We start from the raw sequence: 72,089 nt of genomic DNA, 5'->3' as shown, positions 1-72,089 counted from the left end.
GGAAGATGTGATCGGTGAGGTCTGTGGCACTGGGCTGTGGACACAGACAAGAACTAGTGTCACCAGTTCTTTCTGGCTCTGTGCATCCTTCAAAGACAACATGCGACACGGCTTTGGCAATTAACCAGTCTTCAGCCTGCACTGAGCAAGCAGGAATCGCTAATGTTACGAAGGAAGCAAAAACATCAAATACCTTTTACTTCTCCCTTGTAATTCAATGGTCTCTTGGCAACATTCATTTCTCCACTGTTTATTCAGAAGGTGAGACTCTTGGGATCCAATTTAACATTGGTATTGGCAGGTGAGAAGTATTCAAAGTTGCGTTTTGGGTTGAAAAGGTCTCAGAAAAATCCTTCACCTTCAAGCCAACTTTTCCCTCTCTCCTACTGACGTAGGAACCTCCCTCCTCAGGCAAAGCCTGTAGCCTTGCACTCTGCTGCACCTGAGAGGTGTGGGTCCATCCTGTGCTACCTAGGGCAAGGAGGTCATTGCTTCATATGTGTCACTGGATGCTTTAACCAAATTATATTATTATGCTTTGTCCTCTGTCTCCATGATCTCTGTCTGAGATTCACTTTGAAGGAGATTCTTTCATATTGATTTAGCTCAGAGTAATAACAAAGTTAATTCTGTAAATACATCAGTCGGGCAGCTGTTGGTGTTAGCTACATTGCTAATTTAGCGTAAATCTGTCAAGATCAATGATATTCTGATCACTGAGAAACGAACTGAAAGCAGAATTTGGAATACTGAACCCTATGCTGGTCAAATAATTTCCAACTATATGAAGAGCAACATTTTGTAAGGCTCCCTAGTGCTGTCCTGTCATTTGGGTTTCACTCACCCACAGCTGTCAGTTTGGTTTGTTAGCATTCTGAGATTTTTTGTTGTTTGGGGTTTTGTTGTTGCTGTCTTTGGTGTTTGGGTTTTTGCTGCTTTTTTTTTTTTCCCCCTGCCATGAAATAAACCATAATTTATTTTGGATGCTGAGATTTAGCACAGAGCTAGCATTTGCTACTCATAACGCTTTGCTACTGGACACCCATGGTTTTCCAGGGTAGAACCATTTACTTACGTTGGACACTAAAACAACTTGATACAAGGAGTCTTTGGATTCATCTTTTTGGGGTGACTACAATGAGTTTGCACCACATCTGACTAAAGGAAGGTGAAATGCTGAATAAACTATGACCGGCACACCACAGGGGACTCTGAGCAGCACAGTCAGTTCATTTAATCATTCCCCAGTGTTCTCCCTGGACCGATCAGATAGGACCTCCACACACCAAGAACTATAATCCAGCCTTTAATGTTAATTAAGGTGTGACTGCTTAAACTTCTGTGGTTTTTTCTCTTCTCTTCCCTTGGCTGGCCACAACTGTTCAAGAGTTGCTGAAGGTTATTCTATTTAAGTATTAAAAAATGCTTAGCTAAATAGGTTAGCTTATTTGCTTTTGCTGATAGTAGCAGTCCACCCACAGAGCCCTTTCAAATCTCTTCAGTGTTTTAGAAAGTGGATAAGGGACTTATTCAGTGACGTGCAAGTTTTGCCTGAGCCAGGAATGAAGCGTGCATTTCATGAAATGAGAAATAACCTCAGACCACACACACAGTGCAATTTCTGAACTCCAGCTCACGCTCCCTTCCCCTCATCCCTGCGCACATACACACACTCCTGCTCAAAACCAAGATGATGACTGACATCCCTAAATCCTTTAAACATTCTTCTATGGCTAACAGCAGAGGGAGGTTTTCAGAGCTTAGGTGGCTCATTATTAGCAACAAGCGGATGAAAAAATGGATTACTCCAGTATGTGCATACCATGCCAAAAAGAAATATCAAAAAGCCTATGCCATCTAAACACAGCTTTCAGGAGCAGAAACTGCTGATGCAAACATATTAAAGCTATTTTTACTGCATCGAGAGATGAGGAAAAGCCCTCCCCACAATTTTCCTAAAGAATAATGTTGGTTCTGTCACTGCTTGTTTAGTTAAGCTAAAATCAGTGAGTGTTTCAAACATTATTTTCCATTATAATCCAGTGAACTAAACCAGACAGATAAGTTTATTGCATATAAAAAACTCACATCCTTTCCTTTCCCAAGCATAGGAACTACGTTGCATGGCTGGTGAGAACAAACTACACACAGAATAGGCAAAGGGCAAACTTTTCCACAGCTGCAACTCCATTGCTTTAATAGCATCTCCAGAGCTTAATTCTCAACAGCCTTACAGCAAGGGAGTACACTTAAACACTGAGACATTGGCCAAACCCCTGCTCAGCTCTCCTTAAATATCTCCTTTACGTTGGTCTAAAAGAAGTAGCTTCATTACTTTCAGCAGGTAAGGAGCTCTCCTGCATTGTAGCATGTCTGCTGAACTGCCCCTGCAGAGCTAAAAACAAACAAGCAAAGGTACCTATAGATTGATTTCTGTACCTCGTTTGTTGCTTTGTACCTGATTGGTAATCCAGCAGAGCCACTGATACCTACTCCATCATCCTGAATACTCTATATCTGCTTCTGCATACAAATGTCCATCCATACTTATAATACATGCTCTGCTTTTACTTCCACCAATAGTTAAGCTTGCTTAACACTTTCCATTATAGGACCCTGCTTTCAGTTGTTTATAACTTTGCCAACCTCTAAGTGCTCAAGATGAAATTTTCCATGCTGAGTGTCTGTGTCAGGCTGAATTTTTCTGGTAAGTTTCAACTAAAATAGTACAGCTGTTCTAAAAATGGGGTTAAAGGGGAGCAATCTCCCTTTTCCCCATATTTTTCTTACAGCCATTTCACTGAAAATCTATGTTATCTGCATACTTTGGAAGAGATATTGAGGGATGGAAAAGAGGTTACCTTATCATGAGGAATCAGACTGTCAGGGTCATGCCTAGTACTAACCTTCCGAAAACATGTCAAATTTTGGCTACATTATAAAGTGCTAAAAACTGTGTTTTATCCATGCTCCATATAAGTCTCCTCGAGAGTAGCACCATTATTTTCTGAATTCTCCACTGAAACAGAAGATGACTTGACCTCACACACCTCCTCCACGTCCATCACTAGACTGCGTGTGCGTCCTTCCCACAGGTCAACTGAGCAGCCTCCCAGTTACAAAAGGATCTATAGGACAGTTTGGGGCTTTTCATGCAATTTCTAGTCCCGGCCCCGAGGAGCTGCTGTGGCACCAGAACTGAGAGCTGAGAAATTCTGCTTCTTGTATCATCAATATCCATTGATGGTGCCCATGCAGCTCACTTGAGGAAGCTTGTTAGCTTGGAAACAAGCCAAAGAGTTTGGGGTAACAAGAAAGAAATGGAAAAGCAGAGCAGACTCCAAGAGACAGATGGAATGGGAGAGCAAAAGAGCCAGGGCATAATGACCTATTGTGTTAAATACACTTTCCTCAGACTGTAGAATAGATTCAAGAATCACAAATGCCAGCACTGTCTTGTTTTGAACCATTTTCTGTGACATCTACTAGCAATTACATCCTTTCCCTTTCTTCCCCCAACTGGCTGGTTCACAGAAAAGACTGTAACCTACTACTTCCTGCTGTTGGCCACTCCGATTGGTCAAGTAACAGAAATTGTGATTCCAAACATTGATGATGATCCATATGCAAATCAATAACTTCTGAGTAACAGAATTTTCTTTCTGGTTTTATATGAAAGTTTTCCAAAAGCACATTGTCAAAACTGTGCTAGAAATATTAAAGTTATAAAAACACTTGAAAGTTAGAAAATGCCAGCATTATAAATGCTTGTGCAAACTGGTGTAAAGGCATTATGGTATAGTCTTTAACTGTATGATCACTGATACTACTAACTTTTCCTGAGGCTATCACTTCTCTTCTTTGCAGAGGACATCTCATTTCTGGAAAGATCCCTTTATTTCTTTCCCTTTCAAATTTGCAGTTTTTCCCTATGATTGTCCCAGCACAAAGCCAAGAATGAAGAAACTGGGTTGCACCTCCAGATCAGCTGCAGCCTCTGTGAGGAGGCCACAGCTGAAGAGCAGCTACCATCTCAACTCATCCAAACCAAACTACCAGGCAGCTACAATCTTTTCTAGTTAATTCCCAGTTCCCCGCCTGAACAAAAACAAAAGGTAAAGCCAGACACATATCACAGATTTCATGTCTGTTACCCTGTAATCCTGCAAGGCTAAAAATGGAAGTTTTCTGCCTCTGGGAGGAACAGACTCACTGCAGCTTCCCAGGGATTCTGAACACTCACTTCTCGCCTCTGAAGGAATGAAACAACAAAAGATAAACCAGTGACATGCTTAAACTATAGTAATGCAATTACAGAGGGTTTTATTGCTCACTCTGAGTCTTAAACACAAAGTCTTCTATTAAGATAACTCTCGGTATTTCCATGATGAGGAAAGTAAAATAAAAATGTCTCGTTCTATTTTTTTAAACTCCCTTAAACTTTCTAAAATTATTTTTTTTCAGACACATCATCCTCAAGACTACCAGGAGACATCCATCTTTTGTCATAGTAGAGGCTAAAACTTCATATATGAGATGAAAAACTGTAACCACACTGAACATACTACCATGGTCTAAACACCTAACTAAGCAGAGAAAACACTGCAGCATTGCAAAAAGGCCTAAATCTTCAAATCTTCACCTTTCTTGGGGTAAGGGTGCCAGAACAGTTTGACATTCTAGACAGATCTAGAATCTCCAGGTGCACCGAGGTTTCATGTCTGTGGCTTTTTCAGTCACTAGCGAGGATGTTCCTTCTTTTATTGGTATTCACAAATGTTAAAGCCTGAACCAAAGGGAAAAGGAAAAGATTAAAAAAACAGCTTTAAGTAGCTTTCCTCACTATTACTGAGGTTTTTAACCTTTCCATTATATAAGCAACAGCAAGTCCAACTTCTCCCTTTAAGTGCCTTCCAGCTGCTTCTGTCTCTTTCAATGAAATTGAATTTATGAAGAGAATCCCTTCATACATACCCAGAAATGTTTCAGGAGAAATACCACAGTTTAGGACAAATGCATTCTCCTATATTTTTTCTTCCGTGTTCATGTGTGCAGCTTACAAAGACTCAGAGAGATGAATGCCACTGAATTCAGTATTTGCTATGGATGCAAGTCATGATTTTGCAGTGTTTTCTTAGTAGCCTAAGGTTTCTGAGTTTGAAACAAGTGCCATCAGACGGTGAATCACTCAGTTACAAGTCTGATAGAACCACAAAATTATTCTACATTCCCAAGATTCAAACAACAGTATGTACGTGAAATACCTATTATTTATTTTGCCACAGGCCTAAAATACGCATTTCATACCATTGTAATTTCTCTCCAAGTATGTCAGAAGTAGATTGTACTGTACAGATAATCCACAATATAATTGCAATTTATACTACATGTATACACAAAATATAATTACAATTTATTTTATATATAGTATAATATATTATCTACTTCTAATGATTAGGGCATGTAGTATGGTAAAGTAATAATGTCCATTACAAGGTAACTTAGATTCTGATTTTATCAAATACTGCATGCAGTGACATGACAGAAGCAGAAGAGAACCTTACTACTTTATTAAAGAGAAGATATTTCTTGATATTTGCCTCCATGTATAGGACTTTTACATTGAAGCAGTGTATTGTAATCCAGCAATGTATATAACTGCAATTGCAAAACAGAGAGGGGCACAGAGAGAGGCAAGAGGAGCCTGAATTACTTTATCTGTGCTAGCATAATATCTGCACATAGAAGGACCAAGCCAAGTTCACATCTGAATCTGCTGCAGAGGTGATAAGACCAAAGCACAAAAGAGAAGTGTTAAGAAAACAGCTTTCTCAGTGGTACTTAAATTGTGTTTCCAATTAGACCACGGTATGAATTTGTTTTCTTTGCCATTGAATTATAAACCAGGACAACTAGAAACTGTGCTGGCACTTCCACTGCAGCCTGAATCATGGAGAGGCCAGCACTGCTGAGAGTTGTGAGCATTTACCTCAAACAATATAAACAGACATCTGGTATTTGTTTTTAAAGTAATTGGCATAGAATGATTTTCAGGGTGATATAGGAGATCATGTTTATATGAGCGTTCACTTGATGGAAACAACTTAATATCAAACCATAGGGGAAGAAAATCCCTTTAGTATAAACAGTTCTGTTGAAGTAAAACACAGATTCATTCTGAGTTGAGCTGGTATTCGTTTAGCATCTGAGCTATCCCCACTGCTTTGCCACTGTCTTTAATGGGTGCAGTGTTAGGGATTGCTAATGTTGATATCAAATATACTACCAATGTTCAGCTGTTGGAACTTGCTACAATAGACTGGTGCAAATTCTAATGTAATTATGCTGTGTTTGTGCATTCTCAGAAGACAGTGCTTTTAGTGCGGCAGGCCTGTTCATGCTCCAGTTTGTGTAAGTTATGTGTGCAATGTCAATTCAGTTGTACTGCGTTTAGATACACACATACAAGGTCAGGTTCTGTCTGCTCAATTCCATCCTCTCAGCTCATGCAAACTCAAAGAACAATTGAGATAACCTGTCCTCAAGTATCATGCATATGCAACATACCTACATTCAATTACTTATTTCATTTTAAAGCACAATCTTCCCTTGGTCTTTGAAAAGGGAAATCCAGGTTTTTGTATGCCAACCAAACAAAGGATAGGATGCCAAGCAAACAACTCTGAAGTCCTCCAATCATCTTGTTAAGATGTACTTTCCCTCTCTTTCAGAATTAGCTGGCAGAATCACACACGAGATACAGACTCATTTAGCATCATACAGATCCTCCTTTGACCCACATGTGATCTATAGGAAAAGAGGCATATGTCTTAACTGCTCTGAATCACTGCCTGCATCTCCCATCTGCACACACATTCAGTTTAGATCACAGAAGCTGAATCTCCTGAGTTACATATTTTTTTAGGTGCCTTAATCAGGAAGGCAGATTATGACACAAAGTCTACTTGGATGATTATTACTCTTCTTCTTCTATAGGACGAACCAGTCAAGATGTACTGCATTGTGGAATGTGCAAATGCAAGAGAGAGCTTTCATAAGAATATTACCTCATTTGTTGCATAAGCTGGAAGGTATGCAGTGAATAAAATACACAGGGCACTGCAGGAACAGAAAAATACCTAGCAGCAAAGGCAGTTAAATGCTTCCTTGGAAGAACAGAACCCTCTCATCCTTCTGCTGTCAAGATTCTTAAGCAAGTAACAAACCATCCATTTCATACCTAGGAACTGTAATCTAATCTTTGAATTATCTAGAGATGCTTTGACTATGCTGTTACCAATTTCCCTTCTCTTCTGTTAATGCTGCTTTTACTCACTGTGCTGAAGCCATGGCACTGGCGTCAGTCTGCCTTTCAGTCCTCAGAGTCATGACCTGCTAAAGCTGAGCAAATACATCCTTTCAAACTGCCTTATTGTGTTCATGAAATGTTTGTATGCACATCTTGACTTTTTCAAACATATTCATTATCTGAAATTACTCATTCTCTCTCTCCCAGACCAAATATGAAATCTGGGTACCACATGGCTACTCCCAAATCTAGTTATAAGCACAGCTTCAGTTTGCAAAACATGCTTAAGATCTGAACTATATGGCAAATCATACCCAGGACACACACAGTGTTTATAACTAGGTCTGGTGACAGTTTTGTAAACAGGTTGCTGACAGAGCTGCATTTGTTAGCATAGGCAGGGTCAGATTTCTTCCTATTTCGCTGGCAACCTGTTTTTTTTTTCCCGGTCAAAGAACTTCCATTGAAGGTAATGGGAACTACTAGTATTCCGTTAGGTCAGGGACCCAGAGCCAGACCCATAGGCACCTCACTGAGTACAAGAACAAGGAAGCAGCAATAACTAACAGTAAAAACCTAGTGCTGAAAGCAATGACAAAAAAGACATCTTTCTCCTCCTGGCTGATTTATATTGAGATCAGGTAGTAACTATCATGAACCATTTCCTTAGGCTAGGAGGCTGTTACAACTTCCTTCTAGCCTGTGCCTCCCTGCAGCCATGCAAGAACAAGCGTGCAGAAGCTGTATAAACTCCACTCTACCATAATCCCAAACACAGCATCCCCCAATGCCTCCTCTACTTTTAAAGCCATACAAAATTATAATCAAAGATTTCTAAGAAAATAAAAATTATCTGTTTGGTTTTAATATTTGAAGGATATGCTTTCAAACACAGGTCAAATCCTTCCCTTTTCAATTGGCTCAGATTTTTTTTTTAAATCATACATACATCTCATTCATGACAAAAATACCTTATACAGAGATCTCTAGGGCACAGAATTGCAGCATTTATGGCTTAGGTGATATTACCAAGTAAAATACGTTAAATTTGCAAAGGAAGCTAGAGAGTGACATAAATCTAACTTCAAAACATCCTCCTGCAGCTCAGTTTAACTGCAGATAACAAATGCATTTCCACAAATACATTGTCAGTACTTGGCATACATGTAAATAAAACATACACTTCTATACAGGTTTTGAATTATGTATATCATCATCTTATGGATGAGAAACATAATTTCCTGAGTATTTCAGGAAAATTATGATGGCTTCATACTTGGGAATTAGCCCTGGAGTTCTGCCTTGTACCTGTACAGTTCCAGTGTTCTGACTTTCTTCTAAAAAAAAAAGTAAAATGAGAAATCTTAGCTAACTCAACCAGATTTTGCCCTCCCCAGTATCTAGGGGATATTTAGATCATGACTGGAAAACTGGTGGTGCTCAGGTGAAACCTCTCTCTAGTGCCATGGTATCAACCGAAATTAACAAGGTTATTTAGTCCCTTCCAGACCTGAGATTGAGAAGCTACCAGTCCCTCTTTCTGGCCTAAAATAAGGTCAATTTTACCTATGCAACTTCTAACAGATATTTGTCTTTCTTGTTCTTGATGACCTCCAATATTGGCACTATGCAACCTACTATACAACATTTACCCTTACAGAGTACTATTATCTAAGTGCAATTACCTTTGGTGCAGTTTAAGCCACTTAATTCTTCTCTTTTTGCTGTGGACATGAAGGGACTGTTCTCCTTTTTGCAGCAGCCTGTTTATGTATTTGATGGCCATGTTCTTCATTCCACCAAATCTTCTCTTCTTTAGCTAAGCAGTAGTTTGCCCCTCTAAGAAGAATGCTGTAAAGAAAACAAATAGTGATGCCACCAGTAAAATGCCTTAGTTTATGCCCTAGTTTTTAACATTAACAAGAAGGGTCCACATACTCCCTTTCTTAAGTTGACTTCCTTCAGCTGTACGTAATTCAAATGCACCAATAACTAACAGTTTCATGGCTGTTTCTTTTAAATTCTTGGTCGAGATTTTTTTAAAATGCTGCTCCAACTGACTACCATAAATTTCAGTTTCTATATTAAATACCATTGAGTAGACAATATACAACAGTAACAGCATAGATGCAGGGTGAACAAAACAGTTATGGAATACATTTATCTTACTTACGCTAGTTGCCTGCAAAGACCAAGCCTCTTAGTGCTTTATCATGTATGTTAAACGCTGAACTCCTCGTTCCAGTTAAGTCAGATTTCCCAATTAAGTTTTTAAATGGCTTCCACTTACAATAAGCGCACAATGGTTAATACAGAGACAGAGCAAAGCCTGCTACAGCTTCCCATGACCTAAAGTAGAAGCTGCTTCAGATCAAATTTAAGCTTATTTTCCAATGGGCAGTCATCCAGACCACAAAAACCACCACCGTTCAGACTGCTGCTGTGCAGCTTCAGTGTCCAAGCTTTTAAAATTTCATAACATTTACCCTTCACATAAAAGAATTTATACAGTATACTCAATGTAAAACCCTATACTAATACAGCATTACATTTGAGATTTCAAAGCTTACAAAAATCAAAGATTAGGGTTAAGGTTTCCAGAGCAACATGAAGCCCTGGCCTCTTTTGGTTATGTGTTATGATAAGGCACCCCTTCACATGATCCCATAGCATTGAGAAATGTGACAGACTATTCAGCAAATAGCATATGACATTGCTTATCTTATAACCACTTCTCCAATCTGCAAAGAACAAATTTCATTCCAAAATTTTATTACAGACAGTATTTCAGGAGTAACATAACTTGTTAGAAATTCCTTACTCCATATATACTATACCACATATTCTCAACAACTGACAAGGTGAACCCTTCCTTTCTGAAATACCGGTAGTCTATCAAGTATTGGAATAAAAACGAGATGAAGCAGCTTCGCTTCTCCCCCTCACCAAGTACATCTTGGAAGTTCTCGGAGATATATAGATTTATCTATGTTTTGAATCCAAAATGCTAAATGGAACCCTGAGGTCACGTTTCTTGCCATGTTAAAGAGTAAGAATTAATGCATCTGTTACAGAAGTAATGGGGTGCAGCCTGTGTTTATTTAGGACTGGGTAAAAAAATCAATATTATTATCTAACATTCTATTTGATAACGCATGCATTTGAGACATGCATCAGAAGAAGGAGTTATGGTCTGATTTCAGTTTTACACATTCTTATTCTGAAAGATCAAGTCTACAACCCTACACAGCACTAGTGAACTGTTGGGCAAAACTAATGTTTAAAAAGCCCAACACAAAAATTATTTGCCCTGAAAGTTATAAGCATGAAGTAAGAGTATACAAATTTGATGTTGTGAGAAGTGCTATGATCATAACTAGGCTCACTGCATCTCCAGCGTTGAGGATGAAGTCAAATGCGGAAAAGACGTAAATACATTTACTTTGGCTGAAGCATGGCAGTCAAAACAGGCACCCAGCAGCTGCCACACCAAAGCCAGAGGAACACACAATACCCAGCACTACATACAGAAATCTGCCTAGGTAGCAGAGGTAGCATAAAGCACAGACTGACACCTGTCTATGCTTGAGTGCTTTCCTCAAGCATAGACTGCTGTGTAAACTGTGTCTTCAACAACCCTCGCAGTGGAAGCAACAGACATTCCTGTGTTCATACTTCCATTAGGGCCCATCACATGCCACAAGAGAATACCTGCTTACAAAAACAAAGTGCCATCAGAAATATGCCCACAACTGCCTCCTGCTGCCCACCTGAAAACAGGCTCAAAGGGTAACGGAGTTAAACAGTGGGATGTGATCAGGAACACAGATTCTCTACGCTTTCGATGGTGAAAAGGACTTGAAGTGTGCACATCCAGTGTACTTGGGGCATTTATTCCCTGAACTGCTGGTCATCTGCACAGATGAGACAATGGAGTGGCTCAAGAGAATGGTTTGACTTGAAACCGGGTCTACCTGAGTCTTCATAATTAACTGCGACTGACTGCTACAGGAGCCCTCCAGGTGGCAATTCTGCATAGCAATTCTCCCCCTCTACTCCACTCTCATTCCCCAGTATTCAGCAGACATGGATCTACTAGAGCAAACATTGCAAAATAAAAAATTAATTAAAAAAGGAAAGAAAACTTTGAAGCTTATGTACAGAGCAACGTCGGGGCTAGCAAAACAACTGCTAATCCTAGATTACTCATTTATTTAAAATTTAAAGAAAAATGTAAAATTCCTCTATATTTAAAAGAGGAAGGCCACAAAAATGCTCAGAGAGCTGGACTGAGAGAGTTGAGGTTGTTCAGTCTAAAGAACAGAAGGCTCCAAGGAGATCTTATTGTGGCCTTTCAATACTTAAAAGGAGCTTGTAAGAAAGACTGAGACAGACTTCTTACTAGGGCCTGTAGTGACAGAACAAGGTTGTAAACTGAAAGAAGGTACATTCAGAGTGGAAAAAAAGGAAGAAAATTTTTCTGTGGTAAGGGTCACTGGAACAGGTTTCCCAAGAGCTGTGTATGCCCCATTCTTGGAAGTGTTCAGGGTCATGTTGGATGGGACTTTGAGCAAACTGATCTAGTAAAAGATGTCCCTGCCCATGGCCTGGGAGTTGGACTAGAAGACAGTTGAAGGTCCTTTCCAGCCCAAATCATTCCATGATCCTGTGGTTCTTGAAATAGCTAACTGCTGTGCCTAGTCTAATTTGTGTAGTTTAAATGAGGTAAGCAACATCCTTGGTGAAGTGTCACTGAGACATACTCACAGGTTGTTCCTGCTGCGGAGATGATTCAAGTACCATATTGGAGCAAACTGAGATTAAAGTGTAATGAAAGATAAGATTTTACACCTAACATCATTTAATATGCTGACATCTTGCACCGAAAAGGGTGAGTAAACAAAAATTGGTGATCCTATAGCTGAGAAACCCACTGCTATAGGATACCGAAGACAATTAGAAGTTCCACAGCTTCAAAAAGAGACTGAGAAAAATCACAGAAGAAAAAAATTTTTAAGACTTGATCAAAGGTTATAACACAAAAACATCATCCCTGTCTCATGAAGTCCCTGATTCTCTAGTGGTTCAGAAAATACGTGGAGTATCATTGTCAAATCCTTTCAGTGTAATTTGATTCTGCTGAGATGACTGAGACTCTCCAAATGGAAGTAAAGGGGAAAACATACTCAGTACCGCTACTGAGTCTAGAAATAAAATAAAGATGCAAGAAAGCAAAGTGCACTCAGAACATTTCTAAATGTTTAATTTAAAATTAATACATCATAGTACATATGTAGCACATATATGTGATTATATTCACATCTGTAAAATCCAAATTCATATTATCATAAATACAAATTCATCACTTTGCTTTTAATTTCATGAAGGTATCACGTTTTGCTGCATACTGCTGAAGCTGGGCATATTTTAATGTTTAACTAAGATAATTATAGTTCAATTCAAGTAGAAAACTTTCAGTTTACTACATTACAAGATGTAGCAGTGGATGATTCATCTGAATCATCTGGACTGTATTTTTTCCATAGAAAATTTTCATTTTTTTTCCAAAGAGAACTTTCATACATTTCTCTCTCTTCTGTCACTGGGGGATGAGGTGCTCTTTCACATAGCTTCTCTATGACTGCTATGTTCGTGAGCTTTTTGAGGCTCTCCTCATTCTGCTCATTCAGCATGTCCCAGAAGTCTTTTGGTCTCTCCTTTGATTTTTCCATCTGCCCTAAAGGGAATCTCCTTGGTGATTCTGTAGGCCCATTTCCACCATTTCGGAAGAGGTCATTGAGAATAGAGGTATCTCCAAGTAAGTCCACAAAAGACTTTTTCTTACAAGTCTGAGCTTTTCTCTCCCCATTTTCTGACTGAGACAGGGATCTTTTTCTTGGCAGCTGTGTTCCTTCAGAGCACTGCTGTCCTTCACAACTTTTTACAGACAGCACCTCAATTATTTCTGATTTACTGCTTAATGAGCCAGATGCCAAAAAATCCTTGAACGCCTGACTGTTTCTCTTTTCGATATGTTGAGTAGTAACAGTGGGTGATCGTTTATATCTTGGATCCACACACGTATCTCGCACACAGGAGTCACTGTGAAGTTGCTCTGCTCCTTTACGGCTCTGCTGACTCTGTGTCTCCGCAGTTCCACTCAGAAGTATACCTCTAGCTGATGAAGACCTAGACTTAGACCTTCCAAAGCTAACAATGGATTTTCTTTTTCTGGAGCAGGTTGTACCCAATTCTCTTTCCTCATAGTCATGTAAAGCTTGTGCTGGTATTTCAACTGGGAAGACTGACTCCACCTCTGGATGCTTGGAAACATAAAATTCCTTCAACATCTTCTGCCTTGTTTCTGATGTAGCTTTTGCAATATGTTCTGCCAGTTCTTCCACTGATCTCATATTAAAGTGGGATACCATTTCTTCAAATTGTCTCCTGTAATTATCAAGAAGGAAAAATGCATTGACACCTTTAACTAGAAACAAAAGTAACTTTCAAGCAATTCATTCCATTCACATACTTCACATATCCCAGAAAGTAATCATTACTTCCCCTATTAGGACCTTTGTTTGTTCTTATCAGCAAAGAGAAAAAAGAACTTTAGAAGAACTGAAGTGACTTCTGAATCCCAAACTGCAGTGTGATTTCCTCAGCTTATTACCCAAAGATCTACTGACTTGCAATGTAGGTAAGATCTCACACCAAAGGACCAGATTTCTAAGAATGCAGATGGACAGATTGTAGAGTGCTTTTTGGGGAAAAAATCCTAAAAAACCAAAAACCAGAAAGTAGTTGCTCAAGCTTCCCTTAAAAGACTTGCTAAACAAGAGCTGGATAAACACATTCACAGGAGACAGGGACTGTCCCCTCCATCCTATCTAGTGAGCTATGGAATATTTCTTTCTGCTAAGAGGCCAAGTTCAAACTGAAGGAGATCATCCTATCAAGTTAGCCATAGTCTGGAGTCAGACAACCTACTTGGAAGGCTAGAGAGGTGGGTTTATGCTCCCTTGTTAGAGAATGGGTTTGAAACATGTTGCCTTTCCCATATAAGGGCTCCGGTAGGCAACTAGATTTAATCCCGTTTGGCCTCAAATACCACTGACTGGCTAGCGCCAGCTATACCCATTGTGTATGGTGACTGCAGACAGCTTCCCACTCAGCCTTACAACTACAACACACCAAACTGAGGTACCTAATCATCCTCACTCATTGCACAGCGGATCCAGATGTACTACAAAGTACAACTGTGAGTGAGGTGCTAACAGATGACCTGCTTAATGTTTAAGAGTGAATGTGCTTATGCCTTTTGCTAAATATGGCTTTAAGGACCTTGGAATAACATCCTTAATTACTTCATTGCCTTTGCAAATTTTTACCTCAGCAAATTACTGATAACTATTATTACAATTTGAGTATTTTTAGCATGAAGAGTTTTCCTCTACTTACCTCTTAAATATTTAGAATTTTCAGTATCTATAATAGTAAGTAGGGCGCTTCAGCAGTAACAGTTTGGATAGCTGAGGTCAGCTGGCTAATATGAAGATTCTGAATACTTAGAGATATTACCTAGATAGCAGTTCTCATATAGTGATTTATTTGTCTGAAGGCTAAATTAAGAATATATACCAAATCCCAGCTCTAACTGGGTTTGCCTAGTTAGCTACAGCTTTCCGCTTTCTATTTCCACAAATCATCTGGTTATTGCTATTGAATTTCTATCTATGCAACAATGAAACTTAAGTATTTATATTAATAATAACAATAGTTTTGGAAAAAAGGGAAAACAAGAAGATGTAAAAATTACTATCGTTCCAAACATAAAGGGAAAACAACATATTAAAAGAAGTATTAAAAACATTGAGCCTCATTTTAAAAAACAAATACAAAGTCCAATTTTCTTAAACAGTCTTCCAATGAAAATGATGAGAGCTGAGCAAGACCAGTAGGCAGTCAGAAGCTCACACTATACAATTTCTTGCTTCTATACAGTTTAAACATCGTTTTGCACATACCATGAATTCTGGTGGTGATGACATCTGGACAGCTGTGTAATACACGACACATTCAATCAACACATTAAAGTGATTTGTTGGTTCATTTCACTTTATTAATCAATTACGGTATTCTTAGTATAACGTGAGTGGAAGTTTCCCATTAGTTCCACCCTTGCCACAGAAAATAAATATTCCCTGAGTATGGCTGAAACAAAGGCAAAAGCAACTGCCCAGAAGTAAGTTCGTTTCAAGCTTAGAATTTTACTTCCATCTTACCAAAACAGTCTCACCTGCGTATTCCTTTGGGTGTCTTTCCAACCAAGAAGGTGGTTGAACCTACTCGGTGTACTTTTTTGTTTTTCTGGGTCACAGGATGAATAATATACGGGTGATGTTGCTTACTGTTCACCAACATTTCTTGCTCTCCCTTAACAACATTCTTCTCTGCAGTGCCTTCTTCTGAGTTTTCTTCATTTTTCTAGTAAAATGAGACATGGAAATTCTCAAACAGCTTTATCTGGAACATAGTGATGTGATTGATTATGCCAAATTATGTCACTCTTAGCTATCACTCAGTGCTTTGAGTGTTAAGAACGGGATTCAGAGCTGCAGTGCAAACTCCCTACTCAGTCACAAACTTCCAGGGACACTGAAGGAAAGTCCTGGTTCTCCAAGAATATGGTGGGATATTTTTTCCAAACGGGTTAATGATGTGGGTAAATTAAATATCTCTGTAAGTTATCTAATGCATAAAGAGGGGTTATATAAACACTTAATTCTGCACCACAAGACTCAAATCTCAGTTACAACCTCCAAATTTTACTATAAAATAGAAAATGCCTGTGTTAATAGCTTACAGTCTTAATAGATAAATTAATCCAGGAAGATATTATATATCAAGATTAATGGATTATTTTGGATTTACTGCTTCCTGCTTGTTAATGCACGTTACACAATTTTTGCACAGTACATACTAAGAACTTGTAGTTACTTTAGCAATTTAACACTCAAACTATAATGACAAAACCATTCAACAATACCAAAGTTAAGGTAAAATAATTGTTGTCAATATCACAATCTCTAATGCATACACACACAATTATTCAGAGCTGTAAAGATACTTTTGGAAGAGGTATCACTATACTTACCTGTAAATGAAAAGGAAAAATTACATATTACACTTTCATTTTAATACTCATGAGATTAAAACTGTAAATGTATAGGTCACAAAAAGCTCATGTTTTAATCAAATTCAAGAAAATAGTGTTACAGATCAACTCATCGTGCATTCAAAGTCAACATCTTGCACAAAAATATAATCCTATTTACACCTTACTTATTTTTCAAAAATTCTCACAAATTCTCAAAATTCCCCCTTTCCCAAAGGGCAAGCCAAGGGAAATATGAAAATTAAGGAATGTGTTTGAAGAGCGAGGAAAAACAGAGAAAAACAGGAACAGGAAAAGCAACATTACATCTTTTTTTTTTTTTCTTTTTAAATGAGATCAGGGGAAAGAATAACTGTTTACTGATGTCCTCAGTCCCTCTACTAATACTGCTTGAGAGATTAAAACACAAACTGTGTTCACACCTTGTCATCTGCAGTTCAAAATTTGGCTTTGTATCTACAATGTTTCTTCCCAAAATGTTTCTACTTGATCCATGTCCATTTCCTTTATTTCCATGGGCTGTTCACAGTGTTCTCGAGCTTTAGGATCTCACATCTGCTCTCAATCCATTACCTTGGCAAGTAACCTCAAACTAGCATACAGAGAGAGATATTAATAGTAAGGGACCTACAGGCATAAATTTTCACTCTAAGCTAAATGCACAACTCCAAAGATTAAAATTTCACTGCACTATTAAAAGTTATAGTAGACAAAACTGAAACCAAGGCCCCAATTAAGATAAAAAACCCTATCTCCCAATAATAATGATGACAGCAACAAAATCAAGATTGAATTAGCAGATGTTATCTACTGCATAAATATTTTACAGTTATCTTGCTAATTCAGCATGCATTTAAAACGTTTACTTTCCTTTGTAAGATATGCATAGGTAATACAGACTTTTTTAACTTGGAAAACGTATTTTTGAAAAAGAAAGCAATGCTAGTTTTAAAATACATTTATTTTTATATAATTTTCGCATGAAAAAATATTTATAGTCTTCAGGTCTCACTATAATAAGACCTAGTGCATTTGTCACTCTGTCAGGAGATCAGAATTGTATAATTTAATTCAAGCAAGTACAACTTACGTAGAATACAAGCCTAACCATGTCAATGCCTGTCTTCAAAGTATTTTAAACCCCCATAAATGTGTATCCATCTACTTCTTATTAAACATGACCGAAGTATATGAGGCAGTAATACTTTCGTTTACACATCTGTTCAAACAAAGAAGATTAAAAATCTCTTTGGGAAAAAAGCCAAATGTTGTAAACACACTGAAAGTTGTAAAATTGCTTGTCTTTGCAAAGAATCAGAATTAATGTAAAAAGTACTGCTAATTCCAAATAAACTCACAAATGGCATATTTAGTTTTGGAAGTACAAAATTTTTAAGTACATTGATCCAGACTGCCAAACCTGAAAGAACAGCAAAATACCATGATATACACACAAAGAGCTCCTCTTCTACCTAAATTAGCTGCTCAAAGTTTTTTCCTGAAGGTAGAAAAAGTTACTATAATCAAGTTACCTTGAGCTGCAGGAGCTAATGCCAGTGAATGCCCATGGCCACTGTGAGTTAATTTTGAAAATAATCTCAGCTCTCTGGAGCAAAGCCAATTGATGGAACAGCACCCAGTTAGGCCGAAACACAACAACTGGCTGTTGAACTTGTGAATATTTTTGAAAGTTTGCCAACTTAAATCCAGCCCCCAAACCCCAAATTTAATAATTTATTTATTTTTAAATGATAAATGTTTTGTCAGTAAAACTGAAACACTTACTTCAGTTTTCCTTAAGATGCCTTCATGTTAATTAAAGGTCAAATCTGAAGTTTGTTAGTCTGACCAATACATAGATGAGGCTCTAGGTAGAGGTAAGCTTTACACATATACAGATTAAAATATTCCCCGTATCTGTCTACTAGCATTACTATTTTAAAAAAGTGAAAACATCAGTCAATGTTCCAGCATTCCAGCACAATGTTCCAACATTTCAAGCTATGTTGCTTCCTTTTGAATTTGACTTCATGTATTACTCCCCTTAATTCTTCCCTCTCATGGTTGATTTCCTTCTAATTCTCTTTCAATGTTTGCCTTCTAACTCACCAACTGAAATCTGTTTCATTATAAACATTTCCTTTCAACAGCTTTCATTTTCTATTCCTCAAGCAATTTCTCTACCAAACTCTCGTGTTTGTATCCCATTATTTGTTCCTACATGAAATCCCATGTTGACTTTACAGCACTGGTTCTTGTTCACCTGAATTATCAAGTATATCATATGCATAAGGCAAACTTGCAAAGCAAGACTGAAATTATACAATTTGATTCAGATGGGAACCTCTGACTCTTGTTCTTACATTACTGATACTGGTGCATTTAACAATCTATTTTTACTACTGAATGTCAGACCCATTATGAATAAATAAATGTTATGACTCAAAGAATGGAGTAATAAAGGAAACAAAAATCCTTCAACACAAGAAATATGCTGTGCACTTGGAACCGCACATTATCTTTGTTTAAGTACTGTATATTAATTAAATATAGCTAGGTAAGTACAAATGTTGCTAAACTTTCTGAAAGAACATTTTAATGATGTAAGATCTGACTACAGCATTTTCAAATTGTTATTGGAAAACTGGAAATACAATAGTGATCAGTCTATAAGTACATCTCAGGACAAGAAAGAAAGACTGATTCAATAGAAAGAAAGAAAGAAGAATTAAGAAGAACAAGTCAATTATTTTGTAAAAAATATCCAACTGTTTTGCCAAATAGCAAGTCTAGCTTTGCTTTATGGCTCAGCCACGTAACTACTAAAAAATGTTAACCAATTTCCCATAGCAAAAAGAAAAATAGTCAGAAAAACTCAAACTGCACAAATAACAACACAATTTTTTCTCCTGAATTAAGATTCCATCCAGCACCTAAATAAGTCACAGAATGTTCTTCTCTCACTTTAAAATGTAAATATGCTTAAAAGTTTCAAGTACATGACTACGGACAAGTTACTCTGAATGACAACTGAAAATCACAACATAAAAATCTAAAAGCATTCTTGACAAACATTATACCATCACACACATACATACTGTGTGTTAAAACATACTCTTCACACACTGCATAGCATATCTTCTGATTAGTCTTCTGAAATACACATGAAGTAATGCTAAAGAAATACTTAGTACAGCATACAGTATCTGCTATATGTATTTTAAAAGAATTTTTACAAAAAGATTGACAGCAATTGTGAAAGCAGTTAGTTTTCACTAAATGTTTAACTATATTGAAGACATTATGCATCTGCAGGGAATGTTACAAAATTTCCACTGTTCAAAGTGGAAAAGTTCCACTTAAATTTGACCACATACTACTGGTCATCTGATAAATTAAATGCACCTATATTGGACTATCTGTAACGCCACTTTACATTTCTACATTCTTCACATTTCCTCCTTTCTCAAACCAGTACCTTGGTGGGAGAAAAAAGGTATAGCAAAATAATTCCTTTGATATCAAAGTTAAAAAAAAATCTCTATTGAGCTACTAAATGTAAATGAATGTCAACTTTGTGCACTTCCACATTGTCAAGAAAATCTTCACAAAAAGCTCAAAAGAAATAACCAATTTCTTTTCAAAGGCATACGTATAAGACAGGGCCACAGATGCAAGTTGTTTAGTAGAAAGTAACATTTTTTTGGATTAAAAAAATTATGTAAGAAAAGGTTACAGTACAGAATATATCCCAGTAAATGGAAAGAAATAAAGTTAATGAAAGTACAGTAAAATGAATTGTGAAGTGCTATTGCAAACTAGGGAAAAAAACATATAAAAGTGCAGCCATTCCTTCCTGCCTTACACTTTCTTCCTTATCCTAGCCAGTCTTCATTTACTGCACTTACTCTGAATAGGCTTTACAGATACTGCAATGGGAAAGAAGAGGGATTACTATGTAGTTGTGCAGAAAATAGTTTTAAAAGTATTCAGAAAACCTAGGGACTCTTACTGCACATGAAAAAATACATCAAATAAAGCATTTATTTTCACCTTTCATGTTCCACTTAGTTTACAGGGTTTTTAACATAAACACTTCACATCTTTCTACCACAGAAGATATTTTCCTCCACCACTTCTTTTGTTATGGATGTCTCTTATTCTTAGAAGTATATAGCAAGTTTTGGACATCAATAATGGGTCTCCATTTCTTTGAGTTACATATTACACATAGGCTGTAATCATGAGTCCAGCAAAACAGTAGCATCTGCACATTTAGTGTCCCGCACCACGTCACATTTAAAGGCAGCACTCTTCAGGAAGAATGAAGACATGCAGCTGAGCATCAAACAAGAATTTAAGTGTCACAATGCAGCAGTAACTTCTACTTAAAGATTCCATTTTGAATCTGCAACAACTCTTGGATCTGTTAGCTCTGTGTGACAATCTGTCTCCTGCTGCATAGTTACAGTAGTTTTAAAAATAGCATACACCTGCCAAAACCAATTCTGGTCTATGTTTGACGGTACAAAATTTCAGTATATGTTCTTCCTACAACAGGCATAAAGAGGTGGCTCTACACTCTGGAGCAATGAATGCTAATCCATGTATAAGCATCCTCTGACATGACTGAGATGACTGGCTACCTTAAGCCTGTGACTACCACTTCTGAGAAACAGAGATTCAGGGATGCATGTTCTTTCAAGATGTCTCGTGTTTGTGGTACTTCAAATCACCAGACTTAAGAGGATAATGACCTTCCTTCAAAAGCCTGAATCTGAAGTTGAAAACATGTACGCATAATTATTCCTCAGCCATAGTTGTACTACGTCTGAGCATCTTCCTCTCTTTTCCTGCCTGACTACCTAAAGTATCCCTATGGTAAGCATCTTGCCAAATACTGAAGCAGCAACCGCTTCGGACTTCCCCACTCACAGCTGAAACAGTGTTAACAGGTTTTTCTCTACAGGTATGCATGAAACCACTGCTGCCAGATATCCAGGATATTTTCCATTGCACAGTTTCATTGTCTGTTTTCATTTCTAAAACAAACAAGAACGGCCTTCTCAAATCTTTAGCTGCCTTGCAGTCACCTAAATCATACAGAAGCATGAAACACAGTGAATTCAGTATGACTGTCCTCTTAAAACACAGCTTGCAAGCAGATAACAGGCCCTTATGCCATATTCTGCTTTATATTTTCCGACTCCCTCAAAACCTGAGAAAACATATGACCTTCCAGATACACTGTAGGTTGCAGTGGGGTTTGGATTATTATTATTCACTGCACTACAGTGAATTTATCTACTCAAATTGTAATTCTAAACTATTTCAGCGTTTTTTTTTCCCCTTATAGTTTTCCCTTTTTTCCTTGGGAGCTTTCCCCATAATATGTATGAGTTACTATGACCTTCCTATATGCTTTTCTTGAACGTATGCTACTCTTAGATACTGTTTTTATTTTACTTACCTTTCCTCTACTTGTCAGATCATATATAAATATCCTGAAATGTTTGCTACCTGACTGTTTGTTCTTGGTCTTGTTTCCTTCTGCCTTCTACACATACACATGCCAAACAAGAACTTCTTACTAAATTATTCTGCATACCAAGGAAGACGAAGTATATAACAATGTCCATATAAAACTTCATAGAGTTTCTCTAAAAGTTAGGTCCATATGGTCAAGAGAATAAAAAAAAAAAGTTATCAAAAATTACAATGTCTCTATTTTCACTTGATTCTTAAATAAACCAGAATTGCTTTTCTACTTACAGATGATACACTACCAAAAACTATGTACTTCGAGGTTTATGGTGACTTACACACTCCATAGTTTGAAATAAGCCTGAATCTATATGGTATTTTAGAATTATTTCTGATCTGGAAATTTATATTTTCCCTCTGAATTTGACTTTCTTAATTGAAAAACAGTCTCACTCAGACTGAATTTGTCTAGTCTTCTTACACAATAGTATTGTAGAATGAGAATTAGATGTAATTGTATATGGCAAATGGTCAGTACCTCAATTGTCTTAGAAAATGACCTACCTTAAAATTTTAGAATACTGTAGGACAATCATACTATTTTCAAACCTTCTGAACTAAACAAAGCTACTCAGGATGTTGGCTCTGAATACAAAGGTATCTAACATTTGATTGTATCACAGGACACCAATAGTGGAAATAGTCCTCAAGATACAAAAGATGTTAGACTTATTCTGGGTCCAAATTACTTCTCCAAAATATTCTGCCAACACCAAGGGACCAGTAATTAGCTATACCTGCTGATAAAAGCAAAGAAATTTTATCAGAGTAATATATAGTTATGTTTTTCTGGTTGTCATATCTAGCTTTTCTGCTTGTACAAATAGAGACCAGGGACATTCCATAAACTAATCTTTTGCTTGGTAGCGGACAATTGACTACTAAGTCAATTGAGGATGGACTGTGATCTCTCTATTTAACAGTTACTTCCTAGTCTGTTTCTTCTCCAATCATGTAACAGAGCAAGAATTTCTCACTGGGAGCAGTTTTATTTAATTTCTTGACTCTTTAACAAAAAGAACTCCTATAAGTTATACCACTTTCTTGCACCAAAAGTCTGACCATAAATCAGTATCGTGACTACTACTATTGAGAATGACAGGAGATAATCAGTCTCAAAATTCAAAGCTAAGATAATTGCTTATGCCAGCAGAAGCCTGCGGACTTCCACCTATCTTCTTTTGTCCTCTCACCCCTCCATTAAACAGCAGCAAAACCAAAAGCCATGCACAAACACTATAACGAATATGCAACTACATGCTTCACAGACTGCCACATACAAACTCAACACATAAAAGAAAGTCATACTGAAACAGTTAATTCCATTATAAACTGAAACTATAATCTCAATAAAGCAGCATTGCAGGCCAATCATTTGGTAACAATTACTTTAAAGCTGAATAGCATTTCCTATCCTAGAAGAGCAAGGATAATGGAATGTTATCTCCCAGAAGCCTACACTTTGTAAACAACTATCTAAACCTGTTGAATCTGAAAGCTATGCAAACACACTGCAGAGTTACTATAACTGACAGAAAGTCTTTGTTTAAATAATCTACAAAATGTCAATGTAATACAAATACAATAAAGAGGAGTTCTTAATAACACAACTTTTGTATTTACAGTATTCTCAACAGCACTTAAATCTGCACTGGAGATACAAATGGCATGTTTTTTCCTAGGCTGACAGCATGCTTAGTTCTCTCATTTACACCACATTGCAATAACATAAAGAGGGGTTTACCATTAATCCAGGTTTTACTACAAAGCATCCCATTATTTCTCTGTCAAACACTGGCAAGAGTGCCAAATGTCTGTCATCCAATTCAGAGGATTAAGTCTTCTTTTAAAGTGAGATACTTGTACAAATTTATAAAGATACAGATATAGTTTCTTAGAGCTGGTCACAGACTATATTTTGGCCTGAATTCATGCTGCAGAGGTTGAATATGACAGCTGGCAGGAAGCTGAGGGGAGAATACATCCTCCCCCTTTTCAGTCACCACATTTCTGTTGCCATAGTGATTAATCCTCAACTGAATGGTTGTCTTTGTACATTTCTTTTCAGTAAAACTTTAAGTAAACTTAAGTTGAAAACATGCAGTTGACTGAAAAAAAATTAAGACTCCACATATTCAAAAGGTACAGTACAAGTTCTTGTGTCTAATACTTTTCCATACATTAAAAAGCGTAAATTAGATCCACTGTGGGACATCATAAGTTTTTCAAATCTTGTATGTCTCTTCCCATTTTTTGTTTTCGTGAAGCCTCCAAGCCTTCTCCAAAGTCTTCCCCATGCTTTAAACCCTGCACCAAGATTCCTGTTGAAGAAATACTACACAAATTCAGTTTTACAGGAACTAGAGAAATCCTATTCCAAACTTCTGTACTTTATGTAAAACATTTCATATAGCCTATTTTTGCCAGGCTATAAATCAGGAAATTAACTAAGGTAATCTACTTCAGAGTAGACCAGAGACGTTAAAAGAAGATATTTAATCTTGTCTCTGGGAGGCTTCTATTTCTTATGGCAGCTAAGAAAAAGCTTCACAAATAACAGCCCAAGTTACTCAAAAACAACATAACAAGCTCCTGCACTGAAAATCAACCTGGCTGCTTAGGAACCTGGAACTTCACAGAGAAAAAAGGGTGAAAAAACCAAAAACCACTAAAAATACTTAGTAGATTACTAAGGTCCCAGAGAAAATGCTAACACTTATTTTTTTTCCCCCAAAAATTAACAATGTCAGCATAATTTTGAGCAAAATATCATGTGAATGACTTGAGACCCTTTTTTTTTCCTGAAAGGCTGAAATACCTGTCAATCTACTCTGAGAACTACACTCTGGCTTTGTAAGTCCACCATGTCCAGTCTACAGGTTTGTTTCACATGTTTTCTTTTAGACGTTTTTGTTTTCAATATCCTTCTTTCTGTAATTACACAAGATAGGTGACAAACAAAATGAACCACCTTCTTAACAGATAGTTATATGGGGTAATAGGACAATAATCTTTCACTTGTTTCAGGAAAAACCAATGACTTTTCAACCAAGTCTATTTGCAAATGTGTGCAAACAGAAAACTTGAATTGAAACTAAAATACAGAACAAAGATGGTTCAATGTCATTAAATCAATCTAAAACCAACACAAAAATTAATGTCGGAAAACCAAGTTATTTATTACAATAGATTAAATTTTAATATAATCTTCTTCACTCAGAATTCTACAGAGATGACGAGAAAACCCTTGTTACTAATAATCTTCTACAAAACAGCAGATAAAGTGTATTTTGTAGTCATATGCATAAGGAAGCAACAAAGACCAGTGCTTAGTAATTTTCAATGGAGTGGATATCTGCCACAGTAAATGACACACATTTTCCACCCTCAGACGTTTAGAATACTGAAGCCGGGGTGTGATTCTCCCTGCATCATGGTACCATAGAACTGACCGTAATTTCTGTCTTAACACTTACGATTTGCTATGAAGGACTCCAAACGGCCAAAGCAAAAAGAGACACTTGAGGGCTTTCTAAGACACTTAGGTTCAATAAATTTTTTAGAACTACAGAGAAAGTTTAGATGTATAACCTGTATCTCCAAAATTTTTTCAGAAACAGCTGTCTGCCACATCTCTGCACAGCACAAAAATCCCTGGATTTGTTTCGATTACTGAAGCTCTGAAACACCTCTAATTACTGACATTTCAGTGCCTTCCACATAAGCAACACTACCAGAAGCATCAACTGTTTGAGGGATGATTATCATACTGTTCTTCTCTCCTTTCTTCTCAAAATCTACATTGATCTCACACCACAAGTTGTGGTAAATGGTCAGAATATGGACAGTCTTCAGACACAAGATAATATGTGCAATTCAGGAACTGTTGGTAGTAAGTTAAAATATTTTCATGCTAACTCCAGATATCCCTTAAATGTAGAATACTAAGTATAAAAACACCATGTCTATTAAAAAAAAAAAGGCAGTCTTAAGTACCTGCCTGATTATACTTGCAAAATAAAAGCAGATAACTACTGCTGTAGGTGACTATTTATGAAAGCTCCCCATCTCTCCTCACTAGCAAATGCTACTCCAACTCGCCTACTGCTACAGAATCTTCTTCCACTTTCATGCAATCCTATGGACTTCTGTAATAAAGGGAATGTATTTTCAACATCACAATTTACTTTAGTTTCTTCAGGATTATGTGATAAAACCTTTCACTTCTACTACTGTCACATACAAACTAACTTCACATAGTTATCTTTCTTTAGATGCTGAACAGGACTCATTTTGACTAACGATATTCAACCAAAATATGGTTTATTCTCTTGCTTGTAAAATTAATGCATACTTTATACTGTTACTTTTACTACTTTTACATTTTATCTCACCTTTCATAGCTAAAAATTTGTGGAAGAGCTCTCATGATGTTATATTTTTGTTTCTTCATGGCAAACTTCACATTTTGATTGCCATTACCTAACTGTATTTTCAACAGTCATATAGAATTCATTAAAGTACACAATAAACAAGCACTCAGTATTATAAACATGAACATTCTAGCTAAGCTAGTCAAGTTACACAATTCCTTTTAAAACAAACAGAAATAGAGAGCATGACTGCACTCCCTATCATCTTGGGAGAAAAAAAGAGTCAAAAGCTCTGCAGCAGTCTTGAAGTCATGTACCAAGACTGTTAAGGAAACTTGAGCACAAAGCAAGCAAGAACAGAAGAAATAGTAGCAAGACCTATTTATCCTAAAAATAACTAAGTTTTTGTTACCTTAAGACTAATGGTACAGAACAATAGCAGGTTAAAATAATATGGTCTATTACTTCAGATAAAAGGTAGCTGGAGTATATGAATACTAGCACAGGTAACACTAAGAACAGACTGACTACTTATTACTCAATAAATAAAATACACTTGATTGAAACCTATAGTTTCAAAGGTTAAGAGAGATTTGACTGCAAACTACATTAGTGTCAACAGTCCAGATCTAACTCACACCTTCTGAAGTCAAATTAAGGAAAGAGACTATCATCAAGACAAACATCTTTTCTCATAGCAAAGTTCAAATCTTACACTTTTTATAACCAACTTAAATCCGAGTTTAGTTATTCATGAGTTACTCATGTTCTTAAATAGGACATACTTAAATTTTACATACCTCCAAAGCTCTCTTTTGAGGAACAAAACTCCCTGCCTCCCATCACTTGTACCTTGGCTTTCAAGGATCTTCTTCCCATTCAACCTCTCATTTTGAAGGAAGAGTCCTCACAGGTTTTGCAGTCTGTTCCAGTTTAAACCAGTTTCTACAACTCAAGGGACTCCATTACTCTCCATGTTTCAACAATAAAGGAAGGACTAATAAACCTAACTGATACTTCTTTTATCTACTACAGGTAGAAAACCAGGAAGAAGGCTTATTATATACTGCCTTCCACCAACTTACTTTTGCTGTTACTGATAATTCACCTCATTTCCATAAATTAGCTACTGAAACCAAAGAACTGATACCTGGGATGTAGAAGTTCATGGGAATTTAGTGAAGACAAAATATGATCAGATGATCAGTCAATAGCAAGAAACCAACAAAACTTCTTACAAGAAGTTATCTTGATTGACTACTTTTGCTTATTACTTATTATAACATCATTACATCTATCAATCTAGATTCATATGCAAGCAGGAAGCAAAAATATTTCAGTCTTCAACCAAGATTTGTAGGAAAAGCTGTATTTCCAACTTACAATTCATCCATTTCAATGGAGTATTTTGTTAGTTTTCAAGTGTTCTTGCATCCCTTTCACAGAGATATTAGTCATTTCTTGAAAAAATGTATTTAAATGTTATTAAGTCAGAAACGCATTATTATAGACAGACTATAGAGGAAAACTGCAAAGCAGGAGGACAGAGTTGGCGTAGGTGAACTGTATAGAGAACAAAGGGTATTTTACTTTTGTCCCAAAGAGACCTACCTATTAAATGAAAGGATAAGATCCTTTTTTGATCCCTCCTACTTAGAAATAAGACAAATCATTTAAATGTGGTTAAAAAGGGACATAAATACTATCAGGGCATTATTTGGGAGCCTTCATGATGCTATCAAATAAAGCTTCAACATAAATATACTGTAAAAAAAGGCTTCTAATTCAGAATGTGACCAGTGATACCCAGAGCAAACACAAACAGCTACACAATTTCTGAGAAGCAGTTCAAATAATGATGCCAGAAAGCAACATCAGTGAGAAATTTCAGCTGACAAAAGTTTTGTTTTTCTTTCAATAACTATCAGGTTACAATTAACATTTCTCTACTTAATACTATAATTTTATGTACCAAAAATAACTATGGGTATTTAAACTATTCAGCTGTATTTTAACAATACACAATGTGCTTTAATCTGATGAAAAAAATTTTATTAAACTTAATTTGAAATCAGCGTTCTCTTTATAATATGATTAGTTTCTCTGACAGTGAGTGTTTCAGCTTAAACTGATGGAAAATAAGTGAAAAATGACCAGCCAACATTGATGGCCAGAAGAGCAACAATAGTAATGTTTTTCACAGAATATCTTTTAAAATAAAAATAAAATAATGAAGAAAGAATGTTACTGCTACTGTTTTCCTAAGTCAATCATATTTCAAAGTTGTCTGTCAAGCTCTGTCAGCTTTTCTTTTTTCAAGCAGAGCACAAAAAATTCAAAGTTCCACGTTTAAGAATAGGCAGCCATCTAGGGATTATTTCTAGATTAGTGCCTCTACGTCAAAGAAATAACAGGAAGCAAAGGAAGAAGCAGCCTTCTCCATAATTATTGACGCTTTTCTTCCTACTTAAATATCCAAGAGAATTAATACTACTGTTACTTCAGAGTGAAAAATACATACCTTAGAAAAACTGACCAACAAGGTATTTAAGAGAGGTTAATTTGTAAGAGTTGCAGTCACACAAACTCTAAATAATGAGATGCAAGTTACACGAACAATTCAAATTACTCACACGAACTAGTTCTGAACATAGGCGGATCAACAGACTTTCAAAACTTTGAAGTACTCTCTTCAAAGTTTTCTTTCATTTATATTTAGTTTTATTAATGTTGTCAGCCATTGCCATTAAATAAGAACCTTTCACAGTATTCTTGAGTATTTTTTATCAACGCTTCTGTTAATAAGAGACATTCTAATGCAAATGTGTTAGAAATGAAAAGGCTTCACTTTTACTGGTTGGCCTGGTTTGATCTTCCCAGTGCAAAAATTCTTTGCCATTCCTGCTAATGGCTTAATTAAGTATAGTACATCAACAACACTGGAAGAAACTCTTTTAGCCACTGCAGATGTCCAACACCCCAGAACGACACAGTCTTCTGTCTACAATTTCTATAGTGACTGTTAGTATGTTTGTGAGGACTAAACTGCACATTCACCAATGGCTCATTCTGTGCTTGTGGTTTATCTTAAGAATCAGTCTCAAAAACAGCAGATGTTTATTACAAGGCAAACAACAAAGTGTCTAGATAATCAGGGTAGATTAAAACCACTATGTAATAAGAAAAAAACCTGGAAGCTGTACCTGAATTTATTCCAGATTTGTATGTATTCCAAATGTAATTAAATAAGATGCATGACAAAAAAAAAGCATAAAACCCATCTGTTGCTGCAAATGAGCACTCCCAGTAAACTCTAGTTTTATGTTTCAGGTACTAAGCATAGACAATAATGACCGTTACTTTAATCCATTATAGCAACTGCATGCGTCTACCTCCCTCCTGCCCCCCTCCCCCAAAATAAAATCTGCAAACTGGTTTATGTTTGACTTTCTACACCACAGAGATTTTGGCACGTACTATGGCAGCTGGATTTTTGTTAACTGGATCCCGGACTAACTAAAGTATTTTCAAGCCTCAAATCAGAAAAACATGGCACAGAATTTGATTCCAAACACCCAGTCTTTAATCTTACAGTTTCTCTCAGAACAATCCCACAGAGGGTGCTCTGCTGCCTAATTCCCAACTCCTTCTGAGATGGCTAATGTTAAAAACAAAAAAACCAAAAAAACCAAAAAAACCCAAAAAACATAAAAAACAAACCACAAAACCAAAACAAAAGTAATTTATTAGACCTCCATTTGAGCCTCTTCCTCCTCCCATCCTCAGTGTCTTTGATCATTCATGGTGGCCATTAACAGAAAAACAAGTTTGTTAGAGCTTTTTAAGATGAAAAATGAGGATAAAAACAGTTAAAACAACATTTCCCAAACATTTCTCTTTACCTTGGCACTACAGACTGCTACATTAGCAGGGAGCTGGGAAAACTGCTTCAGCTCAAATACATCTCGCACAGCCCACCGGCTCAACTGATTCTCAGCCTTGCTGGATCCAACCACATTCTGATTTGAATGAATATAAGCCACTTCTTGAACACCATCTGATATATTAGGAGAAAGATATAATTAAAGATTTATTCCAAAACCTTGAAGGCACTGAAGAAGGATATTGTAATTTTAAAAAAAGTTTTACATGAAAATTGTAAAATTCATTATTATTCCACTCACTACCAAGTTTCTAAATTCTATGAAATGAACAACAACCATTAGACTTAGATTTATCTAGACTGTTTAATACTGCTTAAATTTCAGTGTGGTTTTTTTTTTTTTTTGGGATGGACAAAGAGGAAGTTTCAAAGTATTTACAATTTAATTGCTGCAATATTAAGGTTCAAAGTTAAGTCTCTGACAGAATAAAATCCTCTACATGGTATTTCAAACTCACAAGTCACATAAATACTAACTTATGTACATGAGAAAACTTAACAGCTCTGACAGAACCTAAAGTTTTACAGCTCAGATATTAAGATTTGTGAATTCTTAATAAATTTTCAATCTTAGCATCTTTCAACAGACAGTAAGTATTTATTAACAAAGTACTACAAAGCAACCCATCACCTCTGAAGACAGGAAAGTAAGGCTAATAGCTAAAAAGAGACGTAGAGAGATACTAAATACTTTAGCAGAGCATTTATTAGTACCTTGTAATAAAAACGTGTATAGCAGGAAGAACTTAAAACCTGCCAACAATGATAAATTAAACATGTGTTACTCCTTTAGTTGAAACAAAAATCAAAGAAATTAAATGACTAGTTACCTAAATATCTGTCCATTGATTCCACTTTTTGCTCTTTATGTTGAAATTGAGTTTTACTTGCAGAAGTTCTACTCGCAGCATGATTGCTAGACTTTATTTGTGCAACACAGGTATCTTGAACAGGATGAAGCATTTTAGACCCAAACCGAACTCTACCTCTCTGTCTTCTACATTTATAACTTTGCTTTCTGGCATGAGTTTTCTCAGCTGCTAAGTTATCTTCAGAGGACAAAAACTCATCTATATTCTGAGAATCACTTTCCTTTTCTTTTCTATTGGGCTTCTTTGATTGTAGCAGAGATTTGGAGAAGCCTAGTCCATTTTTATGGGCATGTCTTTCCTTCAGTTTCAGAAAGTCAGAAGTTCCTAACTTTCTTGATTCAGAATTATGGGAAATTTCAATATCGTCAGACTCATCACTTACATCGTTTGCCCCTTTCAAATCTCTTGTGCTGCTCTTGATATCTTCAAAAGACAAGACTTTGCCAAAATTTGACTCAGTACTATGGAATCCAAGCTGCCTACTGTCTCCCTCAAATACCAATCCATCTTTTTCTTTAGCAAACTCTTCACAATTTTCAGATGCTGACCTATAAATTTCAACTCTTTTAGCAAGCATTGATTGCTGGTACGCTGGACCTTGGGTAGGGAAGATGACATCATCATTCTCTTCAGAACTCCATTCAGTTTCAATGACTACATCACTTTGCTTTGAAATGCATTGATCCTCACTTCTTCTGTCCCCTTCCTCCTCCTCCTCAGAGCCTGATAAAACAAGCCAGTCTGTACCATGTGTATCTTGTTTATCATTTCTGTTTGGTGACTGAGCAGCTTTTCCATGCTCCAAAACATGCACACAGCTTTGGCATTTCTGACTATGTTTGCTATTTACATTTGTTCTTACAGTCTGATTATTAGAATTCGAATTATGAGAGTTACAATTATTATACTCTTCTTTAGTAGTTTTGATTTCCCTCTGCAACAACTTAGAGAATCCACACTGCATTAAGGAAAGTTGTCCCTTTGTTACTGTTACATTATTTGCATTGCAAGGCTTTCTTCTCTCACATTTTTTCACAGAAGTTTCCAAAATATCATCATCACTAAAGTCATCACAAAAATCAGTTTCTCCTCTCTTTAATTGTGCTTGAACGCTTCCAGAATCTTTATCTTCTTTACAGTCCGGTTGTTCATACTGAAAATAGAAGTAATGTAGAGCAAAGGTATTTAAAACATAAATAATATACGGAACACACTTAATTCCAAAGTGGTGTAAAATGAGTGGATTTTCACTATAGTACTCAAGCGAAAAATACACAAAATATTATTACAAGACACAAAGAGAAAGCAAATACAAAACAAATAATTACATGGACGTCTTTGGTAGAAGAAAATTTTTAGAACAGCAGCAATGAAAATAGCCAAAAATATATATTTGAGTCTATATATGCTGCACACTGCTAAAACAACCTATGTCTTCACAATCTACATCCATATTTTTCTAGTTTACACTGATCTTGTTGGAACTTTTCATCTTCCCACGGTAGTTTGAAAAGTGACTCTATTATTCAACTCTTAATAGTGTGTAATGCTATCCATAAAAAAAAAAAAATAATCTCCCAGTAGTGGTCAACGTCCTTGTATATGGGGGTTAACACAGTTTAAAAGAGCTATCAGTATGTAGCATTCTGCTCTTAAAATTAGTTGAGGTTTACTGAAATCAAACAAAAAAATTACCTCCAGGCAACTTAAAACATTTTGAAGCTAGAAAAGTCCAAAATACAACTCCAAAACTGTGTACTACTGAGCTAAGAATTATGACAGTAAGTAAATTAAAAGTCAGAAGAGTAAACACTAAATTGTTGGACATTAAGAGACATTTTAAAATTAATATATTAATCCTGATATCACCTTGCTTATCAAAAAGCATTTAACAAGCTAAAAAAGTTACTGCTGGTCACCAAATCTACTGTGACATCATGACCGTACAGTGATATTTTAGCAGATGGCATACTGATTTAAATTAACACTGACAGTTACCCACAGAAGTCTTCAAGAAGCAGAACAGTGGCTAATTTTCAGTATCATTCAGTGTGACTTAATCTAATAACTTTTTCACGCTTAGAGGCCATACTATAGACCTGTTGGTTTCCCAAGTAATCTGAACATAGTGTTCAGTCAAAAACACAAAAACATTCATAAAAATGCTCCCATTAAACCCAGTCTTTTCAGGAAAAAAATCTTGCTCCAGAAGGAAATTACTAAACACTTCTTTTAACAACAACTTTTTAACAACTAAACAGCCCATGTCTTCCACAGAGGTGCACAAAGCCCGAAGCAAACTTTCAATCTGCGACACCAACTGTACTCCTTTCCACAATTCCCTAACAAAAATCTTTTAAACAATAGTAGGTGTGAGATTCTCAACTGATCAGAAGGCTGTCATATCATGTCATGTCATGTAATATCATAAGGCTCTCACTCTTAAGACACCACAGAGCAATGCTTCAGTAAACAATATTGCTCTGCAATAACAGTACGTTAGTAATACCTTCATTCAGACTGAGGATATCCAAGTGTTGTAAAGGTCATAGAATATCCTATTACCAGATGTTCAGAATATTCCACTTGAAATACAGACAGTATAGACAGCATGGTATTATCTAATGCTTTACAAAATGTAAAATCAAGGGCAAGCAGACAATAAAAGATGGCAAGAGCAATTCAGGCTAACAGCACTACCAGCCTAACAACATAATGTTCACATTTGCCACTGCAGTATCAGAAACTAGAGGGAGTTATGCTCTGGTCCGTAGTCCACAAAGACACCTCACCTTTTCTGAGCTGCATGGAGTCTCTTCCTTTAGCCATGTAGTTGCTGTCATGACTCCTGCTTCTACTCGCCCTTCCCTCTAAAAGAATCAAGAATGTATAGAATAAAAACTTTATCTGTTCAAGTCAACAAAGGCAGGCCAAAAAAAATTAGTTTTTCTTTTTAAAAGCATCTGAAGTACAATCAACAAAGTCGAGACTAAAGACCTGCATTTTTGGCACTTAACTGTTCTTCGATCTAATCCATGACCTGCAGGAAAACTAACCATAAACTGGGAGGATCTTATGCATACACTGTTTTAATAATTTTAAACATTTTTCCAAAGCAGTATAGCTGCTACAATGTTCATATTACACACCATGTTTCAATTTAGATTTAATTTAGAGAACTTTTGACGTTAATATCCCCAAAACACGTGCTCTTATACCACATTACTCTTTTGGCTGTGCTGCTTTTATACTGCTATATCACATTCCCCAGCTGCTTCCTAGTATAGGCAAAACAACAAAATAAAGGGAAGGATGCAAAGTAACCTAGAATAAAGCTTCACTGAATTCCAAGATGCAAGTTAATTACAGCTAACATGCTGGATAGAAAAAGGTATAATACTGCATATACGTAAAATCAGTGTGTACTGTATGCTACAGAATTGTGCCAACAGTCTATTTAGAGTAACTAAGAAATGAATCTTAAAGTATGAAGCCTCAGTTATTTACCTCCACCTTGTAACATTTTTAAATCCAGCATGACAAAATATATTTCATTAAACAGTTTCTGACATCTCAAAATGTACTAGCCAAAGCTTACTATGATCATTAAAAATATTTTTATAATCAGAATTCTGGCTTAAAAGGTCACTATGAAATATTAGTGAACAAAAGATATTGGGATAAAGTTGACAATATGTGAAAGTATCACAAAAATAAGTTACAGCATTTTTATTAGGAAAATAAATATATTAGCAAACTTTTGGAAATTATAATTCAAACTTGTTCCACTTTTTTTGGTTTGATTTAAAAAAACTTATCTGGTCTACATCAGGGCAAGAAATTTGCACGCCTATTTAATTTAAGGCACTGCATAGACAGGTATTGTTTAAGTTTCTCTATTTTATAAAGTATATAAAATGAATATCCAGAAATAAAAGGGTAGGACTTCACACCTCCAGGATGTCTTTGGTAAGACAGGACCCTTGAGTCCTAAGTTTGAAAAGGTTATGGATCCCAAAAAGCTCTCCTTGATGTTCCTTTGATCCTTGCACTGCCTCGAAATACCGCTTGGCATTTTCACTTCCAACCACCACACAGTGAAGTTGCTAGAACAGAACAACAAAAGAGATTTCAGAAGTGTTTGCTCCAACAACATGTCAGAATTTCCTGGCATCCACATTATATACACAGCTTTAGTTGGAGCAGGCAGAAATTCTTAAGGGAGGATATTTTGTTTTAATTTCCTTGGCAGATGTTGGTATAATAGATTGTAGTACAATATGAACCCGCTTGGTTTTACTGAACTAAAAAAAAACCAAAAGTATTTAAAGTCTTTTACTTCATTGTTGTCTAATACCAGACATCCCCTATACATACTACTGACATTCGTCTATATCTTGACTGCTCACCTTTCCTCAACACTAAATTCTGACTATTTTTTCATAGTCCTTCACATTGCATGCTTACTTGCTAAGGACTAAATAAAAGCCACAAGATTACTCCTACTGATCTCTGAATATTTTAATTATCATGCTCTCTTGCTAAGTAGATTGAATAGAAGTGATTTAATCTTCCAGGTGAGAAGGAAAGGCAAGTAAATAGTTTGTCAGGAAGAATTAAAACACTTTTGAAGCCAGGCAGGTTTAGCTGCATTCCAGCTCCACTGAAATTTCTTCAAATTTTCAATACTTACATAATTGCCATATTTGACTTCAAGCAGAAGAACATCAAAACCATGGTTTTGTGGATACCAGACATGTGCAATAATTTTTGTAACTCTCTCTAAGCAGTTGGTAGTTCTTCAGTTTACTCACTTCTAGTGCTAGCACTGAATAGCTGTTTTGCTAGACAGCACATCTCTTGAATTATATAGGCCAGTAACTACACAGTCAAATTCTAGTTTAACTGTAGCTAAGCACAGTTTACTCTTTCTTGAATTATGCATGGTATTTAAAAAACTATGCTTTAGGATACATATGTAACTCGTTCAGGTTTCTACTATGTTAATCTCATTTTTTTTTATATTAGATTCTTCAATTACATATGGCTAGATCAGACTACCAAACACCACTAATAAAAAATATTCAGCAATTTTAAAATCAAATAGATCCCTTAGTAAGAATACACTACACACATGGTAAAGCATTTTCATGTAAATTTATTTCATGAAAAGGATGGACAACAATTAGCTCTCTGAGAGCACACTTGTATAGTTCACCAAAAGCCACACATACTCATGGTTTCTGAATTTTCAAAAGCAGATAAAGGCATTTTCTGCACAACTTACTGAAAATTTCCTAATTTTGCTCAATTGTCAATAGCAGAGAATGTAATCCCAGTGTAGACTAAAAAAATAAAAAAAAAAAAATTCCCAGATTTGCAATTACTCTGTTTATTGCTTCTTGCTCAACTTGGAAAAACACAAGTCAACTTGAAAAAAAACAAGCCACCCAAGAGCCTTTCAAGAAGTCTGATACATGCTTTTTGGAAGTCTAAACAGACAGTATTATCCAGGTTGTCTTTATCTACAAAAGCACCAACTCCAAAGACCTCTGAGAAGCACGACTTGCTCCTTCAGGATTTCAGTGAATACAGTTGGTCGTAATCTGCTATTGATCATTTTGTTAGCCTTTCAGAGACCTCTCCTACTGATACCTACTGTTTAAATGACTTCTTAAAAGTACTTTGCAGGAAAGAAACTTTGCAATAGGACACCCTCTAAGCTTTCCCCTGAATGTGGATATAAAGAATAAATCAAGTGGGTTTTTTGCAACGAACACTCCTTTAAACCTCGCTAAAGTAACGACCACAGAGCAATACAATTCCGGCTCCTGATGTGTTCAAAAACTAAATTATTACCTTTTCTGCTTTTAGACCACTGTTCCTCAAAAGTAGTTTTTGCACTTACTGTGATTTATATTTAACTTGCAACATTAGTATGCGATTTCAACTATTAATAGAATGTCTTCTTCATTTTGAGCTTCTGACACAGAGTTTCTGAAAATTGCCTAATTATCTCTGATAATTAGCACATTGGCCCATCACCTACTACTTTTAATTTTTTCTAAGCAAGTTCCCTCTTTTTTTTTAATTTAATTTTGTCAAGATTAAACAGAACTCTTAACTTTTTTTGGCTTCTACAAAACACTGACTTTAAGTTAGATAAAGTCACTGTTACACTTTTGAGAGTAACATTTTAAAGCAGGCCATACATATTACTCAGGGTAGCTCAAGACTTGGTCATCCAGCTGTGGGGTTTCTGACTATCTGCTTTGTGAAAACAGATATTGTGTCCAAATATGTGATCTGAGAACCTTATGCTTATTTGTCACTTACTTAAATCTGTATGAGGACAGTGACAATCTTCCTATTATTGCATTTCCCACTCATTAAGCCTCCAGCTCCTCCTTGTAAATAACCCAGCTACAAGAGGGTACTTGTCACTGAAGACTCAATACCAAACTTTTCCTATTTATGGCCAAAATTGAAATCACTAGGTTAATTCATCAAATTTCATTTGCTTTCTTTAATATATAGAATCGCTAGGGTTTGAAGGGACCTTTTAAAGGTCATCTAGTCCAACCTCCATGCAAGGAGCAGGGACATCTACAACCAGATCAGGTTGCTCAGAGCCCCATCCACCCTGGCCTTGAATGTTCCCAGGGACAGGGCATCAGCCACCTCTCTGGGCAACCTCTTCCAGTGTTCTGCCACCCTTACTATAAAAAAATTCTCCCTAATATCTAACCTGAATCTTCCTCCCTCTATTTTAAAACAATTACCTCTCATTTTATTACAACAGGCCCTACTGAAGAGTTTTTCCCCATCTTTCCTGTAGGCCCCCCTACAGGCTGCTATAAGGTCTCCCAGAGCCTTCTCTTCTCCAGGCTGAACAGCCCCAACTCTCTCAGATACTCTCTCAGTATCATTTGCCCACTGAGGTGACCTACTTTGCCTTTTCTATGCAACGCATTCTTCAGGACAACCGTATCTCATAGATTTTCCTCCTTTCTCCAAGTTTATAAGCTTATAATGTCAACATCTTAACTTAAAGCCAGTCATCTTGTTTCTTAACTTCTAAGATTTGTTGAGAAAAACATGTTTATATTCAATCTAGTTTCTTATTATTCTGCAGCCTGCTCTTTGTTGTTGTGTTTGCTTATTTTTTTGTTTTAATTCTGATCTCACCAGGAAACAGCTGCTAGACTGTGTTGTTCCTGAAACCATACACTTTGTTTTTCCCACTCTTAGATTTTTAAATCTATCAATGCAAGTACCAACATTTAGAGAAAGTAAAGTTTCAGGTACAGTATTCTGGCAGACAACATCACTTCATATCTTCATAACAGCAGTAACTACAAGCTTTCTCCCCCTCCTTTCATAAGCAAGTTTTCACAGGCAGGAAAGTAGCAATACAATATCTTTTTGCTTTTCTTCTGTAGCACCATCAAGATTTTTGCTCTCTTTCTCCAACCTTTCAAAAGGAAAAGCTGCCTGAATTAGACTACTGCAGATACTAACTACAGCTTTTACAGATATATTTGACAAGTTTTAAAATGAAATAATTCTCTTCTCTGTATAACCTGATTAATGTATATTGCATAATTAAACCATCAAACTTAAATACAAATACTCTGTTTTGTTCTTTGACATTTGCTAAAAGATACATCTCTGCTTAACAAGTTACGGTAACAGCATATATCATAAAACCAAGGTAAACTAAAATTTTGCTATAGGCTAGCTTAGGTTTCAGTCATTGAAATAGCTAAAAAGAGCTCCCAATTTAAATAGTTTGTGAACTTTACCTGTTTATAAATTTGTCGCAAGTACATCATCTCCTCCACAGTTCCCAAAGATATCAATCTAAACACTTTAACATCTTTGTATTGGCCAATCCTGTAAGCTCTGCAACAACAGTGGCACATTAAAAAACACTTTTTTTTATCCGTAAAAAGAGAGCTCTTAGGGGGAGTAACACACACACACAAAAAAAAATAAAGCATTCAAATCAAATGGTAGTACTCAAAATAATTTATAAGTTGGTTGGCTTGGGTTTTGTATTTATTTTTGTTTTTGCGCCCCCCCTCTTCTCCCTGCCCAGTTTTCCCATTTTTCCTCAGTAGTTCATTCCCTAAATGCTAAACTACAACAGTATCACAAGGTCTATCTTCCATCTCCCTTGAAAACACACCTTCCACTATGTTTTCTCAGTTGTTTGTGTTTGTTTTTTCCCCTTCTCTCTCTCCATCTGCTCTTGCACAAGATATTCCCCTAATTGCATTATAGAGGAGTTAGATCACGGATTACTTGGGGCAGTCTGTTCTTTCTTGACTTTATAAAGCACTTTGCAAGTTACAACATAACAAAAACAGCTAGCAAACAGGCAATGTTCTATCTAAACGGCAAATTCTGACACTTCTAATGGATTATACTCTGAAAATTCAAGAGAGGCCGAATCAATTGAATCAATTTGTAGAAGAGTGGTCCTACAAAGATTCTTTAAAGACAGTCCCTTGCAACAACACACATTTCTGATACACATATTTCTCGAGAACAGCTGCATATAAGCACCTCTTAGAAGTCAGAAAGACTTACAATGGAATTAGGTAATTGGATGGGACAACAGAAACAAGTTTATTTCTGCTTACAGAAATACATAAATCTACTGAATTTTGAAGGTTTCCAATATTCTTTACTTCACCTATTCTGTCCTGAATCCTAGGGAAACATCCTATGATCAAAAAGCCTTGAAAGAAATATCCAGATTCCTGGAAATCCTCCAATGGCATAGTATCAGAGATGGAAGTGGGCGCCAAAAAGACACTAATCTCCACAAGAGTGGAGGAAAAAAACATAGAAGTTTTTCTTTAAGAATTCTGGGATTCAAAACATCACTTGAACTAACATGAATCACAACACACTCTCCTGACAAACACAGGAAAAATGCCATCCAGCTACATGCCCAGACACACTTGTTCTAGAGATCACAAAAAGTTAGAGTAACTATGGCTTTAAAAACTTTTTTAATGACCTCATCATCACAGTGCCACAGAAATAAAACGGAAAATTAGAAGTAAAATTGAGGGTTAAAAACTAGAACATCAAAGCTAAAAAACAATTTAGCTAGACATTTCTTACAGTCTTATGGACAAGTCAGACTACGTTAAAATTTTCTTCCCTTAGGAAAGTTTAGTTGGACAATGAGATTACAGGATCAAAGCAAAAGAAGAGTACAACATGGATCAAGTTGTGTATTTTCGAGTGTACCTGTCAATAGCTTGAAGATCATTTGCTGGGTTCCACGTAGGGTCAAACAATATAACAACATTGGCACCAACAAAATTAAGACCCAGTCCACCAGCCCTAAAAACATAAAAATGTAAAATTAGAACTATTTGACAGTAAGAAAGTCAGAACAATTTATTTCCTGTGTATTGGGTCCATATTACCATTCCACCAAATAAAAAAAAGCACAATAGAGATAGTGAAAATAGTGCGCTACAGCTTTGTGTTACTATTGTGTTAATAAGCACCAAGTACTTAAACAAGGACTGCTGTAAAATGCAGCTGTCTCACCTAAGTAGCAAGAAGATAAAAAACTGCATGACTAGATGCATCATAACCCAACTGCTGTTACCTTACTATAGTAAAAGTCCTGACTGCTACCTCATATCCACTGAGTCCTACACAGGCCAATTCCCTCAACGACTACACTGAAATTCATAACAACTTTTATGCCACTTAACACTATAGACTCAGGAAAACTCTAGTTTAAATAAAATGTCTGCATGAAATTTTACTTCCTCTAATCCCAGAACACCATTTTGACAATAATGCTATGCAGCTTCCACTAAAATGATGACAGTCTAGGGTAAGTTGTATCTATAAGAATTAGCAGCTGTCACAAGTATATTTCTACAGTATGCAAGTCAACTATTAAAAACATAGTTGGCCACACAGCTACCTATCAGCAACATTCAGATCTGTCACCACAAGGAAAAAAGTCACTGTAAGAAAAGGGCACCAGTTACATCACCTTAAACATTCAATGGCTGTATCATGCTTTTGGATAAAGTCTGCAAGCCAGTGAAGAATTTGAGCATATGTTTAACCTGAGGTAGTTAACTAGTGCCCTTGCTGAATCTAACGAATGTGCATAGCTGGATGATTTGACAGGAACAAAAGTGAGGAAAATACTACTTCTCATCCAGCTGCAAAACAAGCAAACACTGAAAATTCTTTTCAACCAGCTCAATCAACATTCTTACAAAAAGAGACAATATAAGCACATGCCAAATACTATTATTAATTGAACTATTAAAACAATTCTTTACATTGACTAGAAAGCACTAATTTCAAGTGTGTTTTCTTCTGAACGAGGTACCACAAAACTGAGAGAGACATTCCTATTTAACTTACCAAGCACCTAGTTTTAATAGATTAGCTTATATTCTGCTTGTTTAAAGCAGAGGGAGAGGTAAAGTTTCCAGGGATGTGAACAAACGGAAACAGAAACCAAAAGCTTATGAAGCCCCACCACCTTTTGGTCTTCATGGAATCCTTGTTAATGTAAATACAGTTGTGGCCTCTTCCAGGTGTGGTGTGGTTTTGGGTTAGTTAAATCTGGAAAGGGAGAGGATGTGGGAACCTGCCAACATTAACGGAGGTTTCCGGAGGATGAGCGCTTTCAAAGTTTGAAATGCTGAATAAAAATCTTTGTATTTTTCAGAATACCTTACTGTATTTTGGAATTTTGGTGTATTTCTTTTTAGTGAGGACAGAATCCAGCCTCTCATTTTACCAAACTGACTCTGCAGTCAGACTGAAATGTAAGTCAACATGTTTATCCAAATGGTTTCTCATTAAAAATGGCAATAGTTGGAACTGAAATAGGAATTAAACCTCAGTGCAAAGCCTTAGTGTCAGTAAAACAGACTGACTACGAAAACTAACTAAACAGGATACTTAGCTTCATAAAGATTTTACCTTTCAATATTTTTAGGTATACCACTAAAATTCAGATACCCCAAATCAGAAAAAGAATGGCTCCTATATCTGTCATGAACAGAATGAATGCAGTAGTTAGTTTGTGCACTGTAATGAATATCTTCCATTTTAAATGTCATTTTTAACAGAGGTTAGAGCCATTATTGCAAGATGGTCCAGGCAAATTACTGTAATACAGCTCAGATGAAGAGTGCTGTATGAAACGTCTCATAACATTTCTGTTACAAACAACAGTTTTCAAAAGATCATCTTACTTAAAGCTGCACATTGTGTTAAATAAATGGCTTCTTTTTATATCCTGTCACGGACACCTTAATACCACAATGTTCACAAGTTACAAAACAATATTGCATTAGGCAAGTTTCTATGAAAGCTGTGACTACTTAATTCTGTTTACTAAGGTAATTTTTTTATAATTCCCAAGTTCTCTGTTTCAGTAAGATCTTTGGCTGAGAGGTCTCTGAATATGACTACATGCATGTTAAAAATTATTTACAATATAGCTGTGAAGAATTCAAGTTAAATCAAGCCCTGAAAAAGTACACACTAATGGACAGCAGTCCAGTAATGGACAATAATTGAGAATGCTGGAGATAGAACGGAAGTGCACACTGTAGTATTTCATGATAAAAACTGCCTACAAATTTCTGTAACCATCATCTCTTCACCATCTAAGGACTTCTCTTCAGGTAATAAAGAAAACCAAGAAGCAGAAATATATTTTAATTTATAATTATTTCTGAAGGAATTAATCTAGAGAAAGACTAGTATGGAAAACACAGAGAACAGTGATTTAGCTTTAAAGGTGGGAACACTTGGCATTCTTATTTCTTCTAGAACACTGTATTGGAACAGGACTGCATAGACTTCAGTATTGTACATAAGCAGTTCTTCAGGCTAAGCAGCATCAAAGGAGTTGCAACCTCTGACATTCTCCTATCAAGTTACAGGAACTCCAGCAATTATTTTAGTGTTTCTAAGCACAACCAAAAATCCTCATCCTTTCTTCCAGATAATCATACATTTTCCCACCAACACCAGCACAAGACTGAAGGAGTCTGAAACAGACTTTAGTTCATGACACTCAGAAGTTCCAACAGATGTGTAACTATTTTTCCATAAAGCTCAAGACTGAAATTCATAACCTGTACCTACTGGTTTGATGGATTTTATCTGTATTAATCATCATTATCCATAAAAGCATTATGGATAGTTACACAATTATGTTTGATACTAATATTAACTGCAAAACTTGAGGTTAAGCTATGTAGACAGACAGATTTTGGTTTTTTTTTTTACTTTATAGTTTAAGGCCCTATGTCTCAAAAAACTCACTAACCAATTAAAAAACCTCAAGATTTCCAAACGTCTACAGGCTATACATAGTCAATTCCAGGCAGAAATAGCATTTTGCCAGGATGAAAAAAATGAACTATAAAACAAGAACACTGTAAATTTAACAGTGAAATCATCACCACTGTCTGCACTGCAACTCACTAATTTATAGATTGGAGCTTCCTGTTTAAAGTTGTATGTTAACTATGCCAGTGGAATATAATGGCAGACTCAAGATCGCTATGTAGGGAATTCATCCTTTACAGAATGCATTTTTGCAGCCAAAAGACAGCGCAACTATTTGCAGCAAAAATCAACATTTGGCTCTTGGAGCAATGGGACTTTCAGAACACATACAAGTTGACTACACAGAACAGTTGGCCAAAAACTTGGCAAGAAAGTATGAACAGAAGAGTATGACCCAATTCTGTCAACCTACTATGTGTTAAGAAACAAAGAATATACTGTGAAGTCCTAATGCCTGAAATCTGAGTAAGAGGAAGGATGAATCTCCTATAGAGTAGAACTAGGACACATCACTTTGTCATTTCCAAAGGATTACAAAATTAAAGCTGCTTCCATTACTAAGCAAGCAAAAAGATAATATTTTGTTATCAGTGATAAACTACACAAGGAATTGCACATTCTATTTTTCTTAGTAAGCATTGGTTATATTGACTGCAATTCCATCATTGTTTGTTCCTTTCATTTACTCAGCAAGATGAGAAACACTAAGAACAACAGAATGAAGACTCGTCTTGAGCACCAACAGCAGGCATGGAAAGCTCACCAACCTCTGTATTCACAAGCTCTAACAGCAGAAAGGAGAAAGTCCATCTCTGTTTACCTGACTTTCATTTTTATTCCTACGTAAATTAATGGAAGAACTGAAAAGGTTATAATTACACAGCTAAACTAGACTGATAGAAGCAGCTAATCCTACAGCTGCAGTAATTCCCTGATACCTTCAGGGAAAGAACACAGATCCACGAAGGTCCTGGGGAAGCTGATGGCCAGGTTCTACAGTTGACGGAGATTACAAATCTGCTGCATGACCAAAAACCCAAATCTCTTCAGAACACTGCCCACGTGCACCAGAGAGTATCTGAAGACCATTCTGACATGCACTTTTAACAATCTTCAAGTTTACACCTAACTTCTAATTAAACAGAGGTAGTGTAGATTGTCCTATCTAACAAAAAGGACCAAAGTGACCATATAGGCAAGAACAGCACATTCGCATGTTTCATCAAGTTTCTCTGAGTTTTCCCCTGGGCAGGCAGATTAAAGTTTCTCTTTGCTTGCTTTCTGCCCCTGCCTGGTAACAAACTTCATCCAGGATGAAACATGGAAGCAGCCACAATTAAAAAGAAAAAGAAAAGAAGACAAAAGAATGGTCATAATATCTCATTTAGTTGAACATATTGCTAAATTTCAAAAGAATTAATTATCTATCATAAGTTGATATGCAGATCTGTTAGGCAAATACATTTTAAAAAGACAATCAAGGATTGTTTGAAGTATTTTAAATAGGTATATGATAACTAACATGGTAATAAATTACAGTAACACCAAGAGACAATTCTTCAGTTCAATACAGTATTTCAATATAGCATTTCATGTTTTCTCACTCCCACAGTTAGTGGAAATTTAAAACTAGGATTCAGAAGATCCACTTGTTTTAGATCTTAGCAATCTGCATAAAGCAGAGGAGAGGAGAATGGAAGAAGTCTTCAGATCTTTTAAGAAGCTTCAGCCCACAGCAGTCAGTTTATGTTTACTAAAAGAAAAGAGAACAACTCACTTTCTCAAAAGTAATCCCTCAAGGTCATCAAGTAAAATGCAGAGTAACATATGTACTAAACACTAGAAAGGTAGAGTGAAACAGACTACAAGTTAAATTTTCTTACATTATAGACACAAGACATATGTTAATTTCTTGAAGGCTGTTGAATTCTCCTACAATTCTGATCCTATCTTCTGATTTTGTATTTCCATCAAGTCTTCGGTAATCCAGCCCAGATGCCATACAGTATTGTTCCAGGACATCTAGCAACTGGGTGGGGAAAAAAAAAAAAAAAAAATTAAGTGCTTACTATAATATTTTTAATTTAACATAATCACAGAGGTCTTGTTTCTCAAATACATTTTCAATAGACCAAGCACTGAAAATAAAAGTAAATATTTCCCATTTTTATATCAATATGCTCAACACTCTTTAGCTCTGATTCTATAGCACTCAAGGTGACTAATGTTGGTCTGCTATGGTCTCACTCAATTCTCCAACCTTGGATGCTTGTCTCACCTCTAAGTGATGCTGAGTCAGTTCAACCCAATAAGCAGGCAGGTAACTTAAAGAGTTTTGTGCCATCTTAGCAAGCTACAATGACTTAAGTATGGTAAATGAGCACCAGAGGCAGCACAGATAAACAGGCGTGTATGCACAGGCAGAGGTCAAATGGATGGAGTGAAAGAGACTGAAGAAATCAGCAGTCAGTCTGGTCCCGGACCATGAAGCACATGAGCATGAGCATTTTACAATTATACCTAAATATTAAACTTGCAGTCTGCCTTGAAGTCACAAAATTATCAAATATTTAAGACTCTGAATTGTCATTCACACTATTAGTTTTTAATACTTTTTAATGCTATCATTATGAATATTTAAGAAAACCACATTAGTTTGTACATTTCAGGAAACACGTTATTCCCTAACAAGAAAATCAAGGAGCAAGTGCCCTAGAAGTGACGTGTGCATACACTTCTTGCTCCAATTAAACACTGTTTTCAGTTGAAATGAACTGGTATAACGAATCTCGAGGTTGAAGTTTCATCCCTGGTGAGGGTCAAAAGCTAGTAGAACAGAAGAAATTTAACTACTTTCAGTGCTAACACAAAGGCTGTATGATAATTCAGTTGTATTTTGCTGTGACTCTGCTCTAACTGAAGACATAACAGCTGAACCCAGCATGAGCTATCTACATCTGAAGTAATACAACAATTTTAAAAGGCTCTAAGGAAGGCAGCATTACATTTATCTTGCCATCACCATTTTTACCATGAGATAACATAAGGTTTCAACATGCTTCTGGAGTATGGCACACTGTCCTTCTCATCATTATCTCCCATAGCACAGAGAGAAAGGAAACATGGTTGACAGCTGTCACCTCAGTGCTTTAAGCTTCAGAACCTACTGCTGCAGTTCTTTGATAAAAATCATATGGAGCTCACCTTAGTGGAAAAGGAGAAAAGAAGAACTTTATCTTTGTTTTTTCTGAAGTGATTTAAAAGCTGCTGAAGGACCTGTAAAAGAACCATAGAATACAAACAGAGAGACTTTACCTAGAGTTCATCTTGCATACTCTTATTTGGATTTTCAGCCTTTAAACAGGCTACACTGGAATTAATTATTTGCAAAGCCAAAAAGAGCCATAACAAAAATCATAAGTAACATAATAAATGTGTCAAAGGTAATAGAGATGCTGGACCTATGCATTTTTCAGTGATTTACATGTAAATCCGGTGATAAAAAGGCAATCATAATACTAACATGTAAATTCAGAAGCTATTTGTGTCAGTGCACAGGCTGCAAAAATATGTTCTTTATCTCATGCACTAGCTCAGATTGTGAATTTTTGCATTTAGCAAAAGCATACAATTTCCCTGAAAACAGAAAGGTCTGTTTAAGTTTTCTGTATGACATATGAGTTCAGAACTTCTTGGAACTTGTCTTCTTAAAATAATCAGTGAGATGTATGCTCCTCCCCACTCCCGCTCTCGTCTGTTGCTCTATTTACAGTAGGATCCAGCTTCCCAGACTCTTACAGACCTTGAAATGCCAATAATCCGCCCACACACAATGTTATTCTGGTGGGGAAGCAAATAATCCAGAGCCTTGTGTATAATAGTGATACTGTTATTTTCAAAAGAAGCATGTCCACATCTGGCAATGGCAGCTCCAGAGTACCACGCAGAAGCAATATACAAACGCGAAAGAGGAATTTTCTGTACCATGTCTGTAGCTTTCTCCCACTGGGCAATAAATATTTTGAAAATATATTTATTCAGTGGCAAATACATAAACTGTTAATTGACACTGATTTCACCAAAAGCCTAACAAATATTTGACAACCAAATAATTAGGAATGTTTATATTAAATTTACAGTTCTGGAAAATATCTAGAATATAAAATTGTAATTCTACATCACTTATAAGCCTTTTTGTATATATTAGCCAGCCAGTTATTAGTGAAAACAAGGTACAAAACAAGGTAATTTTTGCCTGGTTTCACCGTATAATAAACTAGCATTTATTTTATTGGTAAAAAAAAATCCGTATCAGGTAATTTAACAAGAGCTAAATGACTTGCATTTGCATTTTATTTAGCCACATTAAGAAACAAGAAAAACAGTGACGTGCTTTTAAATGCAGAAGAAATTTGGCTACTATGTTATTGCTGTTATCATTAGAGTAAAGTGTAGGTCAAATAATGAATTTTCTATAGAGGAATACAAAAAAAATCCACCTAGTCTGTTTAAATAAAATGGACCAATGTCATGCCCAATGGGATTTTAGGTATTCTGGAATAAAGAACATTGAAAAGTAACAAATGGCTTTGGACAAAACAGAAAAATTCTATGCTTGCACATCAGAGTATTATCCTAAAAACTGATACTCTGAAAAAGAAATACTTAATCATACTCAAGCAAAAGTAACATGCTCTTTGTAAAAGTCCACATGGATTTAAAAGTGTATCTCCCCGTTACAACACATTGTGAGTTGTTTGACTGTGATGAAGTGTTACCTCTCACATGTGAGAATATCTTGTTTGTATGCAGATATGCAAGCTAGCCTAGAGTGTTTTCCAGCCTTCAAAACCTTGCCTGCCTGGGTCAGGATTATGTTTAATAGTAGAAGTTACTATTATTTGCAAGGTGCTCCAACAGACTTCCATTTTCCTACTGAAATAATGGTAATATGCCAGAAAAATAAATCAATCCAATACAGTTATTCCTAAGAGATTTCTATTAATTAAGAACAGTATTCCAAAACTCCACAATTGGATGTCTGTGGAAATATTACACGTGTAGTTTAAAAAAAAAAAAAAGTTATTCCAAGTGCCTAGACATTTAATAGCCCTTTTCACTTAAAAAGCATACAGTCTCCGTAAGTCAGAATTTTAACAAAATTGTAGAAATAATCAGACAAAGCACTAATGAGAATTACTGCAGGCTTTTAAAACTACCTTCATTTTTCTTACTTCTTTTCCAAGCAGTACCCAATACTTCCATGTAAACAATGTCCAACCTTAATGTTAAAATCACTTGTCCTTGCACTTTTCAAGTCCTCACTTTCTCACTTCATGATAGAAAAAAGGTAGTTTCCAAACAAGACAGCACACTCCTTTCACTTCAATTCTCATATTCAACTATTCCAAGTTAAAAATTTAGGCATGAAATTCACCTTGCAATAGAAAGTATAAGGAAATACTTTTGAAAACTCTATGTTCTGCAGTGTGATTGAAAATGAATGAATAATTCCACAAAAATAGCTGAAGGTCAGATGATGTCACTGTCTTATTACCCACCTCCCACCATAAGGAAAATGTATTAGAGTCATAGGTATATCATGAACACTTATACGTGTACAATTGGATTACAGGGATTGTTTTTTCCAAAAACTTGTTATAACCTTGAGTTCAGAACAGCAAACCTGTCGTGCCACATTTAAACACTACAGCTTGCAAAACACGTAAAGGTGACTGCAGCCACAGCACAAGGTAGGACACAAACACCAATTATGGCATACTCTCACACTTCTGTTCAAGCAATTCTAGTTTTACTGGTGGCGGTAGGCATATTCCACAGCAAAAAAAAAAAAAAAAAAAAAAAAAAAAAAAAAAAAAAAAAAAGAGAGAAAAGCTCTCTCTCTGTGAGTTTTATCTCTGCTTGGTGAGAGAACAGGTCTTTTAGTAGATAGGTTAACCTCCTCAACCCTTCAAAACAGTTACAACTGCTCACCTAATGAACTTCATCAACAAAACTCAGCCCTTCCCCTACCTTAAATAAATTTAAATAAATGCCACAACCTTCTTTGCAAATATGCTCATCTACAAAAGAATAATCACCTGTGCCAACATTTCTGTGTAGCCTTTACTGAATTTTAATTTAAAGGACTAAATAATATCTATTCAGTCTACACTACCAGATGAAAGTTACAAAAATATTTCAATTAGTTTCTACAGTACAGAAATTTTAATTTACAGAACAGAAAACAAAGTATTACAGTGGGACAAGGCTATTAAAAACACTTTACTATAACTTGTGTCATTTATTTCCAAATAAACATGTTAAAAATACATAAAGTAGTTTTCAAGTTCTAGTATTTGATGACTCTCCTCTGATTACTTTCTAATGGTAAGAGGACCTTCTAAATGAAATACATTCTGAATGACTTTGCTTCCAGAGCATAGAAAACAAAATCACCCCAAACAGCTTCTGTTTTAAAATTCGGAATAGAAAAGAAAACAGTTAGACAATCTTTTCTCACTAGACAAATCTGCAATGCAATCAGCAGCAGCAAGAACAACAAAAAACACAATAACACACCACAATATCAGACATGTATGAACCAATTTTTGGTATCATGACTATTCTGAAATCAAATTTAATGGGCTCAAAAACTACCTTATTTTTCAATGATGGCTACTTGGCTCATTACATAAAACTCCTCCTTCAAGGCAGCAATATCACCACACAGTTCAGAATATTCTGTTTATACTAAGACACATTTCATGAACTGACATAAAATTCAAGTTCCCCTTAAAAGAGAAAGTAGGTCAACTTCCCTCAAAGTAAGCAATTCTTTCAATAATGCTTAGATCAATTCTATCCAGTTTGTAATGACGGATTTCTAAAATAAAGTATCATATATATAAAACTAGAGGTCATCAACAGTGGAAAACTACTCTATAAACTGCGCTGTCATAACTGCAGTATTTGAAAATGCTTCTGCTCTATCATTCATAAAGTAAAAAGCAAACCAAGCAAACAGAACCCCTCATAATAATCGTAGATCATAGTTTCTTACTTTGGAGGAAAGAAAGGTCCATATTGTTCCACACTTTTGCCTACTACTACTGCAGTGTAGTGTCTGCTCTGACTTTAAAAGGTCAGTTATAAAATGTTCTGTGGAAGAATTACAGCAACTTTTAAATTTTCCTTTCTTACTTTTCTGCAGAAATTATATTGCACTTACCTCTCATCTACCAGACATACTGAAGAAATATTTTTCAATATAAATATTAGTTCAAAAACTCAAGGTTGGATTTTTAAATCCAATTTCCCATGATATACACTGCACTTATTTTTTTAAATGGAAATTTTCCACACAAAGGCTCTTCTCAAGAATATGGCATATTTAGGATTTAGGTTTTGGGGGTTGTGGGGTTTTTCGTCATGGTTTAGGTTTTGGGGTTTTTCTGCAATTACCTACAATCTATATTGTTGGCACGGTGTTCCTTGAAATATAGGAATATTGATCAGTACAGACTGATAACAAGCTAAAAGAGAAAAAAATTAAATAAAAAGCACAATCAGGAAAATATCTAGTGAGACAGAATGAACATGAGCATTAGATGATTCACTAACAATAAAAAAAAAAACCAACAGGAGCAATTGCCACGCTGGTAGCCCATCGTTTTTAATCACGTCTTTCTCATTTTGTTCTACTCGGGGCTGGACTAGATGATCTTTAAAGATCCCTTCCAACTCAAATTATCCTATGATTCTACTTACATGTGAGCAATTTATCCAGAAATTCAAGCTGGCCTCGCACTTATCTACTGTCAGCTTAGAGATTCACTTTCTAACCACGTGTTCAACACTTCTAACCACGTGGCCTGACATTTCATCAGTATCAAGCCACAAGCACAAGCTCAGTATACTTAAAAAGATCACAGCCTCTGCTCTCTTGCTACATCAGCTATGCTCTTACTCCAGCATTGCAATATAGCAGAACCTTCTTCCTTAACACCCAAGGCTGCTGCACGCAAGCATGAGAAGAACCTTAGTGCTACCAAGCCAAGGTTAAACCCAACCCGCACAGCCACAGCCAGTTGCACCTCTGAGAAGACACCGCAGTCTATGCTGTCCCAGAAGCAACTCACACTTATGGCCACAGTTTGGAACAGATTCTTCACAACAGGCAGCTCTGTAAGCTGCAGACTTTAAAGGCACATAATGTTGGAAGTTCTGCCTTAATTCATGCATTTTTGCTTGCCTGTGTTATTCACTAGTGTGTAAAAAAACACTAATTAAAATGTCATAAGGCTGTGCTGGACTGAAGTAGCAATAGCGCCAAGAGAAAAACTTCTAGAGAAAGCAAAATTAGTTTTAACCAATAAAAGAAGAGCTTTGTAAGCACCACTGAAGACCATCATGGTCTTCTTTTTCACAGGCATGTATTAAATATTTGCTAGTAGCTGATTTAACAGTAAAGTTGACTTTCATAAGATAACCAAGTGTATATAACAAAGGTAACATCTAGGCCTCTCATATGCATGTAATAACAGAAATGAAAGATGTTACTTGCATAATAACAAATCAATAAAGTAATAACAACCATTACTGTTACAAAAAATGTGTCCCAGCCACTGCCTCCCCCAACTCCCAACGAGCAACTGCGAATAATCAGGTTTATAGACCAAGTGAAAATACAGTATACTCCATTCTGCATAGCTTCTCATTCTCCAGTCAGTCTCAGCTCAGAAAGACTCCTAAACCTAGTATGGTTTTCTTTTTAACTAGCCACATCAGACATCTTTTTCAGTTATTTGTCTTGTTCCCCTCAGAAACCAGTTTCTGAGGGAGTACAGGTTTACACTTAACAAATTTATTTTGTTAATCTTTAGCCAGGCGCCCATTAGCTCATTTGATGTCCAAAGGGTTAGAAAAGACAGTAAGTACTCAGTATTTCTTAACCAGTTCCATGCTACTCATGATTGTCCCTCTCACAGTCATCCTAAGACATTTTTTCTAGGCTGGAGAGTCCGAGTCTACTTGGTTGCTTCCGTCCCACAGCACTGATCACCTTTTGTGACCCTTCTCTGAACCTTTTCAAGGTTCTCTTTTTGAGAGGAGGGACTGGAACTACCCACAATATTGAAGGTGTGCACAAATCATTAAGTCCATCAGGATTTTGTTTTGCTCTATTTCCCTTCCCCAAACATTTCTGACTGCCACTGAGTCCATGGTTTCACGGAACTATCTGTCATAATATTACAACCACAACCCCCTTGGCTGGAAGGTTCATTTCTGTGACCCTCACTAAATATGTGAGGCTAACATCCTAAGATATCTTAGCATCACAGATCATTTTATCCAGTCTTTGCCCAGAGGCAGCCCAATCCATGACAGGAGATCTCTGCTGTGGTACCACCACCATAAACAGAATTATTAAAAACCCATAACTATTAGGTGTATATTTTCTTATATCCATATACTACGGTTGCAGATTTATTACTATCACTAATACTTAACTTGCATCTAAAGAACAGGCTTACCTTCATTTTTCCACTGTACTTTGGATCCGAAATTGTTTCAAAGGCTGCATCTTTGCTTAACTGAACAAAATCTGGAAAATTGGAAAATACCTGACTGCACACCCGTTTGATATGGGCTTCCTGGAAAAAAAAAAAAAAAAGCATAAAGTTTGAATAGGCACTAAAAGTTAGAGCTACATTTTGATACTAGTAACCATGATGGTTACTAGTTTCCAATATGGGAAACATTTAAACTGTTCAAAAGCTGCATTAAAGCTCCACTGCTACAACCTGGATAGCTCTGAACTTGAACACAACCACGCATTTTAAGTCTACTTTTCCAGAGAAGCAGAAAAGATTTCATCTCTCACCCTAGAATAATATATATGGACTTTAATACTAAAGGTAAGAAATACTACAAAATGTCACTTTCTTCACAAGATTTTGGAGACATTAATAATTATGTATGCTGTAAGAGACAGTAAGTCTCAAAATACTCATATATCGTTATTTCAGTGGCTGTGTAATTTCTCAGATGTTATTGCATCAAAAACTATACATGCAATATAAAAAAAAAACCAACAAAACAAAACAACAAAAACACTGAAAACATTTGGGTATTTACTGTGTATGAGGCCCTGGACAATAACAGTAATATTTCCTAAAAAGCAAAATTGTTTTAATAGAACAAACCTGCCAAAATTAGTTAGGATCTTCTCATTTCCATTGCCCTGCGGCTTCTGAGAGGAACTGGTAACATCCTTAAATCTCTTTGCTCATTTCTGGATCTTAAGGATCACATACAAGCATTTTTAAAAACTCTGACATTTGCTCATCTTGTAGGTTACTTGCCACAGTAACAAGATAAACTGATACTGTTCTCTCATTGAGTATTTTCTACTAAAACATGTTCCTCATTATTTCTTTAAATAAAGCTCAGCTTTGAATATAAAATACTAGGAAAAAAAATATTCTAATTGCTTATTATTTATTTATTTGCACAAAGACACTCCTCTTACTAGACATATGTCATAAAGGGAACAGAAATGGCATTATTAGAAATCACTAAAAATTACTCTTCCTCCTCCAGTGTTTCTGTAACTCTTATTTTCAGATATGCATCAACTAAATTAACATACTGTTGTGTAACATCTCTATCTGCTAAATAAGGGCTATATTCTGAATTACTGAATGGAAAAGGAATTTTGCAAAATATCTTAATTTCAGCTAGTTAAGACTTAAAAAGGAGGCCAGTAGCAATTTTCCTTTAAGAGTTTTCATCTCATTTTCCACAAGTTTTAGATATTTCTGAAACTAACCTGCTGCTTGCTAGTGTTGTCCGTCTGCAGCAGTGCAGCATGATTTGCAACCTTCTGTAGGATTGTCAGGTAACTGAAACGCAGCGACTTAATTGTTTCACCATGAGCATTTACCTACAAAAAAACCCCAACACAAATGTTTATGCAAACAAATACTCCTGAAAATAAGAAATAATCTAAAATAAGTGCTATTCTTACAAGGTGTAATGCTTTAGCAACTCTAAGCAGTACTATAATTGATCTCAAAGAGATGCATACTGTATTTCTAAAAAAAAAAATCGCAGCAAGGTTTTTTTCCCTCAACTTTGTGATCCCGTTGATAGAAAACACGTTCTCAAAAAGAGAAAACACCGACAGCTATGTTCACAGTTTGCTGAACATTTCAGATACCATGAGATTTACAGAAATTACTAAGATAACCAAGAACTCCTTGGTAGACAAAAAGACAGTAACTTTACAACTGATTCAAACGTAAATCAAACCAGTGCTGTTTGAATTACTTCATACCCTACAACTGCTAACTTTTTTTTACTTCCTATGGCAGAAATGTATAAAGTTTTATAAACATCTCAAGTAACAAAATTCAAACAACTTCAAATACTCTACAATGCAGCAGCAGCAAAAGCATCAGTTATCTTTCTGGTTATGGTTGGCTCACTCAACCAATACTTGTTTTCCCTTTCGCTTCTCAAGTTCCTGAATTTCATGGTTGACTTTGGAATAAGACAGTCCATAAGAGCACTTAAGTATCTGCAGATCTGCCTAATGCCCTTCATGAAAGTTCAGCAGCATTTTACTTTTTTTCTACAAAACACCGCAAAAAACAGAAGCCTGCAAAGAACTAAAGCTAGTATCCATGGAATATTAAAGAGGCTGATAGAGGGATTGTTTTTAAAAGAAAGATGCATAAGACTGAAAAAGCTACATCATTGGTGGGGGGATGTGCGGGGGGAAAGCCGCTATACAACAATCAAAACAGGCTACAAAGAAAACAGAGAGAAGCCAATATGAGATACAAGCTTCTAAATGTTAAAAAGATATGCTTAATCTGAGCCAACTGAGGGATACGAACAAATCCAAAGTTAGACTAATCAAGCATTAACGAAGCCCAGAGACAACAGAAGAAATCTACAGAGCTGCTACTCCTGAAAAAAAGTTCTCCTTGTGCTCTATGGCTACTGTCAAGAGTTCTCCCTTCAATTAAGCAAAGAAAACAGCATATTTAGTGGCACAGAAAAACACAATCCAGCTGCAGTTATAACACAACCAAAGCCCAGACAACCTGTTGGGTCCAGGATGCCTCTGATTGTCAGCTTCTGCACTGACCACCTGAGGCACACGGAAGCAGCATGCCTGACACATACTGAACATCCCAATGCAACATCCTTGCCAACATCAACTGTTTCACAGGTGCACTTTTTAATATGACAAATTCAGAATTTACTGCATAAATAACAACCACTTGCTCAGGGCATGCAAAACAGCTTTGCAGTAATCCCAAAGTGCCCAACTCCATCATGCTTCTGATGCAACCACCCACGTTTCCAGTTGGGATTGGATTTCCCAAATAGATGGCCTACAACCATGCAGCCATTTTTATCAGCTCTTCATTGGCAGGGAGTCACACTCAAGAAAACCTACCTACTGCTCAAATCAGAAAGATTATGATCTAAAATGGAAACAGTGCAAGTTCTTACTTTGTAACAACAGTTCTTCCTTTTACGACCGCTGTTGCAGCTACAGGGCTCTCCCGCTCGTAATATCAAGCTCACGTCCTCTGTGTCTAATACAGCCTGGTACACTGCCTTCTGGAACTCGGTCAGGGAACAGTATACCATCTGTCGAAGAGAGAGAACCCCCAAAACATAGTTATGTGCTGTATACAATGAAAAGCAGAGTGCTGCACCGAAAAATATAAAACATGGAAAATAAAGTAGAAAACAAGAATATAGTTGCTCAAATCTTTATAAGAAATTATTCTACCACCAAATGAAAAAAAATCTGGATCTTTAAACCAAAATAGTACGAAACTGTAGCTTATATGTACAGATAGTTATTTTATCCCCTCCCAAAATTCTACAAAGAATATTAGTATCAAGCTACAACAACCTGATATTAGGTTGCTATAAACTTTTAAGTATGGCTTTTGTGGAGGCACAGGAAGAGGAAGGAAAAGTGAGAGAAATAAACGCATAATTGTAATTAAGGATTCCCTTCTGCTTTGCCAGTTGCCTAATTTATCTTTTCTTTCCTCTTTTTAGGCACTGGCTGTTCCACTACCATAGGCAGGACAAACAGAATAAGCAATGTGATGGCTACACAGTGCTATGGCCAAAACTCTTATCCTTCTTCTTAGAGACCATGGGTGGCATCTCCATGACATCTTTAGTCTTAAGCAGCAGGAGACAGAAATCCCAAGATCATTCCTTAACCTAGGCCACCCACACAGCAGCAGCACCATGCTGAGCTATAATAATATAGCAGTAACTTGAGCATATACTCACATTAACAAGAGAATGAAAAGAATAAAATCTGCTAGACTTAGGAAAGCAACTGACTGACACTTGTGTTAATCTTTGCTTTGGAAGACAGTTTAGATGACATTATTATATACTAAGGATGAAGAATTAATACCAAATTTTTAAAACAAAACCAGCTGCAAGCTAATGTGTTTGTCTACTTAGAAGGAAAGCACAAATATATCTAATAAGAATTCATCAGAACTCTTAGCTATAGTCATAGGTATCATCACTTTATATCACATTTACAACACCACTACATGAACAGGAACTACAGACCTGTCAACAAACAGCTTTAGGTTTTGGTGTTTTCCTTTACTCAGTGATCAAAAATGAAGGAGTTAAAATGAAAAGTATACTGTTCTACACAGAAAGTGTTGCGCTGCAAATTCAGGAGTCCTACACAGAATTTCAAGAGATTTACATACATCGCATTGAGTTTGCACCGATAAATACAAAAGTGCACATAAAACAGATGTGTAAATCACTAGTCAGAAGTCTAGCTGAGCATTTTCATGCTTGATTAACTCCATTTCAACATGCAATCATAGTAATTATGTGAACAAAGCACACTACTGCACATGTATTTTTTCCAAGACTCTGAATTCTCCTTGAATTTCTAAGTCTAAAAAAACCCCATAAACTACTAAAGGCATGATTAAAGAGAAAAAACACAACAAAAACAATAAAGAAGAGATATATTCATTAGCATTGTACTTGAAATGCACAGACTTGAAATGTCTTACTCTGTCTTCCTTTTTTGGCAACTGATCACTGATAAGCGCTTTGGTACGTCTTAGAAACCAGCCAGACATTTTTCTTGCTAGCTTCACCATGGCCTTCCGACCTGTTGCTAGCTCTCTTTTAGTTGCAGTGTGCCTCTGGCCATGCTCCACTGGATCAGAAAAATCCTTCTTGAAATGTTGTCTGCTACCCAAAAGTCCTGGTACAGCCCTATTAAAAAACAAAAGGAATGCACATGTGTGAAGGAATAACATCATTTTGTTTACTCCAAGGGGATCTATGCTTTTCCATTGATTAAAAACATACCATAAATTGTTTCTGGCTAACAGCAAGAAATCTTAAATTAACCATCCTTAGAGAAATTAATAAAAATTGTGTATATAAACAGAAACATTCACTACTTCCAGACATGTAATTTTTTCATTTACTTACTGTGATACTCACATGTTAAGACAGTCCCCTTAGCTTAGGAAAGGGTTGCCATGTCCAGAAAAACTAAAGCTCAGCAGAGCTTCAGAGGACACAAGTATACAGAACCTCTAAACTACAACGCTGCTACAGTTCCGAAGTAAAAATAGGAAGCTAAGTAGTCATGTATTCGATTTTTAGTGTTTTTATTAAAATCATGTTATGTACATATTGCAATTTACTAAACAAAATCTTAAGAAATCCAGTAGGAAAAAGAATTTCATAATCATTGGCAGCACTATGTATCTCAATGATCTACTAATATCAGCATAGGATGCAACACTAAGCTTACTGTTAAAGCATTTCTTTCCTGATACTTCAATTAAGCCTGTATTTCCTTATATTTATGGCATGTTTGCTTCGTTCCTCCTCTGTAAAGCATTCCCAGTAAGGACTCTATGTTTAGATTTATATCTAGGGTTATTTCCACCTCTCCCTCTCCATTAAAAGTCTTCCTGGACAACTGTTCCTTTCCAAATATGTGCACTTGTGCATTTTGAAAAACAGCAAAATATTATTACTTTCAACTTCCAAGTAAGTCAGAATGACCTGCACATATTGGACAAAGCAAAGGCACAACAACACTGTTTGAAACTGTGTAATGATTCTCAATCTACTCTGTGAGGACAGACAAAGAATAAAATAGCATCCCTAAAAAAAGAAAGGTAAGCATGGGGAGGGGGGCGGGGGAAATAAAAGAATTTTAACCACTTCCCAAACTCCCCAAAAAAAGCCATGTGGTAAGAGGAGCTCCAAATTTATTAAACAACTGCAAAAATCATACTGCAGATTTATCTACCAGGAGCTCACTTTCCATATGGAAAAACACACTTACATTCTCACTAAATATTGGAGTTTTTTGGGGGAGAGTTGTGATTTGTTGGTTTTTTGACACAGATGGATCCAAATCATCCATCCCTATCCCAGTCCCACTGCAAGGTTAACATATAGACGTGTTTAAATAATAAGATATATTTTATTTACCAGTCCATAACACACCAAAGTTCCTTCATGTTGTTCTGAAGAATAGTTCCAGTAAGACCTATCCGAACATCGCATTTTAATGACTTCATGGTTTGAGTTATTTGAGCCTTTGGATTCTTGATTCTATGTGCTTCATCCACTATCACAGCAGACCATTCCACACTGTAGATCAACAAGAAATATTGTATTAACTGAAACTACTTATCCTGTCAGCCTACATGCGTACAAAGTGAAGTCAGACACACACCTAGCCATGACTATTATAAGAAGCTATCACTTTTTGGTTTTCCTGTTTTACATTGTATTGTACTATTCAGTTTCCTTATATTCTGTTTTTTCAGTAAATTTAGTTGCCATAGTTGAGTATAACGCCTAAACTATATAGCCAAATAAACGAACTACTGTTAACAGTATCAAAGGCTTTCTGTGAAGAAAGTAGACTTCAATCGCCGAAGCAATCAATCCAGCACATCTCACCAGCACTAATTCCACTCAGAAGTAAGATCAGAAAAACTAAACAAATCTCTGAAGGTAAACTGTTGAAACATGCTTAACACAAGTGTGCTTAATTTTTCCAACAAAATCTATCTAGTGTAACCAGAAGTAGACTGAAAGCATTTCAATTTGCGTGGTTTCCTACATAAAAGCATCACTCAATTTCTTTAATTGATACCTATATGGCAGAGGAGTTTTAAGATTTTGTGATTTTGTGACTAGGAGGAACATACCTAGAAGCAGGGACCTAAAGATATTTTGCAGCCAGTTCAAGTATAAACCTTGAAGGTAAAATGACCCAAATACTGTGATACTAACTTAAGTCATCAAGACATAGGAAGAGATTTTTTAACTTTATGAGACTGCTTCATATATATACACACATACACATGAATGAATATTTCAGAACAAAACTGTATCCAGTTTGATGACACTTCAAGCAGCAAAAAGTTGAAACAGATATGTTTAGAAGGAAATTTCTCTCTCCTGAGCAGGCTGTATTTAGTTAACTAATCAGAAGGTTGATCTTGTGGCATTTTTTACACTTGCTAAATAGATACATTCATATCTGAGTTCCTTAAAGTCCAAAAATCTGCTAAAAATTGGAGCTTCTGAAAGGAGCCTAACAGATGACTGTATGCTACCTCATTCAACTTAATCTCTTATTATGCTGATTTACATGCATAACTGAGTCTAGGTATTCTTATTACTGATAATTAATCATTTAAGATCAGTTTTTGAGCCCAATCCATCACTCTAGCTAAGCAAGACACATAGCTTCTTCCAGTGTCAAGATCATAGGCTCATCCAGACACATGCTCTGCAGAAACAGTTTCATAAATCTGCATGGTGAAGTAATGTATTTGCAAGCAGTCAGTCACACATCAGAACTGCTCTGCACATGCACCTATTTCCTGACCACTGCCTATTCAATGATTAACCCTGAAGAGTTCCTCAGAATGACAACAGCAAGAATTAGGGTACTGGTAACACAACTCCTTTAGTCTTCTTCTATCTGCACTCTATTCCAGACCTGAGCACAAACAGGCTTGAGATCTGATTGTTCTGGTGATGGCTGTCCAGAACACTAGGACACTGACTAGGGCCTGGATCTTTCCCAGCACCTAAAATGACAAGATCTGCAGAGCCCCTGACAACACTATCTGCTAAGGGCAAGCTGCTACTACTAGCTATTAGTGCAACTTGTACTGTACTTCCAAGATGATGTAAGGAAAGAGAACCTCTAGGATCAGATGAGAGGCTAAGTACTCCTAAACACAGCCAAAGGAAAGGCAACACTCCAAATCTGAGTATGTCGACAGGTAAGGAGCAAACAAAGTAGGATTTCCAATATAATTTGCTGTCAGAAAGACCATAATTCTGCTAAGTCCATCAGGTATTTAAAACTACACACATAGACACATACACACGTCTTATATATCAAAGCTTTTAGGACTCAAAGAATTTCATCAAGCTGGTGAGAAGTGCAAATAGCAATGAAAATACCTTTTGAACATTTGCTAAAAATTCCAGATTTTTTTCTCCTTACTCTGTATTGAAAGAAAGAAATATCTTCTGCATATCTTCTAGCTACTGCCAGTTTTCACGCAGACAATTCCTGCATCTTCTACAGAACACTTCATGAATGACTTAACAGCAAAAACTAGTTTTATGAAAACCATTCAAACTTCTTCCAAGCATCCCACTACACAGACAGTACAGGATAAACGCTCCAAAGATAGCTATATGGGATTCTCCTTCTGAATACAACGAGTCATTTGGTTTAACAGTAAGTACATCACACAGAAAGAATAAGCACTTGCAAAGCACAATGCAAACTTAGACAGTTAAAATTCCATGTGTAGAAAAATATATTAAATTAATTACCTGTTAAATTCATCCAAATACAGGCGAAGAATCTCATATGTTGTAAGGGCAACTTCACATTTCCCTTGCTTGATGCGACTCAAGTCATCATCCTTTTTACTGCCATGTAAGACAGAGACCTTAAAGTACCCCCATGTGTCCAACTCATCCTTCCAATTGTACAGCACTGAAAGAGGGGCTACTATGAGGAAAGTCTGAAAACAAATAGCTGTTACAGTATTACCGGAAAAAATACAACACAGCACATTCTTAACAAGGAAAGTCAAAATCTTGAGATTTATTTTACTGCTTTATAGTTTGAATTGTTTAATTCTGTCACTTCAAAGTATAGTATAGAAGATATTTGAAAAGCCAATAAAAATTTAAAAGTAATCAGTTTACTTAAGATTATGCAAAAACTACAGAAGAAAAATAGTGTAACACTGCAAAAGATACCAAAGTAGTGCTACTTACTCAAATTATACTCTAACCACTGCAATAAGACATGAGATACTATCCCTTTGCTTTGTTACAGCATCTATATCTGCGTAGCATAAAATATTTTACGGATGGAGTAAACAAAAGGATGAAGAGGGTAAGCAGCTTCCTTCGATCCACAAGTCTAGCCTACATATGACTTCAAAACAGAAAGACCTGAAAAGGGTTAAAAAATTCAGACAGCCTGTACAACTCATTTAATATCACAGAATAATAAAATCAATGAGGTGGGAAGAGATCTCAGGAAATTTCTAATCTACCCTTCTGATCAAAGCAGGGGCAATACTGAATTCAGAAATGTAGGGCTTTCCCTAGTCAGATATTCAAAATCCCCAAGGATGAGGTGGTCCACAACTTTTCTGTGACCTGTTGCAACACTAAATTGTCCTCAAAGTGAAATAATTCCTCTTTATTCCCCATCAGTAGCACTCTTTTTTTTCTCCACACGAAGTGCTATCCCTTCACCTCTTCTTCTCTGCCTATCTTTCCTGAGGAACCTGTACGCATTATTCATAAAGCTAGTGTCGTATGAACCATTTTGTCAGTTACATATTCCAATTATTCCAATAAAATAAAATTAGTGATGGAAAACAGAAATTGCATGGGTCCTGTGATGAGTAAAATTAAAATTATCTTTAGATTTTTCTCAACTGCACAGAACTTTTACATGTATCTTTATTTGCTGTGCTTGATTACTTAGATTATCAGTCAGCCTTACTTTCGACATTATGACAGCCATTTAAGAAAACACATGAGGTCACAAAAATATTAGCAGTAAGTTTTCCAAATATATGCATTTGCCTTAATTATTTAAATATCAAGTTAATATATACACATGTGCTTTTTGTACTTTAGAAACACAATCACACAAAACTATTATCTTCTACTTAATGATACAGGCTTTTCAAAGTACTCTAGCCACAGATCTCATCCAGGTCTTTCTAAATGTTTTGTGTTAGTGCAGACCCACACTATTAACAGATTAGACAATAACAGCTATATAATGCACTATGACAATCTGGAAAACTGAAGGCTTCCCTAACACTACTAGGAAGGTCATGAAACCCCAATCTACCTAAGTAGTTGAATATTCAAAATTAACATACATAAATGCCTAAAGCAAACAAACAAACAAAAACCCCCAGTATTGCCTTTTACCAAAATCCTTAAGCTTGTATCACTAAAAGCTGTACCTTCTTGGGGTTACACTTTGATTCTTTTTTCATTGTCCTTCGTAAAAATTCTGGCATATTATTTTCAATATCTTCACGCGTTCCCTTTTTGTGCAACACTGCAGCCAAAAATGAAATGACCTTGAGAAAGAAAACAAGTCTCAATGACTATGTACAAAAACACAAACAGCAGGTGAATTAGTTCAACTGAAAATAAACATTTAGGACAAAATCCTGGATGGGATTTAGAAAGGATTTGTGGGGACTGGTTTTTTATTTGTTTTTTTGGGTATGGTTTTTTTGTTTGAGATTAATTTGTTTTTAAAACAAGAACTCCATCCCTTGGAGAATCCTGAATTCATTATAAGAGCAATTAATTACTCTAATTCACTCTTGCACCCTCCAAGTGGAGAAGTCCGAAAAATATAGAAAAGATTATGAATAAGCCAGCAAAAACTAGAGATGAGGCATGCCTTGCAATTTTCCTACATTTTCAGGAGTACACTTGAATCTTGGATGATAAAAGAGAAGGAAGACATGCTTTCTAACTATACTCCCAACACTACTGCAAAAGGAAGAAGTAGTTTAAATTAGAGGTTAGATTTTTTACTAATATGTCATTTTCTCTATGTTCCATTCCTGCCAATTCCTGCTGTCAAATGCAAAATCTGTTCTTTCTGTTGTGTTTGGGCCTATACCCTCTCATCTGCCTCAAAACAGTCAAGGTGATTTCCCTCTGACTATGATAAGACACTTACTACAATACACCACAGTGGGGACAAACATCCCAGCATAGGCTATTCCAAGCTGCTCACATGGTAACCTAAAACAGGAAGAAGGCACTGAGATACCAGGCCCAAACATTCAAATCCATAGAACCCACTTGGTACCCATGGAGGTAAGCAGCAGCAAGAACCAGATGCATCATCAGAGAGGTGCCCTTCTTTTGAAAATTCAATAGACTCCCTTTATACTGAGCAGACAGTTCCAGCTGCTTCCTTTTGCAGCTGCTACGTAGTTGCACATAGCAGGGCAGAGGTAAAGCTGTCATCTGTTGACTTCCAAAAAAGAATAAATTTCCAGAGCTATCTCCCTCTAAAGATGCAGGGAGAAGAACCAGCCAGGACTGTAGAAATGCAGGAAAAATACCCGAGAAGAGTAAACGTAGATGAGCAAAAAAGAGAGGAAATTTATCACATATGGGGCCACAGGGTGGACAAGAAATATGTAGAAGAAAAGAAAACCAAACATTTTTATACTAAGATTTCACATAAACTAAGGCTAAAAGGAACTGCAAGCTTCAACATGTTGTTTAACTTTATTTTTTTTTTTTCAGTCCTGTCAGGAATAAGAATAAAATTCAACTGAACATAAAATCTCCATGTGCCTTCCAGATCCTCTATTTTTGGAAGAATTATGTATCACAAATTTGTAACAATAGTGACAGGCTGTAAAAGGGCAACTCTGCTAAGAAACTTTTGACTCTACCAGATACAGGAGGAATCAACCTAAAGGCCTAAGTAGGAAACTTTAACTTACTGCAATCATGTCAACAAACATTACTCTGCTTTTGTCTACCTCAGCTACAGCGTGACACGAAAGAGCCACACAGCCAGGCCATTTAAGTAAAAATCAGTTCAGAAGTACAAAGCATACTGAAATGCAGAAGTTTTCTGGAAAAGTCTTTATCTCATAAATTAACCTGTAATTCAGAAGCAGTAAGGTTCCGTCAACTGACAAATAGAGGACAAATTTGCTATAAGACTAAATCAGTTACTTGCTATTTGATGAAGTTTAACTAATATTTATTCTTTCATACATAATAATCTTTTCTAAACAAGTGAAACCATTTTACTTCATATCCACTGAACTGCCTTGCCCATACTGAACTGCTTTCCTGCAACTGACCTTGATAAACATAAATACCACGTTTTACAAAAAATACACAAGATATTCAAAACTGCTACCTTTCTTCTGCAAACTTGACACTGTGATTAGAAGAAAAAGCCATCAGCTGCGAGTTCCACATAAGAACACACTGTCACTGTGTGATAAATGTGAACAGGTAATTACAGAATCAGTTCTGAGATTAAAAAAATACAAGAGATGGAAGCAAGAAAACTCAGCTTACCCCCCTCTCCACCCCCATCAGTTTACTGCTACCTTATATATGCTTCTTACTATATGAAATCAGATATTTGCAGTTCTGAGCAGAAAAAAACTTCCGTAACTACTGAGTTCTTAAACTGCTATGGACAAGAAACGTGGCCAAGATTAGCTAAAACATAAGGTAAGTGGATGAGGTTTAGTTTCAATAAATATCTTAAGAGATCATCAGCAGCTACACAAATCCGTGATACACCTCTAAATGCTCTATCCAGAGAAGCTTTGCCAGTTTAGTGTACTCACTCCTCTTGCCAAGTTTGCTACAGAACAATACTTAGCACTGATGGGTGTCTGTTGACGTTCTCCTAAATAAAAGCGCAACAGATGCCACAGCCAAAACTCTGTCAGTGAAGGAACAAGCTCACATTTGACACATGGATAGAGAAAAGAGAGTGGGACAAAGACTAGCCACTGTAAGATTCAAACTGCTAATTTAAAACTAGGCCGATTAAAGAGAACTTTCAAACACAAAAACACCCTAATTTTAGCAAAATAATCATTTGGGCCACGGTGATTCAAAGCATAACAGAAAAATCCAGCTATACTTTGTCCTTTCATCTACCCAAGTTGTATTTCCGAAAGAGTGATAAAAATATCATGGAACATCTAAGCACTTTTTCCAGAGATGGCAGTAAATGTGTCTGCTCCTTCTCATTCCCAGTACAGTCAAACTACCAGTCTCCAAGGAAAAAAGGAAAAAGACCTTTAAAGAACTACAGTCAGATAAGAACTGTTAAGTAGTTTTAGCATACTCCAGTGAAAATTATTTTAATGATGCACAGGTAGCAATCCTCAAAGTACATTCAACATTAACCAAATACTAACATCTTAACTACTGTAACTGCCTGTGCTTACGCCAAAAGGGGCCACATCCCAATTTTGTGGCCTGTCAGAAGTGTATCTTAAATACAGCAATGGCTCCTGGCTCTAAGTGCTGTCTGAGATGGTCACATCCTGTCTCCTCCCAACTCCACAACACAAAAGGAAGGTTAAGCTCCGCTGAGGTAGCTTTTAAAAAATATATTACTTTTTAAAAAAAAAAATATTACTTTTTTAAAAAAAAACATTTACATGTCACAGAAAACACACTGTCAAAAACCATGTATTCTCTCAATGTAACAATCAACAAGAATACCTGTATTGTCTTTCCGAGGCCCATATCGTCTCCAAGAATACAGCCCCTTTTATTAGCATAGTGTCCATACAGAAATTGGGCTCCTTCCCTTTGATAATCACGCAGGTACCTGTTAATTGTATATGGAATAAAATCACCATTGTCAGATAACTTAAAAGCAACTGCAGGAGATGGAAGACTTCGGCCAGGAAAATAAGGCTTTTCCAGATCACCATCATCAAATATTAAGCTTTTCCAGCGTCCTCTACTGGCTTCGACTCTACAAAGTTTAGTTATTAGTATTTTCCTTTCTTCAGCCTCCAAGAACGATACAATAGCAAAAGTTTTTCCGTTCTTGTCCTTTTCAATAGAGGATATTGTTCCTTCACGAAGTTTCCCATTTTCAAGACAAGGGGCAAGGCATTTCTCCCCAATATGCCAATTATCTACAAAAAAAACAAACACATACACAGAGTGATAAACTGGCCAAATGTAGAAAGTATTTAATTCTGCCACACGAATAAAACATTGGATAAAAATTTATTTGACAAAATGCATACAACTTAAGATAAAATATTTTATTGAAGGTAGAACTAGAATTAGAATACTAATTATTGTTTAGAAACAAATGCTAAGCTAGCTATTAAATTACAATATGGTGAAGTGCTGCTGTTTTATAAATATCTATTTTATAAATATCTGAAAGTCTGTAGGAAAAAAATCTCATGTAAAAGCCATATTCTACAGTGGCTTTACACAGGCAAACACTGATATGCTGATGCCTGCAGGTTTAGTGTCCAATTAACAGACCACATGAACTAGTCAAAAAGGCCTTTTATACTAGATACACTGCTGATCTACCTGAATCTAGTACTACAGTGTCAGTCGCAATAAAAAAAAAAAAAAAGTCAGTGTCAGGTTCACAAATACAATTGCACAGGAAAAATCACCTTTCAGGTGAAGTCTGAAAGAGGTAAAAAAACCTTATGTTTAGAAACAACAGAAGTGTACTTTAAGAACACTTAGTAGCATATCACTTGCCTATATTGCTCATCAAAGTGGCTAATTACTCAGTAAGGTGCTTACATAGCTGTCCAATCCGGAACTGTTAAAATCTGTTCCTCTATGTCGTCTCACTGTGGCCTTAATACAACACATCAAAAATTAACAACAGAGATGACTGAACTGCTTAACATCCAGCTATCTCAATTTTACATTTCATGAACAAAGGTAATTTTTTAAATGATATGTACACTGTTAATAAAGAAAGGGGAAGATTACAACAGCTGTGTATTACAGTCCAAAGAATCCACATTGTGCTGTCAAAGAAAAACCCAATGAAATATCTCTATCAGGAAAAAAAAAAAAAAAAAAAAAAGGTCTTCACTCTCCATAGTGAAAAGAGAAAGACTTAGTAAATGCCAGTTGCACAAAAGGTTTCCAAATCTGAAATGAGAAAGTATTGGCCTTTCGTGTTTGTGGGAACAATTTCCAGTCTTCCCCTGCTAAGTCACTCCAAAATAAAGTGAGGCACATATATGATTCACTTTAGAACTTTCGTTGTTTCTTACCTATTTGTTGGAATAAGTTCTGCTACTTCTGAGAAAGCCATTACCAGCAGTAGCGAGAAGCACGTAGGATTTTTATGGTAAGGAGGAAGAGAGACAGAATCTTGCACCAGAGGAAGTACTTGTACTTTGTCACTACAAACAGTAGTAGTACGTCTTTCTGGAGTGTCAACCCAGTTACTTTTCAGAGGTAAGGAAAAGAGGCTGTCCTGAAGGCAAAAAACTCCACCTTCTCCCATTTTTACGTGTCAGTACAAAAAACTCATGGAGAAGATAGGTGCTTCACACTAGTTCCTGAGGTCCTGGAAGTGTACACTCACAGGATTATTCTCCACAATATGTGATAATTATACCTAATTTTAAAAAATTAATTACAGTATATATACAAAAAGAAAACAAAACCACCCACATAGCCCACTATTCTGCAAACAGCAGTGTCCATCAGTTAACATTCAGGTAACAACAAAAATAGCACAAGCATACAGAACACCCTCTTCTAAAATTCTTCGTCCTTAAAGTATTCTTTTAGCTACAGAGATTTCCTGGGCCAGGTGTGGTTTGTCTGTTTAGCAAACCTCAGTGGACCTCTCTCAAGTAGCTCCATTCCGCCTTCAACCCATGTGGACTTCCTGCATTCAGTGTCTTCTGACTATGAATTTCACAGGTCTGCTCTCTAACACTTGAGAAGCTTCTGCCTTGCTATGAACTTGGATCCCACAACCTAAACTGACGGCCCATTAGTTCTCATACTAACAAGATCACAAACCACGTCCTCTCCGCTAGACTCATCATTTTGCAGACTTCTTTCGTAATGCTTCCCATCATCCTCGATAAATTCAATCCCACACCCTGTCACCCATACATAAGCTGTTCCATACCTTCAGTCATTCCTGCTGACCTTCTCAGAGACTTGAAGCTCAAATCTATCTTTTTGAGGCAAAGGGTAAAGTACAAGACAGTATATTCAAGAAATCATACATAACTAATCTGGGAAAGTTTAAGGCCTTTGTGTCTCACACATGCTCAAATTCGTTTAAAAAAAATTGCACATGAACTTCTCGCAGCAGCATCTAAGTCTTTGAGCAACTTCTCAAAATCAAGAAGATGGAAAAGTGAACAGCTATATACAGCGCACTGTTAAATATGCAAAACAAACTTTACAATAAGAGCATTTCCGTAGTTACCTTCCTTTACAGTAATATCTGGAGTGACACACAACATTAGTTTCAAGACTCTCAATTTAAAAGCATTATTTAAAATTATACTGCCTTTGTTTTTAACTAAGCATTTACTTGGGTTTAACAAGGTGTATATGACTTGTCAGAATTAGAGTTCCAGGTGCAAAGCAGAATAAATCACACTGGACAACAGTTTCAGCATTACCAAACTTCAAACCTAGTGAGAAAGAAGTAAGAGAATGAAAAAAAGAGTGAAGAAATGCAAAGCAATGGTATATAAGGACACAACTGCTATGAAACCCCACAAAATAATGCTGTACAAGCCAAAGCAAGAATTGCTACTTTAACTAACTTCTTGGATTTTTACGCACAACTGTAATTTATGTAGTGTACTGTCTTTAAAAAGGAAGAAAATTATCTGGTACGGCTTCCTAGCATGGGTACAGCACACTCGCTATCAATGAAGAAAGGTGCGATTTAAGATGCCTGCCTATACTTATCCCTTTTATCACAGTTGAAAAAAATGTGCCATTATATATATTGACTGCACTAAATCATGCTAATGGCCTACTGTCACACAGTAGCTCATTTTAACAACTACTCCTCTCCTCTCCAAAAAAAAAAAAAAAAAAAAAAAAGCAGAAGTGCCATGAATGCTTTCTAACTATTGAAGTTTGCTTAATGCAGAGCGCAAAGGTTTTTTTTATACTCCAACAAACAACTGTAAAAGCAAAATTCAAGGATACGCTACAGTAAAAGTTTTACAAATCTTTTTAAAAATTTTTTTCACTCAATGCTTCTAAAACACTGCTTCTGATATCCCAACACCTCAGCTTTGCCGTAAGGCAAGGCCTCGCAACACTGCGGCGCGCACCGGGCACTGCCGGCAGGCTCCCACCGGGGACTACCGAGCCCCTCCTAATTCCACACCTGCTCTTCTCTTCCACCCGAGCAAACGTGAAGAAGCCATCAGCGCCTGAACATCGCTCCGGGATGATACACGGAAGATGCTTACCTGGGACATCATCACACATTTCTAACTTTTGGCCGTGCAAAGCTCAGCAGGGCCCGGGGGCGGAGGGGCCCGAGGGCGGCGGGGCCCGGGGTCAGGCGGGGCCCAGAAGCCGGCCGGGCCCGCCGCTCTGGAGGCCTGCCGCCACAACAGCGGGCACGGGCCGCTCAGGCGCTCCCCGGGGCAAGGCAGAGCGGGGAGAGGGCTGAGGAGGCCCGGGGGGGCACCTCACAGCCTATCAGGGAGAGAAACCGTCGCTGGCCCCGCCATCTTCCCCCATTACCGGCCCCGATAACTGCCCGGCGCCGTCCCCCCCGGCCGGTTCAAGCAGAAATCGTGCCCGGGGCTGAGGACGAGCGACCCTGTCGCCCCGTCCCCGCCGCGGCGAGCTCGCCTACGGCCGGACTACAGCCCTGCGACTGGGAGGCAGGCGGGAGCCCGCGGGCATCGCGAGAGCAGCGGCGGGACGAGACTTCGTTCTTAAAGGAGCCGGCGGGGGGAGCGGGGTGGATCGCGGGGTTTGCTGGCGGGGTGGCGGGAGGGGCTGCGGCCTCGGCCTCCGGCGCGCAAGGCGTGGCGGTTCGGGGCCTGTCCCTGTCCGGCCCGCCGACCCCGCGGCGGCGGAGGCTTCTCAGGCAGCCGGTAGCTGTGGTGGGGTGGCCCGCGCTGAGGATGGCCGTGGGTGCTGGCGGGGCGAGTCGCCGAGAGAAAGGCGGGAGTGCGCCGCGGGGCCGTGTTGCGCCCCCCGCGTTAAATGCGCTTTGGGGCAGAAGGGGCGGCGGTGGAGCGTGGTGCGTGTGGCGGGGTTGTGCAGGCCTCTGGCGCGTGACACGTGCGGCCTTGGCCCTGCATGGAGCCCCTGAGTGTAAAGCAATGCCTGCTCTGTAATACATCCGGTCCTAAGGTGTTTTAGTCCCGGTTTTGGTGACAATATTGGTGACCCAGATGGGACACTGCTTCTGGCGCTCAGGGGATTCACGGGATCATGGGGGCTCTGGTGGCACCAAAGATTTTTTTTTGGGAGATTCTCCAATATCTTGATTCAGTGAGTTCAGGGCAGAAACCCCTGGGATTTGTTAAAGCGTTGCTAAGAGTAAACGTACCCATAAATCGGGGAACGAAATCCCCGCAGGACTGGTTTATAATAATACAAGGCCACAACAAGCAAGGGTTTGAGTGCTTCAGTATAGGCAAAAATAAATCCTGGAAACAACCATGGGAAGCTGGAACCAGTACTTGGTTATATAACACCAACTCAAAATGCCATCATAAGGTTTTTCCGTCTAAATGGCACATTAGGTCACTACGATGATGGTATCCTGCCGTCTGCGGCTGCAGATTGGAAAGAAGGGAAAGCGTATTTACTTGCTAGTTCCAGAACCTACTGGGTATGTGGAAATAAAGCATATAAATTGCTTCTTTCCAGGTGGTGTGGTTCTTGCTATGTGGGAATATTAGCCCCACTTTTCTGAGTTTCAAAAACTCTACCCAAGGGACATCCTTGGTGGAAAAGAGGAGCGGGTATTTCAAGTAGACCAATAAGCACAGAAGGGCAAAGATTTTGGTTCACGATTTGTCCTATGTGTGTAGTAGCTTCTTATGTAACAAAAATAAGCCAACTAAGTAATCTGTTAGAGGAAGTGGCTAATGATACCATAAAAATACTAAATAGCAAATATTAGGAGCTCCTAGAAATTAGGATGGTCACCTTGCAAAACAGAATGGCCTTAGACTACCTTTTATCTAGTCAAGGAAGGACTTGCGCAATTGTTACACAAGAGTGCTGCACATATGTAAGTGATGAATAAGAAGTTCAACTACAAGGAGTAGCTTCTATTGAGAAAGCAGTTGAAAGATGGGAAAAGACAAAAGGGACAGTCCTG

At 36.8% G+C, this 72,089-nt stretch overlaps 1 protein-coding gene across 5 annotated transcripts; it reads right to left on the bottom strand.

The window, feature by feature from the left end:
- Nucleotides 1-12,624: 12,624 nt before the first annotated feature.
- On the bottom strand, nt 12,625-71,022 carry ERCC6L2 (ERCC excision repair 6 like 2). Of its 5 annotated transcripts, none has more exons than XM_010116323.2 (19): nt 70,210-71,022; nt 66,470-66,894; nt 63,190-63,309; nt 61,520-61,713; nt 59,138-59,299; nt 57,688-57,895; nt 56,120-56,260; nt 54,423-54,536; nt 53,125-53,244; nt 46,793-46,864; nt 45,472-45,617; nt 40,487-40,582; nt 39,025-39,124; nt 35,173-35,325; nt 34,012-34,089; nt 31,178-32,372; nt 30,307-30,461; nt 15,609-15,796; nt 12,625-13,756 (listed from the first exon to the last, which is right to left on the bottom strand). In XM_010116323.2, the coding sequence occupies exons 1-19, from the start codon at nt 70,226-70,228 to the stop codon at nt 12,784-12,786; spliced, it is 4,659 nt and encodes a 1,552-aa protein (XP_010114625.2). In that variant the 5' UTR covers nt 70,229-71,022; the 3' UTR covers nt 12,625-12,783. The 5 variants fall into 5 exon arrangements, with proteins under 5 accessions (XP_010114625.2, XP_086626208.1, XP_086626209.1 ...); XM_086770082.1 differs by lacking the exon at nt 70,210-71,022 and adding an exon at nt 69,201-69,294; XM_086770083.1 differs by lacking the exon at nt 66,470-66,894 and having other exon boundaries at nt 70,210-71,021.
- Between the last annotated feature and the right edge of the window lie 1,067 nt (nt 71,023-72,089).

The sequence above is a fragment of the Chlamydotis macqueenii genome, chromosome Z (genome assembly GCF_036417535.1).
Source record: "Chlamydotis macqueenii isolate bChlMac1 chromosome Z, bChlMac1.mat, whole genome shotgun sequence".
NCBI lineage: Eukaryota > Metazoa > Chordata > Aves > Otidiformes > Otididae > Chlamydotis > Chlamydotis macqueenii.
Note: the sequence above shows the minus strand (reverse complement) of the source record. Positions and strands in the feature narration are given on the sequence as shown.

Coding starts and splice junctions, on each gene's coding strand:
- ERCC6L2 (XM_086770082.1), bottom strand. CDS start 69,237: ATGTTGTGTGTCACTCCAGATATTACTGTAAAGGAAG. Junction 57,896..59,137: donor CTTTGGTGTGTTATGGACTG/GTAAATAAAATA, acceptor GTTTTTTAATAG/GGCTGTACCAGGACTTTTGG. Junction 53,245..54,422: donor ACAACACTAGCAAGCAGCAG/GTTAGTTTCAGA, acceptor TTTTTTTTCCAG/GAAGCCCATATCAAACGGGT.